At 31.3% G+C, this 72,089-nt stretch overlaps 3 protein-coding genes and 1 pseudogene across 16 annotated transcripts; 2 read left to right on the forward strand and 2 right to left on the reverse strand.

Annotated features, from left to right (window-relative positions):
* Window positions 1-2,684: 2,684 nt before the first annotated feature.
* LOC105787779 (linamarin synthase 2-like) lies at window positions 2,685-7,679 on the reverse strand (annotated as a pseudogene).
* A 3,711-nt stretch (window positions 7,680-11,390) lies between these two features.
* LOC105787781 (uncharacterized protein At2g29880-like) lies at window positions 11,391-52,544 on the forward strand. Of its 14 annotated transcripts, none has more exons than XM_052625047.1 (3): window positions 11,391-11,731; window positions 48,876-51,668; window positions 51,744-52,544. In XM_052625047.1, the coding sequence occupies exons 2-3, from the start codon at window positions 51,570-51,572 to the stop codon at window positions 52,353-52,355; spliced, it is 711 nt and encodes a 236-aa protein (XP_052481007.1). In that variant the 5' UTR covers window positions 11,391-11,731; window positions 48,876-51,569; the 3' UTR covers window positions 52,356-52,544. The 14 variants fall into 14 exon arrangements, 5 of the variants coding, with proteins under 5 accessions (XP_052481007.1, XP_052481017.1, XP_052481019.1 ...); XM_052625057.1 differs by having other exon boundaries at window positions 49,639-51,668; XM_052625059.1 differs by having other exon boundaries at window positions 49,656-51,668.
* LOC105787787 (linamarin synthase 2-like) lies at window positions 40,803-42,480 on the forward strand (the record flags this gene model as incomplete). The annotated part of the gene is made up of 2 exons (XM_012614341.2): window positions 40,803-41,325; window positions 41,460-42,480. Coding segments are annotated over 2 exons (1,449 nt in total), but the record flags the coding sequence as incomplete, so codon positions are not given.
* LOC105789464 (linamarin synthase 2-like) lies at window positions 45,387-47,196 on the reverse strand. Its single transcript, XM_052625038.1, has 2 exons — window positions 46,606-47,196; window positions 45,387-46,518 (listed from the first exon to the last, which is right to left on the reverse strand). Exons 1-2 carry the CDS (start codon window positions 47,111-47,113, stop codon window positions 45,605-45,607), a joined length of 1,422 nt encoding a protein of 473 aa, XP_052480998.1. The 5' UTR covers window positions 47,114-47,196; the 3' UTR covers window positions 45,387-45,604.
* Window positions 52,545-72,089: the final 19,545 nt, after the last annotated feature.

Consider the following 72,089-nt stretch of genomic DNA (forward strand, 5'->3'; position numbering starts at 1 on the left):
AATTTTTAATCTTAGCTCACTAGTTGACCCCAAGGACCCTAAATTAATTTGTACCCAAAATATGTGAGTAGCTATAATATGAATACTTAGTTTGAGCTCGATTTAACATTTATTTTTAAATTTGAATTCAGTTTAAGATATAATTAAATTAATTAAACTTGAACTCGATTAAACTAAACATATTCAAGCTTGACTTGATAATAAGCTTAATGAATTAATAAAATATATTAAGGGTAATAATGTAATTTAATACTATACAAATATTTAAAATTTATCAAAAATAAAAAGCGGTTAGCGGGCCATTAGACCCAAGTATTATTAAGCTCAAATTCGGTTCGACCGATAGTTTAAATTACTCGAACTAGAGCTCGGCTTGATAATTATCAAATCGAGTTTGTATTTCTTTAGAATCAAACTTAAATAACTTGCAAGCTACCTAAATTTATTTTAGGCCACCATAATCTCCAAAACCCCAATTTTAACATTTCAACTAAATCTTCATTTCTTCTTCACAAACTACCATAATCTAGTTTCTATTAATATGGCTCTAATAATCTCTGCAATCAAAGACCAAGCTTATTTGTACAAGCAACTCTCTTTTTAACTGTTCCAACTCACCAAAGCAAGATACAAAAGCAATACTAAATATGAGCTTCACATGCATACCTCACACAACGGCATTCACTTATAAAGGAAAAAAAAGCAGAAATAGAGACATTGAATGATCCCTGTAATACCCAATTTTAGCCCGAGCTTACATATGGAAACATAATCTTCGAGGATATGCAATCTTAGATATGATATGTAATCTTAGAAGATATGATTTTGTAATCTCATAGATTTAATTTGTAGATACCCTTTAATCTTCGCCGTTGATGTAATTGATTTGTACCGTTGGATTTGGGGAGGCTCAGCTATAAATAGAGGCCTCTCCCTTCATTGTAAAAGGAAAAGAATGAATAAAAAAGGGAGAACGATTGGCAGTTTTTTAAAGGTGGCTTACTGTTTTCTTTTTTTTCTTTTTCGATTATTTTTTACTTATTTACGATTTTAAAAAAGGGAGAAGGTGATACCACTGCGAATTTTATTTATTTATTTTATTTAGCCCTAATAAAGTGACGCGTTTCAAAGGATGGAGATATTTTTCCATTCGAGCCCTATGAGTTATTCGCGCCTTTTAATTGGGCCCTTCATTTTTTTTAAAATTATGTTGATTTTCAATTTAATCCTTAATCTTTCATTTTAGGTTTTTAGTCTATTTTATTAATTTTGTTATTATTATTTTTATTATTATATTATATATTATTATTATTATACCTACATATATGTGCACATATGCATGTTAATATATATACATATATATTTTAAATGTTTTAATATATATACATATTATATACATATTTTATTATTATTTTATTTCATAGTTTTTATACATATATATACACATTTATATTTCATAATATTTATCGTTTGCCCATATTCTATGATTTTTATATGTTTATACATTTTTGTAATATATACACATATATTTATACTCCATTCAAAGCTTATTATAAATATTTTCTACGTTTTTATATTATACTTATATATTTCTTTTTTTTTGTAAATGCATGAATATATTTTATATATATATATTTATATTTTCCTTGTTTTCATAAAGGCATTATGTATTATATATATAAATATATATAAAAGTTTTATAACCCAAAATTTTATGAGTAAATTATCTTTATGTCTTTTATTCGCATAATTTCAAATGTATATATATTTTACCTTTTTCTCTTTATATTTTTTGTTTATTTTCTTCATTTGCTTATTGATTTATGTTTTCATTTATATTCATTTGATATTTTACATGTCGTTATTTATGTACATTAATTTCGTTTATTTCTATGCCATTGTTGTATTTATTATTACATTTTATATTTAATGTAGCATCACATATTTTTTTTTCGATTTTAAAATTTTCAAAATTGAGATAACACTCGTATTTAGGATTTTCAAGGAAATTGAGCCCTAACGTATTGGGTTTCGATTTTCTTCGTTAAATCCAACGATCGAGGGTTGCTCATTAATAAAAAATATATAAAATAAAAAGCTTGTTGTTGGGGAGTTAAATATGTTGTATCCTAACGTATTGGATGTGACGTATTGATTTCTCGAGACAAAGATTTTTTGAAAAAATAATAATAAAGGAAATATTTCAAGTTTGGGATTTTGAGGAATTGTGCCGTAACGTATTGGGCCGCGATTTCTTAAATCTTAAACAAATGAATATTCTTTTAAATTTTTATTACATGAGTTTTAAACTAATTCATTTTTGAGGAAATTAGAATGTTATGCCCTAACGCATTGTGTGTGACATTTTCTTTCTCCGAAATGATAAGGGTCTTAATAAGTAACGTTTTTAAGTTTTTGCTAAGGATTATATTTTTCAAATTTTCGATATTAAGACACTAATTAATTAACTAGGTACCAATTTTGGGCGTTACGAGGGTGCTAATCCTTCCTCGTACGTAACTGACTCCCGGATCCGTTTTTCTAAAACTCGTAGACCAAAGCCGTTTTTTTAGGCGATCCAATCACGCCTTAATAAAAGATTAGTGGCGACTCTCAATTTTTATTTTTTAAAAGTCGACAACCTAAAATTTTTGTTTTTCAAAAAAATGGTTTCGACAATCCCCATTCATTATTTAAGTAATTCCCCACTGACAATAGTATTTCCAGTTAACCATGTTTGAGAGCTTCCTTAACAAATCTGTCGAAATCAATATAAGATGATCCCCCAACTTCAACCGCTTCTCCCGCTTTCTTCTTCCATTCCAATGCCTTCTCTTTCTTTTTCTTTCCTTCCTCACCTTCCATCATTTCCTTAACTAAAAACTCTATGTTCTCTCACTTCACATCATGATCCACCTCCATGCCAATGCCCCAATGAGTGCAAGCATATCGACAATTGGTTTGCTGATCAGCAAAAAATGGCAACAAACTCTGGCACACCTCTGATATGGTTTCCACGGTAGAATTCCACCCACAGTCGTCAAAAAACACCGATGAAGGATGTGAAAGGACCTCATATTGGTTGCACCACTTGTTATCGACCCTCTTTCCTTAATCTCCTTCAGAACTCTAGATCCAGTGCGAATCACCCATCACGACATCGGTCTAACGATCCATAAAATGGGCGTTTAGAGTTAGCCAACCCTATGCAAATTCTTTGAGATGCTTGGCGACATGACAATAATGCTTCCATAGTTCACATACACAATTGAATTGGGTTCCTTTTGTTAAGCCATTCAATGCGACTTGTATCTTCCTTCTATAGGCTTGGGTTCATTCACTTGGAGGGATCGGCATGTAGGTGCACGCAAGCAAATGAAGTGGTCCTATTGTATAAATTCGAGGAAATTTGGCGCGATGGCGTCTAACACTTCATGTTCGAACTCTTCAAATGCGTTGAAGATTATTGTTTGAAGCTTTTAGGCAATTTTGAGCTTCGGATCCGAAATAATCAAACAAAATGTCATTCGGATCGTTGGCTTTGACGAAGCTTGAAAAATCTCTGAGGCGAATGTTACTCATTCTAGGGACCCAGTCAATAGGTTCATTGAGAAATGTTTCACCTGACACAACAAAGAGTCAAATTTGAGTTCCTTTTAGACAATTTTCTTAGCTATAAAGTTGAAATAATAAAGTACTTACTTTGGAATAGAATAATGCCTCGTTTAGCCAGTTCACTGAAGTGAAGATATCCCATGAAAGTACATGCTGAGGCAGTCCAAAACTGAACTTCTGGTATGCCAAGTTGTTCAACAGCCTTAATAGCAAAGCTCATAAGTGTAACAACCTGATTTTTGACCCTAATCGGAACAGTGGTTTCGGGACCACAAATTCGAGTCTGAAAAAATATTTTAGTATTATTTTCTGTGTCTGTGATATTTGAATTTGATAGTGTGAAATTTTCGTAAATTAATTTGACTATTTGTGTGTTTAATTTGATAAAAGGACTTAATCGCGTAAAATGCAAAAGTGGCTAGTTAATTGTTAAAAGACTTTATTGCTATGGTTTTTCTAATGTGGGGTCCTTATGTTGATATTATACCAAATATATTGTAAGTGGACTATTATAGACAAATGTTAGTGGATTTTAAATGAATAAATAAAGGTTAAAATAGTAAATTAGGTATTTATATGTATTAAATAAAATAAACCATGAAAGTGGCCATGCATTTGGCTTTGTTTTGCCGAAAATTGAAGAACAAAGAACACCTTTGGTGTTTTAAACATTCAGCAGTTAGGAAGCTAAAATTTGGTATGTATTTTGCTTGGCTTTTGATAATTTTTACATTTCTGAGATCGTTGCTTCGTATCCTTTAAAACCCATGTCTTAATTTTGTGAATTGTGGATAATTTTGAAATGTACCATTGATGAATGCTTGAGTTTTATGATGTTAATAGGTGGAAAATAAATATATGTTGTTAGATTTTCATTTTAGTAATTTTTGATAAAATGTGTATTAAGGACTAAATTAATAAAATATTAAATTGAGGGACTAGAATGTGAAATAAATGACATGCAAGGACCTATATGAGATTAGGAGTATTCGGCCATACTATAGTAAAATTAATTTGGAATATTTTGTGTTTTGTGCAAAAAAGGACTAAATTGTGAAAAATGTAAAATGTTAGGGGCAAAATTGTAATTTTCCCATTTATGTGAATTTAGGCTAAATTTTATGGAATAATGTTTAAATAAGTTTAATTTGAATTTATTTAGATCAAGAATTAAAGAAGTCGAATTTGGATTGGGGAAAAACAAAAGTAATCGAATAGTCGAACGTCTCCGTCTATATCCGAGGTAAGTCTATTAGCTATTTAATGATATTAAATTAGTATATATGTATGTATATCGATTGTAGTTGTTGTTGAGCTTTAATTTAAAGTAATTTGATTGAATAAATTAGAATTATAAATGGTATATATATAGATATATATATATATATATGCTTATATAAATTTTTATTTAAGTTAAAGTAGGAATGCTATAAAAGCATATATATATGAATATATAATGTATTAATATTTATATATGTATCTATATGAATATGTTTATTTAATTGATTGTTTGAAGGTTATATATATATACACATAAGATTGAATATGAGAAAATAAACACAAGTATAAATTCTTGCTTTGATAAAAGGTACGTATTATACTCATGTATACATAGGTTTTCGAATATACATATATACATGTAAAAAAAAACTTTGGGTTTTGATTAGTGATATGTATATTGTAATTGTATAGGTAATTTTTTTAAATAAGGTGATTATATGTGAGATGGAACATTTATATATATAATTAAGTATTGATTATATTATAAGATATGAATATTATGCATGTATGTATAGTTTTGAGTATGTATGGATGTACATAAATATGTTTTCATATTGAGCTTAGATACAAATATATATATATATATATATTATGCTCGAATTGGTGTGTATACATAAGTACATGTAAATTATTTGTATTAAATTTAGTTATGTATATTTATATATACATGAATAAGTTGTGAACTTAGGTAAAGGAAAGAATGTGTATATATAAATTCATATAGGTTGAATATAAATAAACATACTTGTATGGGCTTTTAATTTTTATTTAAAAGGTATAAATGTTAAATATGTATACGGGAGTTGAATATATATCTATATGTACATTTGTGTACAAGTTTTAGATTGAATTAAAGACATAAAAGTTTATGTTTTTATAAATGAGGTTCGAATATATATTTATATGATTATAAGTTATTAGTACTTGAATTGGATTGAAAATATGATTTGCAAACTCATTTATGTTTGAGCATGGACTACGGTGAATATGTGTTTGCTGTTAATAAATATTTGAGGAATTATTCTGTATACGAGAAATTGAGATTTTCAGGTTTTAAAACCTAGCAGACTAAGTGCCGGTGATCTAAATCAGGTTATAAGCCTTGCAGGCTAAGTGTCGGTGAACTGAATCAGGCTATAAGCCTAGCAGGCTAAGTGCCGGTGAGCTGAATCAGGCTATAAGCCTAGCAGGCTAAGTGCCGGTGAGCTGGATTAGGCTATAAGCCTAGCAGGCTAAGTGCCAGTGAATCTGTTTAAATTCAGTGATTATTTGCATTAGGTATATATATGATTTTGGTTATATGTAATGGATAAATATACGAACATTTGTTTCTAAGTATTTGATGAGCATATAAACGTTTGAATCTTTGTGTTTAGTGAGTATATATATGTTGGTTATCATGAAATTGTTGGATATATATATGTGTATGCACTCGACATATGTGGATTATAGTAAAATATATATGTGCATTCGGCACATGTGGTGATAAGTATAAGTATATGCTTTTGGCATATGTATTTGAATAATATATATATGCATTCGATGAAGTGCAAGTGATAAGCACATATATGCATTTAGATATATGCAGTGATAAATACATATATACATTTAGTTATAATAAGTGTATATACATTTGGAGCTAATATTTGTTAAGCATATATGTATATAAGCATTCGGCTATTCATGTTTATGGTGAATTTACATTCGGTTTTAAGAGTTGATAATTAAGTATGCTTTTGACTATATGTCATAGTTAACATATATAGTATTTGCGAATTCATTAAGTGTTTCAAGAAATTACATAATTATTTCATAATTTCTGTTATGCTATAGACTTACTAAGCTATAAAAGCTTACTTTGTTTGTTTATGTCTTTCTGATTTTTAGACATAAGATCAAGCTTCAAGCTCGGAGATCGTCAGCAAGTTCATCACTCTATCTACTGTCTCGGTATTAAACTGTTTTAATTTTAACTTTGGCATGTACAGGCTAGATAAATGTTTTGGAAAGTCGTACTTTGATATATTCTATATGAAATTAATAGCCATACGAAAATGGCTTATTTTCTTATGGTTTAACGGGATCAAAATGTTGTGTTTTGTTTTAAAAAAGTTAAAGTAGAATTTATAATTATACTTACTTAAAATTTGGCTAAGCTTAATAAATTTCCATTTATATATATATATATATACAATGCTTATATTTTGATTTAGAAATAGTTGATTTAAACATGTATTCAAACAAATTGCATATCAATGTTAAATTCTTGAATTCTATTGAACATTTGTATTGAGGTGTGTTTTGTTCAGTAATGCCTCGTAACCCTAGTCCGGCGACGGATAAGGGTTAGGGGGTGTTACAATAAGTCCATCAGAGATTATGCAAGTAACAGTTGGCACTTGGGGCGAGGAGTTTAACTTAGCTAGTAGCTATACGAATGGTGCCAAGCAATGCTTTCGTATCGAATCACACAGAACTCGAAGATCCTGTGTTGCATTTGGACCAGACCAAACGCCTATGGTTGAACTGGAAATCAGGCAGACCTTTAACGAAGTCAGGGCCTTTGGACCAGACCAAATGCCTATGGTTGAACTCAGTGTTAACAAAGGTTATGAAGAAGCCTCTAGAGTGTAAGAGCTTAGCAAGTAGCATCATGGGGTTAACATGACCTTATGCTGGAAATGGGACGATTACAATATGGGGTTTACTGGTTTCAAGTGAACCCATCTTTGCAAAGCAATAACAAAGTTGTAAAATTAAGGTGTTTGCAGAGAAGCTTTCCTTGCTTTGCTTCTCTAAAGCTTGACGAGTAGCAACATGCAATATATAGGAAAAGGATGGTGTGAAAGAGTTACGCTACGTCCTTTGTATTCCTTTTTCAATAGAGAAACTGTGGGAAAATTGATTATTTTTAAATTTTGTTGTTTTATTTTCAATCTAAACCATACATTTATAAAGAATTTTATATTTTATTCTCAAATCAATATATATCTATTGGAGAATTTTATTTATATTTCTTATTAAATGAGATATTTAAAATGATTCGTTTGACTCGAGTTCTTTTAAAGATATTAGCTTTAATGTCACATGCGTTGCATGTAATTTTACTCATTTAATATTTAAATGATTTTTAAAATATTGTACTTAATTACAACAATTAGCATAAAATAATATTTCTTATTTGAATTTTGAATATAACTAAAATATATTAACTTATCAATTCAAATATATAATAGAAAATTTTCAAGTAATAATTAAAGCATTTTAAAGTGGTAATTAACATAGTTAACTCTATTATGATTAAGTGATAATTAATGTGCTTAGAATTCTATTCAAATAATAACTCTATTTTACATCAAGAAAATTAGCACAATTTAAAAAAATAATATTAGCATAATTATAGTTATCTATAACGTCCCAAAATTTTATTTTTGGGTATTGTGAATATGAGACCCAAATATCTGCTTGCTTCAGTAGTTAAGTGTTTTAAGTGTGTGTATGAGGTCCCAAGTTCAAGCCATGCCTTTGGCGAAATTTTGAAAATATTTTCTGATTAAAGCCTTATCCTTGTTCAGTTGGCTTAAGTTTACGAGTTGGAGTGTTGGAGGTTTTGTGTTAGAATCTTTGCGTGAGTAAGAATGTTAATCTTTTTACTCTGTTTCCTGGAAGAGTTGTGTAGAAGATGGATTCTGAGTAGTGGATTGTTAGTGGGTAGTTAATTGAGAGAAGATATGAGAGTTATCAGGATTATTTTTGTTTTTTATCATTATTATTTTATTCTTTTCAAAATTCATTTCTCTTTCTATCTCTCCAAAATTTTGATGTCGACTTTCTTCTTCACTTTTCTTCTTCAATTTTTCGTGTCTTCCTGTTGGATTTTTCGCATCAATCATTGCTCTTGCGTTCATGGCCATTTTTCATCTGCTAAGTGATCTCTTTTGGCCTTCTTCCTTTGATTTGGGGTCTAGCAACGTCAGTTTATTGTAGTTAATCGATGTATCTTGTGTTTATGAGAAGATCAAGGTGCTGGGGTTTCCCAATCGGTGCTTTAAACATGCGGATGAACGTTGCTCGATGAAGGTAAGATTTTAGTCGATTTAAGTGGGTTGTCTATCACTTTTGGTTCGATTTAATGTCATTCTAAGTGTTTAATTCTGGGTTCGTTTGGTCAATTTTAGGTATTGGAGTTCTCGGGAATGTTTTTGCAACGAAACAAAACCAGGTGTGTGCCTGAAACACAAAAATAAGGGATTCGACGAAAAGCTAAAATTGCTTGCTATTTGGACAGCAGCAGTAGGCTAAATTTGAAAAATCACCATAAATTATGGAAATCGAATTAGAGGAAGAAAAAAGTATGGGATTAAATAAATTTGAGTCTAGTTTCTCATAGAAGAAACTAAGTAAGCAAAAGAATTTCATATTATGAGATATTTGAATTTTAGTGAGACAGAATCGAGATATTTGAATTTTAGTGAGACAAGATCCCTATCCGACTTTGGAAAATTATTAAAATTTTATAAAAATAATTATGGGTTATAATTTATATGCTTAAAATCCTGAATAAGTTTATTTTCAAGAGAAATAAACAAGAACATCATCTGGATTCTGTATGAGAAGATAATTAATTTTTAGTGCAAAAAGGTTGAAACTATTAGACAATAGAATAGGAGAAACTTTAAAGAATAAACTATACGTATTGGATTAACCAAAAATTCTAAAAATTTTATGGTAAGAAGATATGTGAGTTTAGTTTTAGGGAAAATTTGCAGATCTTAATTCGGAATTTTGCAGCTTAAGATACAAATCATTTAGTAACAGGGACTCAAGTTGAAGGATCATATGAGTAAATAGTGGAAACACATATGAATAATTAACTAGCACGGGTTACATTAAAATGGATCACGAGGCCAATGCCAGTTTGGGTCATGTGGGCCACATGAGCATGTGGGACAACACAGGCGAACATCATGGGCTTGTAGGCCCATTTTCACTGTTTGACTGATAAGGTTGCAAGGGTCACCAAATTTGACTGTGAACTTATAGTAGGGTCGGTAAGCTTACCTAGACCCCTAATTGACTGAAATGACTGTATGACTAATATGATTAAGCCTGATGATGCCTCACTGATTTGATACTGTATGGCCTGTTTACATGCATGATATTATGTTATAGCATGCCATATTTGTATATTACATTGCATTGGGTTGGGGGATTATAATGTTCAGAGGAAGTGTACTGAAAAGCCTTGAGCTTAATTTATTAGCAGCTCAGCTGCAAACTACTGTCTAGTGTCGCCTTCGGTACTACTTAGAGTGTAGGAATGAGTGGGTTGATTATATCCCCACATGGAGTGCAGGGTTGGTGGATGGGTAGGATTTTTGTGACTGCATATCTATTACTGTTACTGATATTGTGATGGGCTAAAGCCCTACTACATGACTGTTTTTGTACTGAGGTGGGATAAGACCCAAACAGGTCGATCGACATCGACATCGACATCTTTGAAAGGGTTTAAGCCCAAACTGTGATTATCTATTTATGTCTATTCATTTGTATGGGGATTACACATCGAGTTTACGTAAACTCACCCATTCTGTTTAATCTGTACAAGTAATCCCTAGATTTAGGCGGATCGGTGCGGCGGAGGACTCAATGGTGGCCACACGACTTCTATTACACTGTTTATTACCTATTTATGATTTTACTTTTATTTGGGAGTATTTTGCTATAATTATGGCCTTTATGGATTTTAGTTTAAATTTAGTTTTTATACGGTTTTATGATTTAAATCTGCTAGTGTTAGGTAAAACTTGGGTTTTCAAATGAAATTAATGTTTTATAAAAAATACCACGAATGTGCAAATTGTTTAAAAGCTTCCGCAATAAGAAAATGTTTTGACATTGAATAACGATTTGTAAATGAATAATGTTTTGGAAACGAACGACACGATTTGAAATTAACATAAGATAGTGAAAAAAAAGGTTAAATAGAAAAGGAGATTTAGCGACGACATATTTTTCGAAAAGCACTACCTTGTGACATCGTTAGATTCGGCCATAACGTTTAGGCTGGGTTTGGGGTATTACATTATCACAACTTTTTGCGCTATATTTTATGCTTAGAGTTATTTTCAAGTAACCATTTTTATTAAATTATAATTATTTTTAAATGTATAATTATCAAAATTTATATTTTATTTCAACTTTTTGACGAATAATTCTAAATTAAATATTATTTGTTTTTAAATGTGAATTTAATAATATGATGAAAAAAAAGATATTCATCAATTCAACAGTTTTTCCAAACTCATACTTTTATATATATTATATATATGATAGATGTAATCTACCTGCTATAATAAAAAAATAAATATTTTTAAAATTATCGGAGTTGATTTAAATTATTATTTTATTATTGGTTGACTGCAAGTGGAGTAATAGTACATTAGTCTTAGACCATGTTTGGTTCGATGGAATTGCTATTCCATTCCGTCCCTATTCTGTGCACAACAGTAATTCACTAATTTGGTTCATTGTTTAAGTGATTCTGCAGAATTCTATTGCACCTTTATTCCCTCAACTCTTGTAATAGAAATTCAGGGGTTGGGGGTCTGAATTGCTATTCAAAATCACCCGTAATAACATTTTTCCTTTTTTGGACCAAAATAGCCTACCTCTCTTATTCATCGTTTTCACTTTCACTTCAGCAGATTTCTTCCTCGACATTTATCCCCAAAGTGAACCCTAGAAATTAGCTCCTTAATCGACGACAAATCAAGCATTCATTCGCCATCTTCATCTTCATCTTCCTTCTAGTTGAACCTCCTTATTTACAGTAAGTGCCTTTGATTCCTATTTTTTTTCTCTGATTTTTTAGTTAAAGTTCTTTCACTTCTTTCAACTGTTCTTTTCCCCTTTCATATTTGGATATAAACTAGCAAAGCAGATTGTAAAACCAGCAAAGCAAATTATTCTTGGATGATTCGGTGATAAGCAACTATTTTGGTTCCCCGAATCCTCCATCCGACAGAATTTCATTCATCTCCCATTCACAAAATTAGTCGATTGGTTGATCCTATTATTTAGGGAAATTTAGGGTTAGAAAGCTAAACTTGTTTTTTTTTCGAATTGTTGGGCATTTCTGTTTATTTTCAGGTTGCTTGTCTCAATAGTAAGGGATTTCAATTTCAGGTTGGAATTTGTTGTTTGTGGAAAATGGGTTGGTGGAGTTTTGGATTTTGAGCTTTGAATCAGTTACAGAGTTTTGAGCAAGAAAAAGAAAAAGAAAACAGAGGCAGGGGAGATAAGGAAATCGTTTTACCAGTAAATTTGCCATTGCTTTGCTTTGCTTTTTTTTTAAAATTTTGATTCTGAAATGTTGGGCTAGTTACAGTGTAAGATGAACAAAGCATTTCAGTTGAGAAAATAATTGAAGTTAAATTAAAGAGAAATTCGACATATGTGCTAATATGCTTTGTTTATTTTTGAATCTTAATGCTTAGAAAATCATAAGTTGCATAGAGATTTAGCTACTGCATCGGGTTTTAGATAAAGTTTTACCAGCATCATTAGGTTTTCTTTTAATCTTATCAATTAAACATTTGATTGATAATTTTAGTTTTTTGGGATTTTAATTAATTGGATATTGGGTTCGAACGTTTGATTAGTTTAATGTAGCTGTATAATATGTGGAAATATTTGGTAACAGCTATCCTGAAATTTGATGTATCAATCCTTTGTGATGCTGAATGGCCTATGTTGGGAATTAGGGTTTTCAGTCCTCTTTAGAAATTGGATAGATTTCTTACCTTGCTGCTTGTCCCTAGTTCCACCAAAAAAATATGACCCTATGTTAGGCCTTTTATGGAGTTTAGATGGAAGTTTTAGATGTTGCAAAATTAGATTGCTTTTAGTGCAATGGTTCTTTTTACTGGATTTTGTTTAATGATGCTTTATTTGATACAGTTTAATGTGCTTTTTAGATCATATGTTTCAGATGAGATGGATCAGAGTGTTTAGAAGAATACGGTGAGAACAGGGTAATTTTCCAACTGTGTTCTTAACCTTAAATGCTACTTTTTCTTCCTCTTCTTTCTTTCTTTTTCTTAAATTTTGTTAGTATAATGTTATAAGTTGAAAGAAGTAAGAGCATTTATTTCTTTGTATTTTCTGCCCTCTTGGAATGTACCGTATACATTATGTTGTTGTGGTTAACTTTAACATTTTATTGGAGTGTTTTGAAAACTAGGAGGATAGAGGATTGGTGGGAAGAATGATAGAAAATGAGAGTACTTTTTCATTCATATGCTCTCTAAGAATGATTTAGAATTGGAATGCAAGAAAATGATATACCTATTTAGTTTTTGTCTGTAATCTCGCCATCCTTTTTGTTTTGCTGGATTAAATATTTAAGGTTTTAAGCTGTAATTAGAAGATGTCATAGTTATAATTAAGATGTCCTACTGCTGTATCTTGATTAAAATGTAAGTATTCATGCTGTAAGTATTTATGTTGTCTTAAAACATTATCTGAAGTGGATTAATTGTTGTAATTTAAACGGCATTAATAATGAAATTGTGGTATCTTAAAACGATAAATTGAGAGGAGTTATAGTTGTAATTTATAGTGCTTAGGTGTCGTGGTTAAAATGTATAACTCTGGGATTGATATTGATGATGTGCTGGTAATGAATAAATCGAGTTTAATTTGCCAAATGACATGTTATTTTAGAAATACAAATTGAGTGTTGCTAATGGTGAGTTTTCTTTAAACTCCTTTATTATTTCCATGCTCGAAATTCTTATCAATTTTACATGGATGATTCGGCGATAGTTAAATAGGGAAAAAATTGTTCTTTACAAATTTCATTGTTGCTACTGTTTTGTATTGGTTAAACTTGTTTATTTCAGATTTAGTTGTTGTCCAATTAGTGCAAAAATTTCCTGTAGCTCAAGCAAAGTAGATGCTGTTGCTGCTCGTTTTTGTACTTTTAAAGCCCTATTTAAGTACTGCAATTTGAAGTGTTTAGTAGTTGGAAATTGAGATGTTTTATTGCTGTAATTGAGGTGCATAAATGTTGTTAATAGAGATGTTAAAGTGCTGCAAATTGAAGTGTTTAAATGCTGTAAATTGAAGTGTTAAAATGTAGCAAATTGAAGTATTTAAATGCTGTGAATTGAAGTGTTAAAGTGCTGCAAATTGAAGTGTTTAAATGTTGTAAATTGAAGTGTTTTAAGTACTGAGGTGTATAAATGTTGTTAATTGGGATGTTAAAGTGTTGTAAGGTGAGGTGTTTAAATGCTGTAAATTGAAGTGTTTAATTGTTGTAAATTGAGGTGCTGAAATGATGTAAATCGAAGTGTTTGAGTGCTGCAAATGATATATGATTTAATAACATTCTTAATATAATTATCTCAACAAACGAAACAAAAAAAAAAAAAGAAAGTAAAATGCTACAAACAAATCATGTTATGGTAAGAATGTAATGTATATGGAGTTTTAGATTTTATTTAAATAAAAATAATAACCGAATATTTTAAAAGACATAATTTTTAAGATATTTAACACACTATATACCTATAATCGAATTGAGTTAATACAAAATAAAAGAAATTAAGACCTTATTTTCTTTTCTCATAAAATTATTAAATTCATACTATTTTTCTTTCCTTTTACTAATTTTAACCATTCAAACAAAATAATATATATTTTCTATTCACAATTATGAATTCAAATAAAACATCAGCTAATTACAATGTGAGATGAATACAAACTTTTAAAAGGTAAATTGATAAAACACTTTCTTTTCTTTTTTTTTCTTTTTTTGAATTGAATACAAACTTTTAAAAGGTAAATTGATAAAGGTAAATAAAACGTCAGTCATCAATTAATCAAATTCACAAAAACACATTCTTTTCTTTTCTTTTTTTTCTTTTTGGGTGATTGATAAAGAAATAAATTTCAAGCTTTTTACTTGCAAAGATAGTTTTAATTTCTATTTTGTGCTTCGTAAAGATTCTTAATATGTATTATTCATTTTTCTTTGATAGTGTGTTATTGCTTCCTCTTCTTCTATGGCTTGTTTGATTGCTTCCTCCACACACAATTGAGCGTCTTGTATTCACTGAATCACTATAAGTTCTTTCGCTATTAAATTCTTTGATTTTATTTTACTGTTATTGAAATTAGTATTGGAGAAATGTGACCCTTTTACTACGATTTGAAGATATGTAACACTTTAATATCTCGTAGTAATGACTCGTCTGCCTTTAATAGTACAAAGTGTGAGGCGTAAAAGAATTGGTCTTGCATTGTGTAACACCCCAAACCCGGCCTAGACGTTATGGCCGTATCTGGTGTGTCACATTGAAGTGTCTCTCAAAATTTAGACTTGTTGATAAAACTCGTTTCTTAAGTTTGGAAACCTCTTTAGTAATGTTTAACGGAACACTTAACCAAATGTTTTCCTTATTAACTACTATTATTATATTAAGTTGATTTAAAATGTGGAAGCATTTGAAAACTCTAACGTTTAAAGTTTGTGTCTTTCAAAACAATAATTATTTTGAAAATTCGTTTTCACTTAACTAGTAGTATAAAATATGTAAGCAAAAGCCCAATTAAAATTTAAAACCCAAATTAAAGGCTTTATTACAAAACAAAACCCAACTTATAATTTAAAGTAAAATAAAAGCAAGTGTGAATAGCAGCAGTTGTGTGGCCACCTCCGAGCACCTCGCGGCACCAAATCGCCTAAGACTGAGGATTACCTACACAGTTAAAAGGAGAGGGTGAGTTTACGAAACTTAGTGTGAAATCCCCTATCAGTCAATCAATATACAACATGCAGTAGCAGTTTGGGCCTAAGCTCTTTACAGCAACAGTGTGGCCCTTAGCCCAATACAATAACAGTATAATGCAGTAATGCAACCCATCCCAATCCAGCCAACACACCACTCCGTACCACCAACACACCATGTGGGGATAAAATCAACCCACCCAGCCAACACACCAATATCGCAAAAAGTCGCCAAGAATAGTGATGCAATAAAGTCGCCAAGAATAGTGATGCAAAAAAGCTACGATGTGATAACGCAACAAAGTTGCGATAAGATATATGTGGCAAAGCCACCAGTACAATATACTTCCCCTATATCAGAAACCCAACCCGTGTAGTATGTCATGTCATAAATCGCACGTGTATACAGTATGTCAGACTCAGTAACAGTCATATATATATTATAGAGCAAATCGGTCCTACACATATTTCAACTCCTAAGGGTATAACAATCATTTTACCCTTTGGGGGTATTTTAGTCATTTTACCTTGCTAGGGTATTTCAGTAATTCTACCCTGCGAGGGTATTTTAGTTATTTTACCCTTTGGGGGTATTTTGGTCATTTTACCCTTAAGGATATTTCGGTCATTTTACCCTTCGAGGGTATTTCGGTTATTTTACCCTTCGAGGGTATTTCGGTTATTTTACCTTTTGAGGGTATTTCGGTTATTTTACCCTTCAAAGGTATTTCGATTATTTTAGGCCCATTACGGCCTAAGCCCATGAAAACGATCATAGAGGCCTCTACAATCTAACACCGTGTTTCGTGGGCTCGATTTACCACACGAGAGTTCGCATGCCCATATGGTCTCAGCGCCGTCTTTTTTGGATTTTTGGCTTTTACCGATTTACAGTTGAGAGAGGGTGTAATTACACACTTGTTTGTGAAAATGTACTAAGATCCACGAATACCTAAAATCTACATTCATACAAGTTTTCCATTAGTTACAATCAATAGGGTTAGTCTCATTCTTTTGCATCTTTAACCAAAAAAACAAACTAATACTTGCCTCAACTGACAAAAGTGGCTTAGCCCACCTAAACCATTGACGAAAGTTGACTACAATCTTCTTGACGGATATCTGCATTGCAAACGGATTCATTAAATAAGATTGTAAAATCATGTGGTTGAAATCCGCACATGATAATTTACAGAACCACAAGAACATTCGGCCTACACCTAGAAGGAAGGCTAGCCTACCTATTTACCTTGACCGAGTGATGAGAGAGAGGTTTCAACAACTATAAAACACTTGAAACTCCTTCACTCTTCGAGGAAAATGAACCGTCAGAGAACAGTTGTCAAGTCAAAATAGAATTGAATAGATGAAGAGGGAGAGAAAGGCAATATTCGGCCAAGAGAGAAGAAGAAAGAAAGGCAATATTCGGCCACAAAGAAAATAGGAAAGAACCAAAGGCTATTCGGCCAAAACAAAAAGGGCATAAAGGGAAAAGCAAAAAAAACAAAACGAACAAACCCGAGAGGTACTTTGAAGCCTTTGCAAGATTCGACACCAAAAGAAAAAGGAGAAAACAAAAAATGCTCACCCACCGAGGCAGACAGAGAGAAAAATAAAATAAAATAAAATAAAACCAAAAGCTCCTCAAAAGACAAAAATTACCCCCAAAACTCCCTCTAGCCGAATTCTCAAGGTTGAATAATCCCCAAATGGCACAACACTCCCCTTATCAAATTCTTTGATTTTCTCCTAAAAACTCTCCACTTATCCTTCCTTGATTCACTCCACCTATTTCTCCTATACTCCCTCTATGACCAGTTCAAACTCCATTTAGCAGTGTTCTAGTCCAACTCCACCACCTACCCAGCTCAAGCAGTAAAATAAATACTCCCATGCGTAACCCATGACTTGAACCTCTGACCTCATAGTTACACCACAAGCCACCTTGCCACTAGACCACAAGCTATTTTTGTGTCATAAAACCAACACTAATATTTATAAGGCCTATATGCCTATGTTCAGATTCATTTAAGAGCAAAACTAAAAATTATGCAAAAGCCAAGACTTGAACCCAGGCTCCTCAAACACCCCATACACACCCAAATCACTTAACCATTAAAGCAAGCAAGCAATTTGTGTCAAAACATGCAAAAACTAAAGACTTAAATTTTGGGGTGTTACACATTGACAATATGGTTGCAAATGTGTACAATTGCGAGTTGGTTCTTAGTTACATTCGGTGCCATCCATAGCCTACATACTTATAGACCAATGATTAGATCCTATATTTTAGATTTTTATACAAAACGAGATTATGTGAAAAAACTTGTATATTCTAGTGACGAGACCTGTATTGAACAAGTTAGGATGAATAGAATTACCTTTTTTAAACTATGTGAGATGTTACAAACTTTAGGGAAATTGAAGTCGTCAAGGAATATGTTTGTTGATGAGCAAGTGGCAATGTTTTTACATATCATTTCTCATCACCTTAAAAATCGAGTTATCAAGCATCACTTTAATAGGTTTGGGGAAATCGTTAGCAGATCATTTCACAATGTTTTAAATGCTGTCATACGCTTACAAGATGTGTTATTTAAAAAGGCAGAGCCAATTACAGCTAATTTTACAGACCCAAGGTGGAAACGGGTCAAGGTATTGGAGTGAGTTCTATATATAGCTTGTACATAATTTAGTTGATTTAGATTTAAATATAGTATCCTAACTCAAGGTTTTATACATGTGATGTAGAATAGTTTAGGTGCTTTAGATGGAACCCACATCAAGATTAGGGTTCCAACAGTTGATAAACCTAGATATCGAATGCGAAAAGGTGACATGGCAACAAATATGTTAGGTGTTTGTACACCTGATATGCATTTTGTTTATGTTCTTCCTGGTTGGGAAGGTTCTGTTGCTGATGAACGGGTTTCCAGATGCCATTAGTAGGAGAAATGGACTAAAAGTTCCTTATGGTAAAGTGCAAAATTAGAGGACTTTGAATTAATCTTTAAGATCATACTTTTTTGGGAAATTAGCCATGACAAATAGTTTTTTTATAGGTTGTTATTATCTAGTTGATGCTGGATACACAAATTGTGAGAGATTTCTTGCACCTTTTAGAGGACAAAGATATCATTTGAATGAGTGGCGTCACGGTTACCAGCCAAGTACTCCGGAAGAATTTTTCAATATGAAACATGCTTCAGCACGTAATGTTTTTGAAAGATGCTTTGGGTTATTAAAACTTAGATAGGGAATACTTAGGAGTCCATCATTCTATCCTGTGAGGGTGCACAATAGAATCATTATTGCATGTTATTTGCTCCATAATTTTATTCAAACCTATATGAGTCTTGATCCTATTGAAGTGGAGTTGGGAGAAGGATTACCTAGAAATGTGATAGATGACAATGAATCGAATATCGTAAGTATTCATCCATCGGATGCATGAGCTACTTGGAAGATGGAACTAGCCAACTAAATGTTTGGTGAATGGCAAGCATCTAGAAATTAGTTAGGTTTAGGGTAAAAATAGTAAACATTAATTTGTTTATGTTATTTCATGTATCTAGTTTATGAAACTTTGGTGGTGTTTGAATTGTTTTTTGTATTGTACTAGACTTGTTGAATTATAATTTATTTTCTTTTGATTCATCATGTGCTATAATTTTGTAAAGTGTTGACATTTTGATTCATAATATTGAACTTAATTTTAATTTGTTTTTTTCTTAAGATAGTTATGTCAGGTTTTTCACAATCAAGTGTTTCTTCCCAAAATTCTCAAGGAACCAAAAGGAAATGGGTTCCAGAAGAAGATGCTGCGTTGGTTGCTTGTATGGTCGACTTGCACAATGTTAGAACCTTTAATACTGATACGAGATTCAAATTTAGTTATTTAAATGAGTTGGAAAAAATGTCAGAAAAAGTTTTACCCAATGCCATGTTAAAGGCTAAACCTAATCTTGAATCGAGGATTAGGACATTGAAAAGGGATTGGTCAATCGTTTATGACATGCTTAGTGGAAAAAACAATAGCGGTTTTGGTTGGGATGAACATAGGCTACTTGTTGTTGATGACGATGCGGTGTGGAACTCATATATAAATGTAAGAATTATTTCAAGTCTTTATTATCTTATTTTGACCAAATTTATATCTAATATGAATTCCTCATTTTTATAGAGTCATAAAGAAGCCAGTCAATTCAAACATCGTAGTTTCCCTTAATATGACCAACTTACTGCCATCTACGCAAAAGATCGAGCCACTGGAAAGATGCCCAAATAGCCGCTGATATTATTGAAGAAATAGATGTTGAGGATGTAGCTACTACAAATACTCATGAAGAAAGAAACAATTTCTATGGATGCAAAGCTGATGTTTCTTTGGAAGACATGGATCTTTCAGCTACACAACCGCAACCAGCTAGAAACCAAGGTGATTCATCATTTTCAAAGAAGAAAAAAAAGATTTATGATGCAAGTGATCATATTTCTTCTACTTCATTTAATGATGCTGCCATTTTATTGGCGGAAAACAGATGGGCCGTTGGCATTGAAATCAGTGGGAGTATTGCCTCCAAAGTGCTAATTCAACAAAAGTCAGAAATGACCATTCAAGAAAGAGCTCTAAAATTATATCCAACATTATGTGAAGTAGAAGGTTTAATTGAGGATGAGCGCTATCGCTCATTGAGCAAAATTCCAGATCATCTAACGCAAATGCTCATTTTCTTTAGTTTACCTTCTTCTGTGCGACTGGAATGGGTAAGAAGATTTCTTGCTGACCATTAAAAATCATGGTTGTGTTGATGATATTTTGGTAACTTTTTGTGTTTGTAATATTTGGATGGTATAATGACATGATAGAATGTCATTACAATGTTGTAACTTTTTGATGTTGTAAAATTTTATAACATATGGATTATGACATATAAACTAATGAAATCATGTAACTTTTTGTTAATATATGAATATTATGTTTGGATGTGAAATATAATTCTCAAGTTATTTATTACTTCTAATATTTTGTTTTTTATTGTAGAATAATTAAATTATTTGTTTCACTAATGATATTTTAGCACATTAAATATGTATTGCAGTTTAAAAATAATAAAGTAGATTATATATTATTTTTATAGTATTATATATTATGATTTTAGTAAATTCATATAATAATAATTATATTAAGAATTTTATTAAATTATATTTAATAATAATTATGTTAAAATATGGTTAAATTATTTATTATTTTTATTAAATTATTTTTAATAATAATCTTATTAAAATTTAATAACAATAACAATAATCATCTACCTAAAAAAAATTCTACTAAGGGTATTCTAGTCATTTTAGTTTTTTTCCTTATGCTATTACAACATCATTCCATTCAACCAAACACAAGAATACTCTTACAGTTCTATTCCATTCCATTCAACCAAACAATTGAATTACTAATTACAGCTCTATTCAATTACAACTCTATTCCATTACAGTGAACCAAACGTACCCTTAGAGTTTGAATCTGTTGGACAACCTCTATCCCTTTTAAAAAGAAAAGAAGGATAATCTTTTAATTGTTTTGATAAAGTGCAGAATTTTACACATAATCTTTATTCAACCTTTCAATCGGAATAAAAATGTTTTGAATTTCACGTCATTATTAATTGCTTCAATAATGATAGTACCAATTGAATTAAGACTAAATCGGTAAAATTTTTAAATTTTTAAATGATATATTTAATGGGTGATTCCCTAAGTTAACATATAGTAGCTTTTGAAAAAATATACAACTTGCTTAATGATTTAGTATTCATACCCATCCCTCCCGGAAGAAAGTTTTATTAATGTAAAAAGAGAAAATATTTGGTACACTGTAATTGGAGCTTCTAGACTCTACAACAAGATCAAGAGTCGATAAATGTTTTATAAGAGTATCGTAAAATATTAAAAAAAGACATGACAAATTTTAAGGTTGCTTGTGGAATAAAAAACACCACTATTATACCAAATACTAGTACATGTAAATAAATAATTATCACAATTTTTTATCTTATACAATAATATATAATTCCAAATTAGTTAGTATTAATTAAATAATTATGGGGAGGGATTAATGAAAACAAGGTTTTACCCTTTAAATAGGTACTAAGATTATTTCTTCTTTTTATGGCAAAATGTTAAAAAAAGATCATTTCTTTTTGGTACTAAGATTATTTGTTTAGTTATTTCTTTATTTGAGAATGACAACATTGACTTGCCTTCAATGTAATATAAGTCATGGATTCATTTGATAAATGGTAGAAATATTCATTCTAATAAAAAAATTAATATTGAAAATGATAAATACACAATAGTTACTTATATTTAATAGAAAATTTATTGAATTACTTTTTTTTTTTTAAGATTATACCATCTTTTAAGGCAGTAGCGGAGCTAAGGGGTTGGTAGACCCCTACCCCTTACAATGGGAAAATTTTCATTTAGGCTCTTTATAATTTATAAAATTTTAAATTAGTAATGATAAAATTACACTTTGGCCCCCTTAAAAATGATAAAAATTTGATTAATTCTTTAAAAATTATAAAGATATAGACTATTAAAATGGTGAAATTACATTTTTACTATCATAAAGTATACAATTTAATTCCGCCCTAAAAAGCTTTTCTAATTCCGCCACTGTTTTATATTTAAATTAATTACGCTTGAACTAGAATGTCACATTATTCTCTATATAATTATTTTAAAAATTTTAGATTTATAATATTTTATATTTAATAGTATATTTTATTTCAAATGTTTCATATTTATACTCAAAGTCATTTAAATTTTGGGTTTGTTTCATAAAATGGTTTTAAAAATATAAATATAAATATAAAACATAAAACTTTTATAATTTAAAATTTACATTTATCAAACAATCTATTTATATTTAATAATTAATTTTAAGTAATATATCAAATAAATTTTGTAATTTAAATTCAATATATGTAATTTTTTAACACTTAATTTTTAATTTATTTTTTATCCATATTTTTCTTCCCTTATTGTGGGAGATTCGGCCCCACCTTTGAATATTCAAATATTATTGTTATCATATAATAGTTTATAATTAAACTGTTGTTGATATAATAAATTTATGTATTTATATTCCAACTCCATTATATATTTGAAGTAGAAAGGGGCATCCATATGCATGTGAGGCAGAGCAAATAAAACCTTTCTGCCAATTTGTTTGGCTTCCAACATGACACGTGCCAATTAGGAAATACGTACGTAAACGAAAGATAGAAAACAACAGGTTGCGACTCTTTACCATTAGATCAGACCATTGCCACTATGTTATGTCTTTTTAATTAATCAATTTGAATATATATCATAATTATTCTCAAGTTAAGATGGATAAATGATGGACAAAATCGGCTGTCAGCGTGTTGTAATGTTCTATTAATGCTGAGGCTAAAGTCTTTGTCGTATTGATGGAGTTTGTCCTTCATTGTCGACAATGGATGTTTTTTTTTCTTTTCCCCAAATTGTATGATCCCATTTATGGAATAAATTAATGAAATTTTCCTTTCAAATAATAATAATTAAATGTAGAGGTAGTTGCATCGGGTGTAACACCCCAAACCCGGCCTGGACGTTATGATCGAATCTGGCGATGTCACATGATAGTGTGTTTGAAAACCGATGCTCGTGTTGAAAAACCGTAACTTTGCTTAAAACATTTTCCGTTTAGATCTCGTCATTATCTTTTATTAATCCTAAAATAGTGATTTTTATTCAGTCGTTAGTTTGCAAAATATTATATGTTGCAGAAGCTTTTTAAAGTAGTTTGTGTCCTTGCGGTATTTTGCTAAAACACATGCATTTCTTTTAAAAATCCGTGTTTTATCTACCTCTAGCAGATATAAAACATAAAGCAATATAAAATCCAAAATTTAAGCAAAAACTCATAGCGGCCATTATTACAGAAAAATACCCCAAATAAAGCTTTAAAATAATAAACCTAATTAAATACGAAACAGTAAAAAGGAGTCGTGTGGCCACAGCTGAGTCCTCCGCCGCTCTGATCCGCCTAAGTCTGGGGATTACCTGAACAGATGAATCAGAAGGGTGAGTTTACGAAAACTCAGTGTGTAATCCCCACATAAACAATCAGACATTATGCAATCATACTTTGGGCTTAAGCCCATTTCAGTAACAGTTTCAGTTTCAGTTAGGGCTTTAGCCCATTACAATACAGAAGCAGTCGTGCATTTGGGCCTTGGCCTATTACAGTATCAATACTCAGTACAGTGACAGATATGCAGTGTCAAATCCTACCCAACCAGCCTCTACACTCCAGCTCTGTCCAACCCTACACTCCATGTGTTGATATTATCAACCCACCCATCCCTACACTCTAAAAAGTACCAAATGATGCACTGGACAGTAGTTTACAGTTGAGCTACCGGTAATTTAGGCTCAAGGCTTTTCAGTACACTTCTTCCGAACAATATAACCCAACCCCTATGCAATGCAATATATATATGACATGCTAAAACATAATATCGTGCATAAAATCAGGGCATACAATATCAAGCCAATGGGACATCATCATGCTTAATAACATGCATAATCGTATCAGTCATACAGTTATTTCAGTCAATTAGGGGTCTAGGTAAGCTTACCGACCCTACAGTAGGTCCACAGTCGACTTGGGCGACCCGTGTAAACTTAGTAGTCAAACAGTGAAAATGGGTCGACGGCCCATGTTGCATGCCCATGTGGCCCACACGGCCTAAAATGGCCTTGGCCGTGTGGATCTCACGGCCTGGCCCAATATTCCTACACGCCCGTGTAGTTCACCTGTGTGGTCCACACGACCTAATTCAGCTCGGCCCATGAATCGTACATGGCCAACCTCGTCGATCACACGCCCATATTCAATCACACGGCCTACCACACAGGCGGCCGCACGCCGTGTGGCGTCGACAATCACATTTTTTGGCTTTTCACTAATTTCTGTTTTCAGAGTTGCGTTTACACACCTGGTTTCTATTCACTGAGAAGGAAAACACCGAGCCTTTGAAACCTACATTTGACCAAACAATCACCAATTAATCACTTATACCCTTACTCAATCAAAAACACACGAGTTGACCAAGTGTTAACTAGCAACAATGTTACATTCAATCGAGTAAAGAGGGAGGTTTCGCCCACTTAATCACCAATTAACGATCCTCCACCCCTCGAATAACTCCTAGGCACCAACCAAAATCAGATAAGCATTGATTCATTAGGCAATAAGATAACAATATACTATCTACCCTTACCAACAACGTAAGAAGAGTACCAATTACGAAGTGCAAGAACTTATTAGCAAGTAGAGATTGATAACCAGAAAGACAACACAGAAAAACAGTCAGCTGCAAGGGAAAGAAAAGAATCGAAAAAAGAAATGAAAGGAAAGTATGAAAAGAGGGGGAAGACTCGGCCAAAGGAAGAGGGGAACGTTTGCTTACCTTTTTTCGAATAGTAAATATTTTGGAAAGCCAAAAGAGAGAGACCACAAGAACACTAATTCGGCAGAAAGTAATAAGAACAGAATCAACACAATGAGGGTAGAAAAGGAAATCGGCAAGGAAGAGAAACTAGCAAAAGTTTCAGCAGAGAACTTTCAGAAACAAAAAGAAAATTTCAGTAATGGGGAAACAAAACAACAGAGGGAAAATTTTAAAAAATGAAAGAGTGAGGGGAAAGTCAAACTTGCAACTACTTTGAATGCTCTCAAACTCCTCACTCCTTAATTTTCTCACCATATCTCTTAATCCTCTCCCTCAACCACCTAATTCAAATTCCACTCAAACTCTTCAGTATTTCGGCTAAACTAGAACACCCACATGGGACAAGCAGCAAAATAAAACACTCCCTTGCACACACCAAGACTCAAACTCAAGACCACCAACACTTTGCCACTCCATTTATCCACTACACCAACAAGCCCATTCTAACATTTTTCACCAACATTTATTTATAAGCCTACTGATTAGAGATAGGAGTTTATTCATTTAAGAACAAAAATTTACTCAAGCTAAGGGTTGAACTTAGGACCTCCCAAACACTCCCAGAACACTTAATCACTGAAGCAGACAAATATTTATGTCACAAACATACAAAAATAAATATATAAATGATTTTTGGGGCGTTACATCGGTATCCCCGAACTATGATTCTCATTTTAATTTGGTTTCCAAACTTCAAAAACGCTTTTAATTACATATTCAAACTATCAATGTTATATCAATCATGCCCTTCTATTATTAAAATCATTAATTTAATCAATAAAGGACAAATCTTATGTGACATAATTTAAAATGGAAGTTTTAAAGAAAAGTAAAACATCACCACATAAATTTTAAAGTTAAAACTAAAAATAAAGTAAAACCGGAAAAAAGAGATAGTGACCAATAAAGCTTTTGTAAAAGTTTCAAAAACCTCAAAATCAAGATTTTTACAACATCCATTTTATTTTTTACGCACAAAAGTCAATCAAAACTCGAAACCAAATTCCAAAGGTTGATTTTAGACTATTCTCTCGTTTTCTTTTGATATTTTTCTATTTACTTGTTAATTTCTCTTTTTCTTTTTTCTTTCAAAACCATTTTAAAATAATTAACAAAGAGGATAAAAAAAGAAAAGGAATCAACTCACCTGAATCGGCCTCTGAATCCGTCATCGTCATCGGCCCTTCACCGTCGCCAGACGCGAATTAAGGAGGGGGCAGAGGCTTTCCATTTTCTCCTCGTTTCCCCGTTTTGGGGCCTTGGTCTCTAAACGCGCTCCAAAGCGTTGGTGGGAGACGCCCTCGCATGGCTCCGGCCACCGGGCGGTGGGGAGGCATGACAGCGGTGGGGAGGCTTGGAACCCTAGCAGAGAAAGGGGACCTCCCTTTTAAATTATTTTTTTTTGTGTTCTTTGACAACAAATGAAACAATGAGAAAAAAGGAAAAATTTTTAGTTTTATAGTAATTAAAACGGCGCCGTTTGAAGGAGGTGACCTGCGCCTCTTTGCCCTAATGGGTAATTTGCGCATTCGGTCCCTCCATCTGGCCGAGGTGCAACGACCTTTTATTATTTTCAATTTTGGCCACGAATTTTCGCTCTGTTTCAATTTGGTCCTTGACCACTGCACCCTCGATTAAAACGATGTGCTTTAGGGCCGGAACATTTCCCATTCAGGTCCCTATCTTCAAGTGCGTCCCAATTCGGTCTGAACCACCCTCTTTTATTTATTTGCGATTGAAACCACGGATTTTGGGCTGATTTCAATTTTGTCCTATTTCATTTAATTAATTTATTATTCTTTATTATTTTTTAAAAAATTGTTATTAATTAATTTATTTGTTATTTAAAAAAAGCTCTTCTTTTATTATTATGCATTTTAAGTTATATATATATATTATTTATTTTAAATGTTTCACTTAATGTTTATTTAAATATTTTATTTGCATTATTTGTTTCTTTAAACTACCATATGTATATATATTGTCCTTTAACCCTTTTTATTTTATTTTTTAATTTTTTATCTTTTATTTTTAATAAAGAAAAAGATACTGTTTTTTTATTTACTTTATTTATTCATTTTAAACTATGTTAGTATTATTCTTTCTTGGTTTCATATATTGTTTGTTTGGAGTATTTTGTCATTCATCTCGATTTGATTTCCTAAATTATTTGTCTTAGACTATTAGCTATGTAAAAAATTTCTATCATTTTGTTTCATTTACTCGGATTATTAATATTGGTATGTTAAAGTGATGCATGTGGTATAATTTTTATCATTATGTATGTGTAATTTGTTTATTTGTTTTCACATTATTGCCATTAAGTGTATTAATTCATTTATTAGTATTTTAGTGCTATGGTAATTCATTTGTGTACACTGCTTTCGAAAATTTGTTTCTCCATGTTGTAAATCGTCATTCCATCAACGTAATCCCTTTTTCACACACTATTTCAAACGTTACATTTATTCTTACCCAAGCATACAAAATAAAAATTTCTAAAATAAGGCAATACTTTGCATTTAGGAAATTCGAGAAATTGTACCCTAATTTACTGGGTCTCGATTTTCTCGTTAAACCTAAATAGCAAAATATCCTTTTAAATTTCTAAAAACATAAAATTTCAAAAATAAAGGTAATATTCTATATTTAGAAAATTCGAGAAATCGTGCCCTAACTTACTGGGCTTCGATTTTTCTCGTTGATTCTAAGTAACTGAATATCCTTTTAAAATTAAAATAAATGAGGTTTAAATGAAAATAAAAGTCAAACTTACTCTCAAAATACAAGATGTCAGGTCCTAACTTACTGGATGTGACATCTTGTTACTTCGAGATAAGGAGGCATTTTTCACTTTTGATTTATTAAAGCATTTTAAAATAACACAATATAAAGAGGGATCGTATTTTTTAATTCTTTTCGAGTTTTTAATTTTCGACACCAAGACGTTAAGCAATCAACTAGGTACCAATTTTGGGCGTATCGAGGGTGCTAATCCTTCCTCGTGCGTAACCGACTCCCGAACCTGTTTCTTTGAATTTCGCAGACCAAAAGCATTGTTTTAATAAATTAAATCGTTTATTAAAAACAACCATTTTTCAAGGTGACCCAATCACACCTCGGCAAAAAAAGATTGGTGGCGACTCCCATTTTCGTTTCCATTTTTAAAATCCAAGTCGACCCCGTTTTTATCCGAAAAATGGTGTCAACATTTACTATATTCATTTTTCTTTAAAAATTTCAATTTAATCTATGCCATATAATATTTGGTAATTGATTTAATGGTTAAATTAAAAATTTTAGTAAAAGGACCTTATTGATATAACCACAATAGTTTGAAGATGTATTGAATGTTTTAAAGTTTGGGGACCAATTTAGCATAAAGGTTCTAGGTTGAGAATATATGGTAAAATTAACTCTTAAATGTATTAACCTTCTAAAACAATTGAAGTATATTTAATATTATTGATTTGATGTGTTTATTTATTTAATTTATTTTTATTCAAGACCTAAACTATTTTTTATTTTAGTTTCAGTAGATATTACATATGGGGTATTAGTATTAGTTTCAAAACTTACGTTTAATATTCTTAATATGATATAATTACCTATTTAAATTTCATTTTACTTTCAATTTAAACTAATTTTTATTTTAACTTTGTACATGTTGCTATTAGTTTCAAACTTACGTTTCATTATTTATTATACATTATTTTTTAACACATACGCGTGTTCTAAATGCACGAGTTCTATGCACATACATGTTCTAGGATACTATAATCGTATTTAAATATATCGTGTCTTATTTATAATGTTTTAAAGTTTATTAAATGCATTTTATTTATAATTTTAGATTATGTTTAAATTTGGGTGAAAGTACCTTTGAAGTCCCTATATTGTAGAGTTGGGATCAAATTAAGCCCTTTATGATTAAATGGATCAATTCAATTATTCTACGATTAAAAAGAATCAAATAAGGCCAAATTGGAACAAATTTATAATTTATTGTTTAAAAATGACATAAAAATAAAAAATTTTCATTTATAGTTCATCTTCAAATAAAAAAAATCATCTATAAAATCATAAGAAGCTTTCAAAATATAACTTTGTTAAATAGTAAATGACATCTTTTAAACAATAAATGTTAATTATGTTCCAATTTGCCCTTATTTATTTTTTTAATAGTACAAAGACTAAATTGATCCATTTAATAGTAGAGGGACTAATTCGATATGACCCCTATGATAGAGGGACCTGCTAGATACATTTAGCTTTAAAGTTGTGACTTAGCGAGACTATTTCGAAAACTAGTATCCTTTAAAATAATGTTTCTATTCCACGATCTAACTTGATTAATTAGTTAACATTACCCATCAATTGACAAGATACTAGTGTCATAGATAAATGGTAGAAATATTCATTCCAATAAAAAATTAATATTGAAAATGATAAATACACAATAGTTACTTATATTTAATAGAAAATTTATTGAATTACTGCGTCGACACCTCGGCCGCCTCTACCATTGCTACACGCAAGGAAAGGTGAACACGTAACAACCAAGAAGCCAAGCACAAGCAGACAATAGAAACAAACAAAAACAGTAGAATAGAGAGTTGTTCAAATCGGCTATAAAAGCCTAGATCAGATCCTTGTATTTTTTTACGCACAAAAGTCAATCAAAACTCAGAAACCAAATTCCAAAGGTTGATTTTAGACTATTCTCTCCGTTTTTCTTTTGATATTTTTTCTATTTACTTGTTAATTTCTCTTTTTTTCTTTTTTTCTTTCAAAACCATTTTAAAATAATTAACAAAGAGGATAAAAAAAAAGGAAAAGGAATCAACTCACCTGAATCGGCCTCTGAATCCGTCATCGTCATCGGCCCTTCACCGTCGCCAGACGCGAATTAAGGAGGGGGCAGAGGCTTTCCATTTTCTCCTCGTTTCCCCGTTTTGGGGCCTTGGTCTCTAAACGCGCTCCAAAGCGTTGGTGGGAGACGCCCTCGCATGGCTCCGGCCACCGGGCGGTGGGGAGGCATGACAGCGGTGGGGAGGCTTGGAACCCTAGCAGAGAAAGGGGACCTCCCTTTTAAATTATTTTTTTTTGTGTTCTTTGACAACAAATGAAACAGCAGAAAAAAGGAAAAATTTTTAGTTTTATAGTAATTAAAACGGCGCCGTTTGAAGGAGGTGACCTGCGCCTCTTTGCCCTAATGGGTAATTTGCGCATTCGGTCCCTCCATCTGGCGCTGAGGTGCAACCTGACCTTTTTATTATTTTCAATTTTGGCCACGAATTTTCGCGTCTGTTTCAATTTGGTCCTTGGACCACCTGCAGCCCCTCGATTAAAACGATGTGCTTTAGGGCCGGGAACATTTCCCATTCAGTCCCTATCTTCTGAAGTGCGTCCCAATTCGGTCCTGAACCACCCTCTTTTATTTATTTGCGATTGAAACCCTGGATTTTGGGCCCGATTTCAATTTTGTCCTATTTCATTTAATTAATTTATTATTCTTTATTATTTTTTTAAAAAAATTGTTATTAATTAATTTATTTGTTATTTAAAAAAAAGCTCTTCTTTTATTATTATGCATTTTAAGTTATATATATATATTATTTATTTTAAATGTTTCACTTAATGTTTATTTAAATATTTTATTTGCATTATTTGTTTCTTTAAACTACCATATGTATATATATTGTCCTTTAACCCTTTTTATTTTATTTTTAATTTTTTATCTTTTATTTTAATAAAGAAAAAGATACTGTTTTTTTATTTACTTTATTTATTCATTTTAAACTATGTTAGTATTATTCTTTCTTGGTTTCATATATTGTTTGTTTGGAGTATTTTGTCATTCATCTCGATTTGATTTCCTAAATTATTTGTCTTAGACTATTAGCTATGTAAAAAATTTCTATCATTTTGTTTCATTTACTCGGATTATTAATATTGGTATGTTAAAGTGATGCATGTGGTATAATTTTTATCATTATGTATGTGTAATTTGTTTATTTGTTTTCACATTATTGCCATTAAGTGTATTAATTCATTTATTCGTATTTTCGTGCTATGGTAATTCATTTGTGTACACTGCTGTTCGAAAATTTGTTTCTCCATGTTGTAAATCGTCATTCCATCAACGTAATCCCTTTTTCACACACTATTTCAAACGTTACATTTATTCTTACCCAAACGTACAAAAATAAAAATTTCTAAAATAAGGCAATACTTTGCATTTAGGAAATTCGAGAAATTGTACCCTAATTTACTGGGTCTCGATTTTCTCGTTAAACCTAAATAGCAAAATATCCTTTAAATTTCTAAAACATAAAATTTCAAAAATAAAGGTAATATTCTATATTTAGAAAATTAGAAATCGTGCCCTAACTTATCGGGCTTCGATTTTTCTCGTTGATTCTAAATAACTGAATATCCTTTTAAAATTAAAATAAATGAGGTTTAAATGAAAATAAAAGTCAAACTTACTCTCAAAATACAAGATGTCGGTCCTAACTTCTTGGATGTGACATCTTGTTACTCGAGATAAGGAGGCATTTTTCACTTTTGATTTATTAAAGCATTTTAAAATTACAATATTCATTTTCTTTAAAATTTCAATTTAATCTATGCCATATAATATTTGGTAATTAATTTAATGGTTAAATTAACAATTTTAGTAAAAGGACCTTATTGATATAACCACAATAGTTTGAAGATGTATTGAGTGTTTTAAAGTTTGGGGACCAATTTAGAATAAAGGTTCTAGGTTGAGAATATATGGTAAAATTAACTCTTAAATGTATTAACCTTCTAAAACAATTGAAGTATATTTAATATTATTGATTTGATGTGTTTATTTATTTAATTTATTTTTATTCAAGATCTAAACTATTTTTTATTTTAGTTTCAGTAGATATTACATATGGGGTATTATTATTAGTTTCAAAACTTACGTTTAATATTCTTAATATGATGTAATTACTTATTTAAATTTTATTTTACTTTCAATTTAAACTAATTTTTATTTTAACTTTGTACATGTTGCTATTAGTTTCAAACCTTACGTTTCATTATTTATTATACATTATTTTTTAACACATACGCGTGTTCTAAATGCACAGCTTTCTATGCACATACATGTTCTAGGATATTATAATCGTATTTAAATATATCGTGTCTTATTTATTATGTTTTAAAGTTTATTAAATGTATTTTATTTATAATTTTATATTATGTTTAAAGTTGGGTGAAAGTACCTTTAAAGTCCCTATATTATAGAGTTTGGATCAAATTAAGCCCTCTATGATTAAATAGATCAATTCAATTATTCTACGATTAAAAAGAATCAAATAAGGCCAAATTGGAACAAATTTATAATTTATTTTTAAAAATGACATAAAAATAATTTTTTTTCATTTATAGTTCATCTTGAAACAAAAAAATTTTCATCTATAAAATCATAAGAAGCTTTCAAAATATAACTTTGTTAAATAGTAAATGACATCTTTTAAACAATAAATGTTAATTATGTTCCAATTTGGCCTTATTCAATTTTTTAATAGTACAAAGACTAAATTGATCCATTTAATAGTAGAGGGACTAATTCGATACGACCCCTATGATAGAGGGACCTGCTAGATACATTTAGCTTTAAAGTTGTGACTTAGCGAGACTATTTCGAAAACTAGTATCCTTTAAAATAATGTTTCTATTCCACGATCTAACTTGATTAATTAGTTAACATGACCCGTCAACTGACAATATACTAGTGTCATAGATAAATGATAGAAATATTCATTCCAATAAAAAAATTAATTTTGAAAATGATAAATACACAATAGTTACTTATATTTAATAGAAAATTTATTGAATTACTTTTTTTCTTTTAAGATTATACCATCCTTTTAAGGTAGTAGCTGAGCTAAAGGGTTGGCAAGGCCCTGCCCCTTACAGTGGGAAAATTTTCATTTAGGCTCTTTATAATTTATAAAATTTTAAATTAGTAATGATAAAATTACACTTTGTCCCCTTAAAATGATAAAAAATTGATTAATTCTTTAAAAATTATAAAGATATAGATTATTAAAATAGTGAAATTACATTTTTACTATCATAAAATAAACAATTTAATTCCACCCCGAAAAACTTTTCTATTTCCACCACTGCTTTATATTTAAATTAATTACTTCCTTTTAAGAGCTTGAACTAGAATGTCACATTATTCTCGATATAATTTTTTTTTTTACTTTTAGATTTATAATATTTTATATTTAATAGTATATTTTATTTCAAATGTTTCATATTTACACTTCAAATGTTTCATATTCATACACTTCTCGATATAATCTATGCCAGCCCATGAACAACAATCAACGCTTAATTGAGGATTCCAATTATCAACCTTAGGGTAAGCACACAAACCAGCAACAAATGCTTGCTTCTCGATGATGCAGCAAAGCAAGACGCTCATCGCTGTGACAAAGTACTGCAGGCTGCTTGGACAAGAAAGAAAAGGCAGTAAATTGGAAAGAGTAATATTGAAAAGAAAGCATGCAAATGCAAAAGAGTAATATATAGATGTTAAAGTGTAATAAACGACAATAGTAGACAAAATTAGAGTAAAATTCTTTTTTACTTTGGGGTGCCGGCACCAGAAATTAAAAAATATATTTTTTTTATTGTAAAAGGGTTGTTGACTACTTAAGTGCCGACATTAAAAATAAAAAAAATAAAAATGGGTGTCGATCATCTGCTACACGGTAACACGACACCAAAGAATAAATTTTTTTTTAAAACCTAGTATTACATGTATTATATAAAATACTTATGAAAAAAATACACATGAGTGTCGGCCATTGTCGACACCCAAAAAATATTTTTTTAATCACAGTTTCAATCATCATGTTGTTATTTGGGGATTGGGGACATGGGTGTCGGCCATGAGGGTGCCATAACCCTAGGACATTGTTCCTTTCAAGTTATTCCCGTAAATGTTTTGGAACCAAAGTCATTTTTATAAATGTTTAATTGTTTTGGGTTATTTTATCAAAATAACCCATTTTTGTGGAACCATGTAAGAAACATAGAAGGCAAAAAAGGAACAACAAAATCCCATTGCACATAGAATATTTTACCAAACTAACCCAAAACAATTAAATATTTATAAAAATAGCTCAAGTTATAAAATATTTACAAGACTGACTTGAAAGCAACATTGTCTGGGGGTTATGGCACCCTCATGGTCGACACCAATGTCATCAATCCTTAAAAAATTTTAAGGTGTCGACCGACACCTATATGTATTTTTTCACCCTTATTTTGTACAATACATATAATATCCCCATTTTAATTTTTTTGGTGCCGGCACTATGTTGGTTAGTACTCGTTTTTAGTAAAAAACTGTGATAAGCTTGCAAGAGAGATATTATTAGATAAAGCAAAGATTGATCGAATGAAAAGGACTAAAATACCAAAAGACGCAATTTTTAGAAAAAAAATTACATAAATAGGCAGAAATTTTGAAAATTTATAGGAATAGGCCGATTTTTGTAAAATGATTGCGTTTTCAGGGGAAACCCAAAAAAAATGCTTCCAAAAGTGTCTTTAGCATATTGACAGAAAAACGCTTCCAGCTGAAAGCATTTTTGCCACATCAACACTAAAAGTGGAAGCACCAATTTTTTATTTATTTTGGTGCCACCTATTAATGTGAAAATAAAACTTACAAAACATGCCTTTATATAGACCCAAAGTCTCATTTCCCCTTCTTTTTAAAGTAATGTGAGATATGAGACATGTAGACTCATAAATAGATTTGCAGCTTGTTCCTAAATTGTGATATATATATATATATATATATAGATAATGTGTATATATAGAATCATGAATAGGGGTCTTCCACCACTTTGCCTAAATAATTATTTTATGTAGATAAAAACTCAAATTATTTAATTTAAATCTTTTTTTTTCGCCAATTTCACAGTTCCAAATTGTTTAAAATAATAATATGTATGGACAAAAGCAAAGATAGTAGGAGGGCCATACTCTTCCAAATTCTTTAGGATTTGGAGTAGCATGGCCCTCCTACTATCTTTGTTTTCGTCCATACATATTATTATTTTTTGTTAAAATAGATTGAAGTCCCTGTATTCTTGATAAGTTTGGAATTTAGGCCTTTTATTTTTATTTCAAATAATTTAGTTTCTCTATTTTTTTAATTTAAAAATACAAGTCTAATTGTTAACATTGTTAAAATCATTTTGTTAAATTTATTGGTGTGACTACGTGACACCTTATACCCAACCCAATTGTTGGATCCGAATATAAAATGCCACATTCCATTGTCGAAGCAACTTACTTTTCTATTTTACTCTTTTTTTTAAAAGGAAACGTAGTGGTAAAATTATTTTACAAAAATTTCGGCAACATTTCTACCTATTTTGCATAAAACCCATTGCAAAATTTAGATTTCACAAAATATCCACATTCAAATAATCTCCCAAATCAATTCACAAAACTTTGATTTCTCAAAACATATCCATAAACTAGATTTCTACACTTTAATGTTTCATCAAAACATTAGTTATAAAGTACTAGCAAAGAAAATATAATAAAAATATTTAAATTTTGTTTACGACATAATATTATATATATACAAGCCTAGATACATGCCATTTACATCAATTATAAAGTAAACTTTTCACCAACATTATTTGAGCCGAGCTTCGGTTCTTCGGATGCTGCTGGAACAACCTAACGAATCTAACTACCTGCGCACGGAAAAATAGACAAATTGTAGGCTGAGCAATTTTTATGCTCAGTGATGCTAATATCATATAAATTATTACATAAGTATTGAACATAAATTAATTGATAGAAATAAATTAAAACATAATTATAAATATCATTAAAACATAATTATAAATATCATTAATAACATCACAATAAAAGAAAGTTTTAATAGTAATAAACTTTAATATTACGATATTGACAAATCGAATAAAGAAAATAAGTTTGTTTAATCTAATTCAAAATCGTGTAATTAATTTAATTCTCACAATATGGAAATTTAAATAAATTCAACTTGTGTTTTTACTTTTCTTTCAATTTAGACCCTGTCCTAAAGTTTAGTGACAAGTGATAATAGTAACATGCTTTAATCTCGTTCTTAATGCATTTTTGGATGATTATTTGATGTAAAATAGTGAATATTATGTTCCTAATCCTTTAAATTCATGTTTCTATATTTAGGAGAGCATTTGGGAGCAAAAGGAGTGAAAAACGAACGAAAATTGAAAAATTGGAGCAAGGTAAAGGAGCCACACCGGCTGGGCACACGGTTGTGTGAGCCATATGGGGATGTGCTAGATTGTGTGGAAATTGTGAGCTGCACTCCGGAAACGTAAAAAAACATAATTTTAAGGTTTTTGGGCATTCTAAGACCTATATATGACAAAGATAAGAAGAGATGAGGGAACTATCATAGAATACTGAAGAAAACAACTCGAAAAATGCCATTGAAGCTGACTCTGAAGCAGATTTTCATCAAGATTGAAGATCTCCTTTTGATTCCTTGAACAACAGTGGAATAGATTGAAGATTTCAGATCTTATCTCCCTAAGCAGTAGTGGAGCAGATCGAAGATTGCGGATTTTACCTCCCTGTGGTTATAGTGGAGTACATTAAAGCCAGTAATTCTACTTCCCTGGACAACAATGAAATAAATTGAAAATTTCAGATCTTATCTCCCTAAGCAATAGTGGAGCAGATCGAAGATGGCGGATTTTACCTCCCTGTGGTTATAGTGGAGTACATTGAAGCCAGTAATTCTACTTCCCTGGACAACAGTGGAATAGATTGAAGATTTCAGATCTTATCTCCTAAGCGATGAGTGGAGCGGATCGAAGATGGCGGATTTTACCTCCCGTGGTTATAGTGGAGTACATTGAAGCCGATAATTCTACTTCCACGGACAACGATGGAATAGATTGAAGATTTCAGATCTTATCTCCTAAGCGGTAGTGGAGCAGATCGAAGATGGCGGATTTTACCTCCCCGTGGTTATAGTGGAGTACATTGAAGCCGATAATTCTACTTCCACGGACAACGATGGAATAGATTGAAGATTTCAGATCTTATCTCCTAAGCAGTAGTGGAGCAGATCGAAGATGGCGGATTTTACCTCCCTGTGGTTATAGTGGAGTACATTGAAGCCAGTAATTCTATTTCTCTAGGCAACAGTGGAATAGATTGAAGATTTCAGATTTTATCTCCCTAAGCAATAGTGGAGTAGATCGAAGATGGCAGATTTTACCTCCCTGTGGTTACAGTGCAGTACATTGAAGCCAGTAATTCTACTTCCCTGGGCAACGGTGGAATAGATTGAAGATTGCAAGTCTTATCTCCCTGCAGTTGCAGTGGAATAGATTGAAGCACTAGCTCCTATACTTCTGAAGATGCAGTGGAGCGGATTAAAACCTTGAAAAAGAAGAAGAAGAAGAGTACCAAGATCCAGCACGACCGGACAAAATCGGGCATTCTTAAAGTCTTTGCTCTGTTCCTGTTACACGACAACGAGCAAAGAGGGGCAGCTGTAATACCCGATTTTGGCCCGAGTAAAAGGCCCAAACCGATTTAAAATAGTGGCACAATTTCGAATATGGCCCAAATACAGTGGTCCAAAACGGATGAGGAAACCCTAGGGTTTCTGAGGATCAACAATACCATAAAGCCACCTCCACGCGATCTCCACCTTGCAGAAGAAAGGAAATAAACAACAATGGCAAGAAAAATCAAGAAAATTACAATGATTTGTTTCTTTGTTTTGTATTTTTATTATGGCTATAAAAAGCCATTGAGATACTGTATGAAAAAGGGTGAAGGGGATACAAAGAAAAAGAGAGAAAACAGATACAATAATTTTTTGAATACAAAGGTTTCTTTTTTTTTATTTTCGTTCTACATTATTGGCGTTCATCATTCTTTTACTATCTATATTTTTTCTTTTTTCTTTTATTTTTATAGTTTGCTTAAACTAATAAAGAGGAAGAGAACGGGAAACTTACCTTTTCTGCCGGAACCACCGAGTTGTTGCCATCTCCATCGTAATCGGAGCTTTGGCACAAGGTGGCGTGGCACTCAAGGGTTGATGAAACCCTAAAAGCCATTTCATATCTTGCTTGAGAAAGGGGAAACAAAATTGTTTCCTTAAATTTGGCTTTTTTAAACTTAAAAGAAGCGAAGCAGTGCCATCCATGGGGTCCACGATTTCCACCCTAAGTGGGAAATTTGCACATTTAGACCTCCTCTTTTGCGACATGTTTGGATTAAACCTATTGTTCCTTTTAATTTGGCCCAAATGTTTCGCCTTTGTTCATTTCATTATATCGCTGCACAACCGTTTTGGGGAGGCGAATTATTTCGATTTGGCCCTCCATGTAATTCGCATGTCGCGATTTGGCCCATTATTTTGATTAAATTTCATTTATTTCTTGTTATTGTAGTTTTTAACTATTTGGTTTTTTGCAATTTCGCTTTTTTTAATTTATTTTCTCCTTATTATTATTATTATTATTATTATTATTATTATTATTATTATTATTATTATTATTATTATTATTATTACTTAGTATTATTATTGGTATTGTAATTATTATTTTGGTTTTTTTGCAATTTCGCTTTTTTTAATTTATTTTCTCCTTATTATTATTATTATTATTATTATTATTATTATTATTATTATTATTATTATTATTATTATTATTATTATCATTATTATTATTATTACTTAGTATTATTATTGGTATTGTAATTATTATTTTTATGTACATACAAACATTTTCATAATATATATATACACTTTTAAAACTTGTTTTTTTTTAACTTTGTAAATATGTAAATACGTATGCTTCTATACATTTTTATATATATATTATTCTTCATAATTTTTTAAATTAATAGTTTTCTCATATTTATATAATTATGCATGTTTATTTATTTTGATAATGTAGATATTATTTAATTATTTTTAATATATTTTATATTTTCATATATATATATATATATATATCGTCGTTTTTTTACTTTCGAAAATGCTTAAATACATGCTTATATTTTTAACACGTATTTTATAATTTACATATACATATTTATTTATTTATTTATTTATTTTTAATATGTTATGACTTTTGTATATATAAGTTTTATAACCCAAAATTTTATTTGTAAATCATATGTATTTTCTTTAAAATTTCTATGTGTAGATTATATACATTCTTTTCTTTATTTATTTTGCTTGTTTTCTTCATTCGCTACTTAATTGTGTTTACATTTATATTTTTTATTTAATATTTTGCATGTCATGAAATATTGCTTTTATATATATTCATTTCGTTTATTTATTTGTTTATATTATTTTTATGCTATTGATGTATTTATTATTGTTTTATTTATTACTATAGCATTTGTACGTATAATATAACATTACATCATCTTTTACTCAAATTTAAAAATAGAAAATTTTCAAAATAGAGATAATACTCGTATTTAGGATTTTCAAGAAAATTGAGCCCTAACGTATTGGGTTCCGATTTTCTTCGTTAAATCTAACGATCGAGCATTTCTCTTTAATCAAAAAAATAAGAACTCATTATTGGGAATTCAACACGTTGTGTCCTAACGTATTGGATGTGACGCATTGATTTCTCGAAATGAAGATTTTTCTCTAAAAAATAATAAAGGAAATATTCCGAGAGTTTGAGATTTTAAAGGAATTGTGCCCTAACGTATTGGGCCGCAATTTCTTAAATCTTGGATAAATGGATATTCTTTTAAATTTTTTTCATTATACGAGTATTCTGACCTAATTCATTTTGGAGGAAATTAGAATGTTGTGCCCTAACGCATTGGGTGTGTCATTTTTTCTTCTCTGAAATGATAAGGGTCTTAATACGTAACGTTTTAAGTTTTTTTGTTAAGGATTATATTTTGCAAATTCTCGACATTAAGACATTAATTAATTAACTAGGTACCAATTTTGGGCGTAATGAGGGTGCTAATCCTTCCTCATACGTAACCGACTCCCGAACCTGTTTTTCTAAAATTCGTAGACCAAAGTCGTTTTTAGGTGACCCAATCACACCTTAATAAAAGGTTGGTGGCGACTCCCAATTTTTATTTTTTAAAGTCGACAACCTAAAACTTTTATTTTTCAAAAATATGGTTTCGACATTAATCATTGTGAATTTCAAAAGTAAACAACTAAGGATAATTTAAAATTTTTTATTGCCAATACGAGAAGGGGTTGTATGAACTGCGATTTCCTTATATTTATCTAATTGCATAATGATAAATCAGATTTTTTCTCTTGATTTTTAATTATTTTCTTCCTAACAAAAATCAAATCCAATTAAAAATGCTAAAATTAAGAAAAAAATCTAATTTATAATTGTCCTATTGAAAAGAGATAAAGATGACATGAAATCATTATTTTATACTATCCTTCCTCTTGCGAATGCAGTAACCTATCAAAATTCTTGAGAAGCAGCTGATATTTTCTCAGCCTCGTCCATGACAATTATTTTGCACCACAATTGCCAACAGCGTTATCCTGTTTTTCTTTATACCCGCCACAAGTTAGGAAGGAATACTCATATATAGTATCTTCAATTTTCACCGAGTTCAATATAACCTTTGTCAACACCGAGTTCAATCATAGACGGTTGATACGGTCTAGAGGGGAAGAAGCTGTTAAGGGTCTGCCTGATTTCCGGTTCGAAGCCATACCCGATGGGCTACCACCTTCCAATTCCGATTCGACTCAGTACGTTCCAGCAATATGCGATTCCACACGAAAAAATTGTTTGGCTCCATTCTTGGAGCTACTATCTAAGCTTAATTCCTCACCCCAACTGCCCCCTGTTACTTGCATAGTTTGTGATGGAATCATGAACTGTGGTACCAAGGCAGCTCAACTCATTGGGGTGCCTTATGTTCAACTCTGGACTTCTTCAACCGTTAGCTTTCTGGGATTTCTGCACTACAAAGAACTAGCTCAAAGAGGCATTATTCCATTCAAAGGTTACAAATTTTATGTTTTCTTTGTGCTTTATGTTCATTCATAATAATCTCTTTGAGGTTCTATGTGTTACACGTACGTCCATGCATATTTTTTGCATATTGAAACAAAAATATGCGTTTTATTTTCCTTGTAGATGAAGGCTTTGTTAGCGATGGGACACTTGAGATGCCCATTGATTGGATCCCTGGTATGCCTAACATGCGCCTCAAGGACCTTCCAAGCTTTATAAGAACCACCGATCCCGACGACATCATGTGGAATTATGCCATGGAAGTATCACAAGAATGCTTAAAATCTTCTTCAATAATCTTTAACACATTCGATGAGTTCGAGAAAGAAGTGCTACAAGTAATTGCTTCCAAGTCCCCTAATATTTATGCAATTGGTCCACTCACCTCCCTAACTAGGAACCTACTTGAAATCCAACATAACTCACTAAATTCAAGCCTATGGAAGGATAATACGAGTTGCATCGAATGGCTTAACACAATGAAACCCAAGTCAGTGGTGTATGTGAATTATGGGAGTGTAGCAGTGATGTCGAACCATCATTTGGAAGAATTTGCTTGGGGACTTGCAAATAGTAAATACCCATTTTTATGGGTAGTTAGGCCTGACGTTGTGATGGGAGAATCGGCTGTTTTTCCAAGAGAATTCATGGAGGCAATAAAAGGAAGGGGCCTCATAACAAGCTGGTGTCCCCAACAAGTTTTGTCCCACCCAACGGTTGGCATTTTCTTGACACATTGCGGATGGAATTCTCTGTTGGAAGCTGTATCCGAAGGTGTGCCTTTAATTTATTGGCCTTTCTTTGGTGATCAACAAATGAATTGTCGATATTCGTGCACCACATGGGGCAATGGAATGGAAATCAACCCTGACGTAAAGCGTAAGGATGTGGAGGCTCTTGTTAAAGAGATAATGGAAGGAGATAATGGGCAAAGGATAAGGCAAAAGGCATTGGAATGGAAGAGAAAAGCTAAATCTGCCATTAGTGTTGGAGGATCTTCTGTTACCAACTTTGATAGAATGATCAAGGAGGCCTTACGTCAAGGTTGAACATTAAAATCAGAAAAATTGTTGTGTTGAATGTTGTGTATGTACTTTTTTTAATTTTTATAATACACTATTAATAAATTGGTTAATATTGTGTACATTGGTAATATACTTTTTTTAATTCCATAAGTAAACTTAAAAAATTGTTATGTATCTAATTTATTTTATAAATTTATTTTTAATATTTTATTATATTTTATAGAACACTTATAATCACTCTAACCCTACTTTGTAAATTGTAGATCATAGAATCGAATTTGCCTTATTATCTCACCTGTAACTTTTATTGCCTCACCTTTATTTTTAATTTTTCTTTTTTCTTAGTTTTTCTTTTGGTTCAAAGAAGAAACCAAACATCATATAGTTCCCCATGTAGAGAGGGAAACAGATACAATATAAATTAACACATGAACTTACTTAAATATGATTCTAAGATTAATCTATAATTTTTTCTGCTTTTAGATTCTGATTGATTTAATTCTTGATCCATATAATTTACAATGGGAAAATTTTCATTTAGGCTATTTATAATTTATAAAAATTTAAATTAGTAATGATAAAATTACACTTTGGCCCCTTAAAAATGATAAAAATTTGATTAATTCTTTGAAAATTATAAAGATATAGACTATTAAAATGGTGAAATTACATTTTTACTATCATAAAATATACAATTTAATTCCATACTGAAAAACTTTTCTATTTCCACCACTCCTTTATATTTAAATTAATTACTTCCTTTTAAAAGCTTGAACTAGAATGTCACATTATTCTCTCTCTCTATTTTTTTTTTACTTTTAGATTTATAATATTTTATATTTAATAGTATATTTTATTTCAAATGTTTCATATTTATACTCAAAGTCATTTAAATTTTGGGTTTGTTTCATAAAATTTTAAGAAAAAATAAAAATAAAAATAAAAACATAAAACTTTTATAATTTAAAATTTACATTTACCAAACAATCTATTTATATTTAATAATTAATTTTAAGTAATATATCAAATAAAATTTATAATTTAAATTCAATATATGTAATTTTTAACACTTAATTTTTAATTTATTTTTATAGAAACATTTTAATTTTTTATCCATATTCAAATAAATGTGTAATTGGATTTATGAACTTTGAAACTTGAATTGCACTTCATATGTATACATAAAGCTTTGATTGTATACATTTAAAGAAATGAATACATACATTTATTTTCATATTGGATTAATATTATTTTTTTGTGCATGCAATATATCAACATAAAATTATGTTAATTCGATAATATTAGTCTATGGTTTGTGAATTTTGAATTAAATTAAAATTTCATGTATAAAATTGTGCAAAATAAAAGCTCATGTATGACATTGCACATTGGATCAAAATTCATGTAAAGCTTTGATAGTTTTCCGTAAAAATTATTTAGAGAGTGCGTTTGGATGGGTTGTAAGTAGTAATATTAATTATTGTAACAGTAATATTAGTTACTATAACGGTGATGATATATATGTTTGGATTTAATCATAGTAGTGAAAGTGGGGTAAAATTTAATAAGAAGAAAAACTGATTATTAAACACATAATATTAAAATTTATATGTAATAGAATTTTTGAAACTATTTGATATTTGTAAAGTTAATAATTATAAATTATTAAGTTTTTATATAAATATTTTAATGAATATAAAATATTAAGATGGATGGTATTGTTTCAAATAATTTTTTCATCATTTTATATAGTTATTTAATTTAATAAACTTATATTAATTATATAAATAAATATAGTTTTGTTAGTCTTATCATATAAAAGTATATTTGTATAGACTTTTTTAAATATTTACTTATTATATAATTATTAACTGAAATAAAGTAATGAAAAAATTAATATCACAAGATATATTATAAATACTTTTGTCTTAAAATATTTTCTTAAAAAGTAAAAATGATAAAAGACAAAAACTGAAAGGACGTGATTGGAAAAACGGAGGCATGCAATGGAGATGAAAATTTTAATCTTAGCTCACTAGTGATCCCAAGGAGCCTAAATTAATTTTAAGTAAATTATTCATATAGTCACTCTAAAACTATTTCTTTTTGTCAATTAATTTTTATCAATGAAAGCTAATTAAGATGTCATGCATTGTTGACTGTCATACAAATTGTGTATATAATTAAATATTTCAAAATTAATTATAAATCCTATTATCATTCCTAAATTGGAAATCAACCCTTAACTCCTAAATCATTTAACTTTAAATCTCATTACCATCACTGACTTCGAAATCTAATTCTAAATCTCAAAATCATTAAACCCTAAACCTCCTTTATCATCACTTACTAACGACAATGTTATATTTGACAAAAAAAATTAGAATAATCAAAATGGGAATAAAGTAATTTTAAAGTGACTATTTGAGTAATTTACCGTTAATTTTACGGTGTCATGGAATCACTGAATCTTAGGTACCAACAAAGAAATAGCCATAACGGTCATTGTTTGTACCCACAATATGTAGGTATCCATCATATGAATACTTAGTTTGAGCTCGATTTAACTGTTATTATTAAATTTGAATTCAGTTCAAGATATAATCAAACTAATTGAACTTGAACTCGATTAAACTAAACATATTCAAGCTTGACTTGATAATAAGCTTATGGAATTAATAATATATATTAATGATAATAATGTAATTTAATACTATACAAATATTTAAAATTTATCAAAAATAAAAAGCTCAACAAGGTTAGCGGGCCATTAGACCCAAGTATTATTAAGCTCAAATTCGGTTCGTCCGATAGTTCAAGTTTCTCGAACTAAAGCTCGACTCGATAATTATCAAATCGAGTTTGTATTTCTTTAGAATCAAACTTAAATAACTTGCCAGCTGCCCTAAACTTATTTTAGGTCACTATAATCTCCAAAACCCCAATTTTAACATTTCAACTAAATCTTCATTTCTTCTTCACAAACTACCATAATCTAGTTTCTATTAATATGGCTCTAATAATCTCTGAAATCAAAGACCAAGCTTATTTATACAAGCAACTCTCTTTTTAACTGTTCCAACTCACCAAAGCAAAATACAAAAGCAATACTAAATATGAGCTTCACATGCATACCTCACACGACTGCATTCACTTATAAAGGAAAAAAAAAGCAGAAATAGAGACATTGAATGATCCCCATTCATTATTTAAGTAATTCCCCACTGACAATAGTATTTCCAGTTAACCATGTTTGAGAGCTTCCTTAACAAATCTGTCGAAATCAATATAAGATGATCCCCCAACTTCAACCGCTTCTTCGGCTTTCTTCTTCCATTCCAATGCCTTCTCTTTCTTTTTCTTTCCTTCCTCACCTTCCATCATTTCCTTAACTAAAAACTCTATGTTCTCTCGCTTCACATCATGATCCACCTCCATGCCAATGCCCCAATGAGTGCAAGCATATCGACAATTGGTTTGTTGATCAGCAAAAAATGGCCAACAAACTACTGGCACACCTCCTGATATGGTTTCCACGGTAGAATTCCACCCACAGTGTGTCAAAAAAACACCGACTGAAGGATGTGAAAGGACCTCATATTGGTTGCACCAGCTTGTTATCAGCCCTCTTTCCTTAGTCTCCTTCAGGAACTCTAGATCCAGATTTGCAGAATCACCCATCACGACATCTGGTCTAACGATCCATAAAAATGGGTGTTTAGAGTTAGCCAACCCCCATGCAAATTCTTTGAGATGCTTCGCCGACATGACAGTAATGCTTCCATAGTTCACATACACAACTGAATTGGGTTCCCTTTTGTTAAGCCATTCAATGCAGCTTGTATCTTCCTTCCATAGGCTTGAGTTCATTGACTTGGAGGGATCGGCATGTAGGTGCCTGGCAAGCAAATGAAGTGGTCCTATTGTATAAATTCGAGGAAATTTGGCAGCGATGGCGTCGAACACTTCATGTTCGAACTCTTCAAATGCGTTGAAGATTATTGCTGAAGCTTTGAGGCAATTTTGAGCTTCGGATCCGAAATAATCAAACAAAATGTCATTCGGATCGTTGGCTTTGACGAAGCTTGGAAAATCTCTGAGGCGAATGTTACTCATTCCAGGGACCCAGTCAATAGGTTCATTGAGAAATGTTTCACCTGACACAACAAAGAGTCAAATTTGAGTTCCTTTTAGACAATTTTCTTAGCTATAAAGTTATAAAGTTGAAATAAGAAAGTACTTACTTTGGAATGGAATAATGCCTCGTTTAACCAGTTCACTGAAGTGAAGATATCCCATGAAACTACATGCTGAGGCAGTCCAAAACTGAACTTCTGGTATGCCAAGTTGTTCAGCAGCCTTAATAGCAAAGCTCATAAGTCCATCAGAGATTATGCAAGTAACAGTGGGCACTTGGGGCGAGGAGTTTAACTTAGCTAGTAGCTCTACGAATGGTGCCAAGCAATGCTTTCGTATCGAATCACACAGAACTCGAAGATCCTGTGTTGCATTTCGATCGGACGATGGCAGCCCTTCCGGAATTGTTTCGAACTGGAAATCAGGCAGACCTTTAACGAAGTCAGGGCCTTTGGACCTGACCAAACGCCTATGGTTGAACTGAGTGTTAACAAAGGTTATGAAGAAGCCTCTGGAGTGTAAGAGCTTAGCAAGTAGCATCATGGGGTTAACATGACCTTGTGCTGGAAATGGGACGATTACAATGTGGGGTTTACTGGTTTCAAGTGAACCCATCTTTGCAAAGCAATAACAAAGTTGTAAAATTAAGGTGTTTGCAGAGAAGCTTTCCTTGCTTTCTAGCTTCTCTAAAGCTTGACGAGTAGCAACATGCAATATATAGGAAAAGGATGGCGTGAAAGAGTTAAGCTACGTCATTTGTATTCCTTTTTCAATAGAGAAACTATGGAAAAATTCATTATTTTTAAAATTTTTGTTTTATTTTCAAATCTAAACCATACATTTATAAAGAATTTTATATTTTATTCTCAAATCAATATATATCTATTGGAGAATTTTATTTATATTATGAGATATTTAAAATGATTTGTTTGACTCGAGTTCTTTTTAAAGATATTAGATTTTAATGTCACATGCGTTGCATGTAATTTTACGCATTTAATATTTAATTGATTTTTAAAAATATTGTACTTAATTACAACAATTAGTATAAAATAATATTTCTTATTTGAATTTTTGAATATAACTAAAATATATTAACTTATCAATTCAAATATTATAATAGAAAATTTTCAAGTAATAATTAAAGCATTTTAAAGTGGTAATTAACATTTTTAACTCTGTTATTGATTAAGTGATAATTAATGTGCTTAGAATTCTATTCAAATAATAACTCTATTTTACATCAAGAAAATTAGCACAATTTTTAAAAATAATATTAGCATAATTATAATTATCACAACTTTTTGCGCTATATTTTATGCTTAGAGTTATTTTCAAGTAACCATTTTATTAAATTATAATTATTTTTAAATGTATAATTATCAAAATTTATATTTTATTTCAACTTTTTAACGAATAATTTTAAATTAAATATTATTTGTTTTAAATGTGAATTTAATAATATGATGAAAAAATAAAAGATATTCATCAATTCAATAGTTTTTCAAACTCATACTTTTATATATATATATATATATATATATATATGATAGGTGTAATCTACTTGCTATAATAAAAATAAATATTTTTAAAATTATCGGAGTTGATTTAAATTATTATTTTATTATTGATTGACTACAAGTGGAGTAATAGTGGATTGTGTTCAAGTACATTAGTCTTAGACCATGTTTGGCGATGGAATTGCTATTCCATTCCGTCTATTCCGTGCGCTACAGAAATTCACTTATTTGGTTCACTGTTTAAGTGATTCCGCAGAATTCTATTGCACTTTTATTCCCTCAACTCTTGTAATAGGAATTCAGGGGTTGGGGGTCTGAATTGCTATTCAAAACCACCCGTAATAACATTTTTCTTTTTTGGACCAAAATAGTCTGCCTCTCTTCTTCATCATTTTCACTTTCACTTCAGTAGATTTCTTCCTCGACATTTATCCCCAAAGTGAACCCTAGAAATTAGCTCCTTAATCAACGAAAAATCTAGCATCCATTCGTCATCTTCATCTTCCTTCTAGTTGAACCTCCTTATTTACAGTAAGTGCCTTTGATTCTTTTTTTTTCTCTGATTTTTTTAGTTAAAGTTCTTTCACTTCTTTCAACTTTTCTTTTCCCCTTTCGTATTTGGATATAAACTAGCAAAGCAAATTGTAAAACCAGCAAAGCAAATTATTCTTGGATGATTCGGTGATAAGCAGCTATTTTGGTTCACCGAATCCTCCATTCGACAGAATTTCATTCATCTCCCATTCACAAAATTGGTCGATTGGTTGATCCAATTATTTTAGGGCAATTTAGGGTTAGAAAGCTAAGCTTTTTTTTTCGAATTGTTGGGCATTTATGTTTATTGTTAGGGATTTTAGGTTGGAATTTGTTGTTTGTGGTAAATGGGTTGATGGGGTTTTGGATTTTGAGCTTTGAATCAGTTACAGAGTTTTTGAGCAAGAAAAAGAAAACAAAGGCAGGGTAGATGAGGAATCTTTTTACTAGTAAATTTGCCATTGCTTTGGTTTTTTTTTTCAATTTTGATTCTGAAATGTTGGGCTAGTTACAGTGTAAGCTGAACAAAGAATTTCAGTTGAGAAAATAATTGAAGTTAAATTAAAGAGAAATTCGACATATGTGCTAATACGCTTTGTTTATTTTTGAATCTTAATGCTTAGAGAATCATAATTTGCATAGAGATTTAGCTACTGCATCAGGTTTTAGATAATGTTTTACTAGCATCATTAGGTTTTTGTTTAATCTTATCAATTAAACATTTGATTGATAATTTTATTTTTTGGGGATTTTAATTAATTGGATATTGGGTTTGAACGTTTGATTAGTTTAATGTAGATGTAGAATATGTGGAAATATTTGGTAACAGCTATCCTGAAATTTGATGTATCAATCCTTTGTGATGCTGAATGGCCAATGTTGGGAATTAGGGTTTTGGGTCCTCTTTAGAAATTAGATAGATTTCTTACCTTGCTGCTTGTCCCTAGTTCCGCCAAAAAAATATGACCCTATGTTAGGCCTTTTATGGAGTTTAGATGGAAGTTTTAGATGTTGCAAAATTAGATTGCTTTTGGTGCAATGGTTCTTTTTACTGGATTTTGTTTAATGATGCTTTATTTGATACAGTTTGATGTACTTTTTAGATCACATGTTTCAAATGAGATGGATCAGAGTATTCAAAAGAATACAGTGAGATCAGGGTAATTTTCAAACTGTGTTCTTAACCTTAAATGCTACTTTTTCTTCCTCTTCTTTCTTTCTTTTTCTTAAATTTTGTTAGTATAATGTTTTAAGTTGAAAGAAGTAAGAGCATTTATTTCTTTGTATTTTCTGCCCTCTTGGAATGTACCGTATACATTATGTTGTTGTGGTGAACTTTAAAATTTTATTGGTGGAGTGTTTTGAAAACTAGGAGGATAGAGGATTGGTGGGAAGAATGATAGAAAATGAGCGTAGTTTTTCATTCATATGCTCTCTAGGAATGATTTAGAAGTGGAATGCAAGAAAATGATATACCTACTTAGTTTTTGTTTGTAATCTTGCCATCCTTTTTGTTTTGCTGGTTTAAATATTTAAGGTCTTAAGCTGCAATTAGAAGATGTCATAGTTATAATTAAGATGTCCTACTGCTGTATCTTGATTAAAATGTAAGTATTCATGCTGTAAGTATTTATGTTGTCTTAAAACATTATCTGAAGTGGATTAATTGTTGTAATTTAAACGATCTTAATAATGAAATTTTGGTATCTTAAAATGATAAATTGAGAGGAGTTATAGCTGTAATTTATAGTGCTTGGGTGTCGTGGTTGAAATGTATAACTCTGGGATTGATATTGATGATGTGCTGGTAATGAATAAATCGAGCTTTATTTGCCGAATGACATGTTATTTTAGAAATACAAATTGAGTGTTGCTAATGGTGAGTTTTCTTTAAACTCCTTTATTATTTCCATGCTTGAAATTCTTATCAATTTTACATGGATAATTTGGCGATAGTTAAATAGGGAAAAAAATTGTTCTTTACAAATTTCATGGTTGCTACTGTTTTGTATTGGTTAAACTCGTTTATTTCGAATTTAGTTGTTGTCCAATTAGTGCAAAAATTTCCTGTTGCTCAAGCAAAGTAGATGTTGTTGCTGCTCGTTTTTGTACTTTTAAGGCCCTATTTAAGTACTGCAATTTGAAATGTTTAGTTGTTGGAAATTGAGATGTTTTATTCCTGTAATGGAGGTGTATAAATGTTGTTAATAGAGATGTTAAAGTGCTACAAATTGAAGTGTTTAAATGCTGTAAATTGAAGTGTTAAAGTGTTGCAAATTGAAGTATTTAAATGCTGTGAATTGAAGTGTTAAAGTGCTGCAAATTGAATGTTTAAATGTTGTAAATTGAAGTGTTTTAAGTACTGAGGTGTATAAATGTTTTTAATTAGGATGTTAAAGTATTGTAATAGTTATATTTAATAGAAAATTTATTGAATTACTTTTTCTTTTTTTAAGATTATACCATCCTTTTAAGGCAGTAGCAGAGTTAAGGGGTTGGCAGGCCCCTGCCCCTTACAATGGGAAAATTTTCATTTAGGTTCTTTATAATTTATAAAATTTTAAATTATTAATAACAAAATTAAACTTTGGCTTTCTTAAAAATGATAAAAATTTGATTAATTCTTTAAAAATTATAAATGTAATAGGCCAATTTTGGCCTGGGCCCAAATAAAAAATAAAACAAATTCACTTAAACAAATGAAAGTCCAAAAAATTACAGTCCATTTTTCTTACAAATATCAGAGCCTAATTCAAACTCAAATTAACCCGTTACATATCAAGCCTAAAATTCTTGAGGAACCAAAAGGAAATGGGTTCTAGAAGATGTTGCATTGGTTGTATGTATGGTTGATTTGCACAATGTTGGAACCTTTAATGCTGATACGGGATTCAAAGCCGGTTATTTAAATGAGTTGGAAAAAATGTTAGAAAAAATTTTACCCAATGCCATGTTGAAGGTTAAACCTAATCTTGAATCGAGGATTAGGACATTGAAAAGGGATTGGTCAATCGTTTATGACATACTTAGTGGAAAAAAACAATAGCGGTTTTGGTTGGGATGAGCATAGGCAGCTTGTTGTTGCTGACGATGCGGTGTGGAACTCATATATAAATGTAATAATTATTTCAAGTCTTTATTATCTTATTTTGACCAAACTTATATCTAATATGAATTCCTCATTTTTATAGAGTCATAAAGAAGCCGATCAATTCAAACATCATAGTTTCCCTTATTATGACCAACTTACTGCCATCTACGCAAAAGATCGAGCCACTGGGAAAGATGCTGAAACAACCGCTAATATTATTGAAGAAATAGATGTTGAGGATGTAGCTACTACAAATACTCATGAAGAAAGAAACGATTTCTATGGATGCGAAGTTGATGTTTCTTTAGATGACATGGATCTTTCAGCTACACAACTGCAACCAGCTAGAAACCAAGATGATTCCACATTTTCAAAGAAGAAAAAAAAGATTTATGATGCAAGTGATTATATTTCTTCTATTTCATTTAATGATACTACCATTTTATTGGCGGAAAACATACAGACCGTTGGCGTTGAAATCAGTAGGAGTATTGCCTCCGAAGTGCTAATTCAACAAAATTCAGAAATGACCATTCAAGAAAGAGCTCTAAAATTATATCCAACATTATGTGAAGTAGAGGGTTTAACTGAGGATGAGCGCTATCGCGCATTGAGCAAAATTCCAGATCATCCAACGCAAATGCTCATTTTCTTTAATTTACCTTCTTCTGTGCGATTGGAATGGGTCAGAAGATTTCTTGCTGACCATTAAAAATCATGGTTGTGTTGAAGATATTTTGGTAACTTTTTGTGTTTGTAATATTTGGATGGTATAATGACATGATAGAATGTCATTACAATGTTGTAACTTTTTGATGTTGTAAAATTTTATAACATATGGATTATGACATATAAACTAATGAAATCATGTAACTTCTTGTTAATATATGAATATTATGTTTGGATGTGAAATATAATTCTCAAGTTATTTATTACTTCTAATATTTTATTTTTTTATTGTAGAATAATTAAATTATTTGTTTCACTAATGATATTTTAGCACATTAAATATGTATTGCGTTTAAAAATAATAAAGTAGATTATATATTATTTTATAGTATTATATATTATGATTTTAGTAAATTCATATAATAATAATTATATTTATAATTTTATTAAATTATATTTAATAATAATTATGTTAAAATATGGTTAAATTATTTATTATTTTATTAAATTATTTTTAATAATAATCTTATTAAAATTTAATAACAATAACAATAATCATCTACCTAAAAAAATCTACTACGGGTATTCTAGTCATTTTAGTTTTTTTCCTTATGCTATTACAACATTATTCCATTCAACCACACACAAGAATACTATTACAGTTCTATTCCATTCCATTCAACCAAACAATTGAATTACTAATTACAGCTTTATTCCATTACAGCTCTATTCAATAACAGCTCTATTCAATAACAGCTCTATTCCATTACAGTGAACTAAACGTACCCTTAGAGTTTGAATCTGTTGGACAACCTCTATCCCTTTTAAAAAGAAAAGAAGGATAATCTTTTAATTGTTTTGATAAAGTGCAGAATTTTACACATAATCTCTATTCAACCTTTCAATCGGAATAAAAATGTGTTGAATTTCACGTCATTATTAATTGCTTCAATAATGATAGTACTAATTGAATTAAGACTAAATCGGTTAAATTTTTAAATTTTTAAATGATATATTTAATGGGTGATTCCTAAGTTAACATATAGTAGCTTTTGAAAAATATACAACTTGCTTAATGATTTAGTATTCATACCCATCCCTCCGGAAGAAAGTTTTATTAATGTAAAAGAGAAAATATTTGATACATCGTAATTGGAGCTTCTAGACTCTACAACAAGATCAAGAGTCGATAAATATTTTATAGGAGTATCGTAAAATATTAAAAAAGACATGACAAATTTTAAAGTTGCTTGTGGAATAAAAAAACACTACTATTATGCCAAATACTAGTACATGTAAATAAATAATTATCACAATTTTTTATCTTATACAATAATATATAATTCCAAATTAGTTAGTATTAATTAAATAATTATGGGGAGGGATTAATGAAAACAAGGTTTTACCCTTTAAATAGGTACTAAGATTATTTCTTTTTTTATGGTAAAATGTTAAAAAAGATAATTTCTTTTTGGTACTAAGATTATTTGTTTAGTTATTTCTTTATTTGAGAATGACAACATTGACTTGCCTTCAATGTAATATAAGTCATGGATTCATTTGATAAATGGTAGAAATATTCATTCCAATAAAAATAATAATATTGAAAATGATAAATACACAATAGTTACTTATATTTAATAGAAAATTTATTGAATTACTTTTTTAAGATTATACCATCTTTTAAGGCAGTAAGCGGAGCTAAGGGTTGGTAGACCCTACCCCTTACAATGGGAAAATTTTCATTTAGGCTCTTTATAATTTATAAAATTTTAAATTAGTAATGATAAAATTACACTTTGGCCCCTTAAAAATGATAAAATTTGATTAATTCTTTAAAATTATAAAGATATAGACTATTAAAATGGTGAAATTACATTTTACTATCATAAAGTATACAATTTAATTCCATACTGAAAAGCTTTTCTAATTCATACTTGTTTTATATTTAAATTAATTACGCTTGAACTAGAATGTCACATTATTCTCTATATAATTATTTTTAAAATTTTTAGATTTATAATATTTTATATTTAATAGTATATTTTATTTCAAATGTTTCATATTTATACTCAAAGTCATTTAAATTTTGGGTTTGTTTCATAAAATGGTTTTAAAAATATAAATATAAATATAAAACATAAAACTTTTATAATTTAAAATTTACATTTATCAAACAATCTATTTATATTTAATAATTAATTTTAAGTAATATATCAAATAAATTTTGTAATTTAAATTCAATATATGTAATTTTTTAACACTTAATTTTTAATTTATTTTTTATCCATATTTTTCTTCCCTTATTGTGGGAGATTCGGCCCCACCTTTGAATATTCAAATATTATTGTTATCATATAATAGTTTATAATTAAACTGTTGTTGATATAATAAATTTATGTATTTATATTCCAACTCCATTATATATTTGAAGTAGAAAGGGGCATCCATATGCATGTGAGGCAGAGCAAATAAAACCTTTCTGCCAATTTGTTTGGCTTCCAACATGACACGTGCCAATTAGGAAATACGTACGTAAACGAAAGATAGAAAACAACAGGTTGCGACTCTTTACCATTAGATCAGACCATTGCCACTATGTTATGTCTTTTTAATTAATCAATTTGAAGATAACCGGCTGTCAGCTGTTGTAATGTACATAAAGATTTTTATTTCCATTTATGGAATTATTGAAGTTCAATGAATTTGGTGTGAAGAAAGTAGAAAGGGCCGGGCTGCCTCAAATAAAACTTTTCTGCCAATTTGTTTGGCTTCCAACATGACACGTGCCAATTAGGAAATACGTACGAAAACGGAAGGTAAGAAAACAACAGGTTGCGATTCTTTACCATTAGATCAGACCATTACCACTATGTTACGTCTTTTTTCCTCAGATTGGCCTGGACAAAATTTTAGGCCTATATTTCAGGCCAGGCCCGGGCAAAATTTTTTTCTGGGTCCGACTCAGTTCGACCCTTGAGCACCTTTACTCTTGAGACATTATTTTGAACAAAAATAATTTGTTAATGCATATATTTATAGTGCTAAATATTAAATTTAATTGATATATAATTATAACATTAATTAGGTGATAATTAAACTAAAATAACATATGTACAATTAACACTATACTTAGTACTGATAATGTGTTAAATATAAAAACTATTCATTTCTTTCTTTTTTGAGAATATTTTAATGTTTTTTTGTTCAGTTTCAAAGTTGACAAATGTCTTGAACAATCCAACACAACTCTAAGGGTCCGTTTGTTTGACTGAAAATGATTTATGGAAAATGACTTGCTTTTATGAAAAAGCTAATATTTTCTGCGTTTAGATGAATCTATGTACAATATTTTTTATTGTTTGACAGATTTCCTGAAAATATTTCATAAATCTGTTTTAAATGAAACAAACATGCATTTGAGAATTTATTGTCTTTTCATTTTTTAATTGAGTTTATTTTATATCTATTAAATTTATATTTTACATTTTTTGCATATTTTGCAATAATTTATTTATAAACAAATACATCAAATTAAATATATAACAGTAATCAATTTTTTTAAAAAAAATAATAGTAATAAATTATTAAGCAATATATGGGCCATTATCGCTCTTTAGTCTATCAGCTAAAGTCCTTCCGAGATCCTCTATCTCTTTCGCATATCAGAGAGCCTCATAATTGTCTTGGCACCTTAGCCTTTGAATGGAGTTTGGAAGGTCATTATTAGCAAGCCTTGAATATGTATGTGTGAACTTCATCACCTTGTGCCGCTTTAGTAACAGGAGCACTTCCCTCGTGTAATAATTAGCCTGCAAATGAAGCCATCTAAGACACCTTACCAAAAAAAAAAACAAATGGAATATCACCGTTTATTTAACAGCAAAATTTGATCCTTTCAATGGGTCTTTTCAAGGGGTTTTATTATTGAGTACTTAATGGAAAATACCCAACAATATCAACATAATCTTTGAGTACATTAATTAAGTGCCTCCAGTAAAAAATATCCTTGAATTCATTGTGCACAACGTATTCAAAAAGTATTCAAAACATTAATGAAGAGTCGGCAAAATAGGTCGGGTTGCACAGGTATGCTTGAGTGTTGCATAACTGAACCCCTTTGGCCCTATGGAAAATCTCGTTTGGAACCGATGCTGCTCCACTTGTCACACTCACTTTTCGAGTTGAAAGTGTATTCCTATTAAATAATTCAAGGTCTATTTATAGAAAACAAATCAATTCATCTTATAGAAACATAGCATATACATACATCCTAATTTCACAGACAATAACATTAAAATATCCCTCTAGATTGAGTTTCACTTATCATCTAAATCAGAAATTAATTGACAAAAAAAATTCAAACAATAGTATATTAGAGCTAGTGCAGGTGTATAACTATATTGCCAACATAGATAAGCATGCTAACCATTTAATAATGGCAATTTAGTGAGTCTATAGAAAACTGCTTCCATTGCATGTCTCGTATTTAAGTAAGCCACGAGATCCACAAGTTGCACAAGGTATCTTTCCTTTCCATCACATTTTGTGCATATGCAGAGATAGAATCAATCATTGACGAAAAAAATGGATCATGTAAAGAAATCATACCTCAACTATATATGTTTGGAAGAAAAGAAATTAACAAGAAACCAAATATCAAACTAATGTTTACAAAGTTTAAGATAAGGATCATTAGGCAAAATTTCAAACTTAGAACACCCAGATAGCAAATTAGGAAGAATAATTACACACAAATATGGTTCCTTGAAAGAATGCAAAGTTGTGAACTACTTGCTCAACCATATTAGTCATATTTTGGAACCAATAACCAACCATCTTGGATAATAAATATTAGTTTCGTTTCTCTTATCACTTCCCTTTCTTCTAAGAAAGTTTCAAGAGTTCCCATATAAACATTGCAATCCTCGACAACATGAATCTTTCATATTTACCTAGTTTTGAATGGCTAATCAACAATAATATCACTTCACAATGTACTCAGGTGTTTTATGTTTGAAAATCTATTTGCAATTTAGGTTTTTCCTTTTTTTCTTCTATCCAACTAAAAACTACACTTGGAACAAAATGCAAGAAATCTATTTGCATTAAACAAAATGTAAGAAATCTATGTGTATTAAACAAAATGTAAGAACACATGTGAGCATGAGATTTTTTAGTGTCATAAACAAAATAAAATTTGGAAAAAATAGACAAAATCACCTTTTTCCCTCGAATAACAACTCTGAGTTCACCTTGGATCACCATGTATTTTGTGTCACCAAGTCGGAGCAAGCGATCTAGGTTCAGCAAAGTCATTCATGATGCTAGTGATTTCTTCTAGCTTGAACTGAAATCAACATAAAACCAAAGAGCCAAAGGTATCTTTCTCCACCGATTCTAATTCAACAAAACTTTGGCACATGCGACTGGGTCATATGAGTGAGAAATGTATGATAGTCTTTTGCAATAGAGGTCTTTTCAAAGACACTTGTAACATCCCAGAAATTGGGGTTAGAAGTTTTGAGGTTTGTAATGAGGGTTAGAGAGTAGGTTGAACAATTGGGTTCAGTCTCACGTTTTAGTGTCAAAATGAGCTTGCTGGTTCGGTGGTTGGATGTGTGTTAGTTTACCTTTGGGTCCAGGGTTCGAGTCCTCGTGTGTGTTTTGAGGAATTAATCTGATTCTAGTTTTTTAAGTTTTAAATAGTTATTTATTAATTTATTTATTTATTTTTAGTTTGGAAATAGGAAGTTACTCAAAAACTATTTTCACGTTAGTTTTGTTTATTTTTCCCTAATTTTGGATTTGACCTCTTTTGGCATCCATTGTTCTTTGTTTCAACAGTTTCTTTGTTTTTGTTTTATTGCTAATCTTTCCTTACTCTTTTGTTCTTCAATTTTTGTTCTTTTTTTATCTCAAATTGTCGTCAATAATTATTGTTTTCCAAAGTTTTTCCTTGTTCAATTGCTAAGTGTGGAGTCGAAAATGGTGGAATTGAGATGTTTCAATCTTCGTTGGTGTTTGGAATCATAATTTCAGGTGTGTTTCGAACTGTTTGAATTTAGTAGCGAATTACTGTTGGATTTTGGGGAAATCTGCAAAATTTGATATGTCTTGAATCGTTATCGGTTGGGGTTCGTTCTGCTGCTGTAAAACTGCGATTTGGGCCTGTTTCAGTATGGTTTCGTGACCACACGGGTGGCCACACTAGCGATCCACACGATCGTGTGACTTTTTGAATTAGGGATTTTGGACTTTTTAGTGCCACACGCTCATGTGGTGTGTGGTGACTATTTGAGGATTTTGTCGTTTTTCACATGGGCGGGTACCTTGGACACATAGCCCTGTCCCTTAGCCACACGGGCGTGTGAGTTTTCCATACGGCCATGTCTACTCTGCACTTTATTTTGGCACTTTTAGACAGTAAGTTACATGGGCTACTCACACGGCCATGTAACTCGGTCATACGGACATGTGTCCCCTCCACACGGGCGTGTGTAGCTTGCACAAGAGCCTGTATACCACCAAACGGACGTGTAGACCCCCACAAGACCTAGGCACTTCCACACGACCATGTGGAAATTTGACTCGTTTTGTGTTTCTATATGTTTCGACCCTCAGTTAAGCTTTGGCAACTGTGTTTGGGATTCCATTACAACTTGGACTTGTGTGTGTATTTGAATTCATGGGATTAAGTTTAAATGTTATTTTGAAGTTACTTTGTAATTGAATGCAAGCATATCCAATTCTAGATTTGATCAATCGAATATGTGTAATTTTGTTTTTGTGAGATTATCGCATTTAGTGTGCATTTTGCATTTGCATGAAAATTCTGGGATTTGGTTAAAAAAGAGAAGAAAGACTGAATTGGAAATTTAACTGCATCGTTTCTGTACAGTGGTTCACCGCATTATTTTATATATGTCAGCTTAGCTGCATATTATTATTTAGGTGGCTTAGTCCTACTATCGTGGTGTGTAGGGTCGATGGGCTATTCAAAGCTCTTGTGGTGTGCAGGGTGGATGGGTCTATTATGACGCTATTATAGTGTGCAGGGGGGTCGGAGTGGTGTTCTGTTGGATGGGTGGGATTTTACTTGTTTCATATTTTACGCATATGAATTTATGTTTGTTTGTATGATCGTTAAGACGTTTATAAAATACTTTGAATAGTCTGTTGCGATTGGGTTACATGAGTGTTTGGAATAATAATATAATTGTGTTCTATTGTTAATGGAAACTTTCCGTATGTTGGATTACTGTTTGAGATATTTGTATGTGATTTGTAATGTATGCTATTTTGGAATATACGTTGTGTTACTCCGTCTTTTGCCTGTTGCCAGTTTCAGACTCACATTGAGCTCGCGTAGCTCACCCCCTCTTAGTTTTCTCTCTTTTAGGTAATTCTCGTGTTTGGCGTGGGACTCAGTGCGTCGGTGATCTTAGAACTTTTACTTGGGTTTTTCTCAATTTGGATTGGACTTATTTAAGTTCAATAATTTTGTTAAACCATTTCCTATAGGACTGTTAGTAATTTTGTTTTATGAACTGTGGTATAACTTACTTTGGAATATATGTTTTGTAAGCTATTTTGATTGTTCTAAAATCTTTGGTTTAAACTTTAATACGTTGTAAGTTTTAAACATAAAACACTAGCTTAGGCTTTGCATCTAAACAGTATGTATTATGTTATCCGCTGTGAACTATTTTCTTGTAATGCCAGTCTTTTAAATTTCCAAATTCTCCTGATTTCAAAATCGAAGTAAAAATTGTTAAACTATATAGTTCAATTAGAGCAATCTGTATTTGGATTAAGTTTTTAGAAATTCTTATGTAAAATGTTTCAAGATCACTTCGGTGGTCAATGTAACCTCTGAGGTCCGGTCGAAACTTCGAGGCCGAGTTTTGGGGTGTTATAACACTGGAGTTGGTAAGTTAGGTATTTGCAAACATTACATTTTCGAGAAACAAACCCGAGTCAGTTTTTATTTAGTAGTGCATTGAACAAAAGAGACTCTAGATTACATTCATTCTAGTTAATGGCTTTCCATCTTATGACATCACAAAAAGAGGTAATAAATATTCCCTAACTTTTATTGATGATCACTCTAGAAAAGTTTGGGTTTATTTCTTGAAACAAAAAAAAACGAAGTCTTTGGAATCTTCAAATAGTGGAAGACAATGTTAGAAAAACAAAGCAAAAAATCCATGAAGCGGTTAAGAACGGATAATGGTCTTGAGTTCTGTTCATCAAGGTTTAATGATTTCTGCAAACGGGAAAGAATTGAAACACATTGAACCGTTGTTGGAACTCCACAGTAGAATGGAGTTGCAGAAAGAATAAGGAGAACTTTGCTAAAAAAGGCTCGATGCATACTTTCTAATGTAGGCTTAGGGAAGAAATTTTGGGTTGAAGCCATAAACTTAACAAGTTATTTACTAAATCGATCTCCTCATCAAGCATTGAACGATAAAGTTCTAGAGGAGATATGGTCAGGTAATTCTCCTAATTATTCTAATATTAGAATTTTTGGTAGTCCTCCTTATGCTAAAGTTAGCGATGGAAAGCTCGAACCAAAGGCCGTTCAATGCATCTTTCTGGGATACTCTGCCGTACAAAAGGTTTTAAGTTGTGGTGTTTGGAATTCGACAAAATAATTATTAGCAAGGATATTCCGTTTAATGAATCTGTCATGTTTCGATCAGAAAATGGAACTTTTGCTTTATTTTTAAAGACACAACAAATCAGAGTGTCTCGAGCAAGGTCGATTCAAAAGACAAAATATGGGGCGACATCCTGGCGAGCAAATGTCCTACGCTATAATGACGTGACGAACAAAGGTCTTGTCTCGACGAAGAGTCACACGACGTCATGATGTCACAACAAAATTTTGATTCTTACTAGTTTCAAGTTGTTTCGAATATGTTTGGGGCTCCATCCAACCCTCAGGTACCCTCACCACCTCAAGAAAAGACGAGAGATTCGACCACCACAGAAATATTGTGAAGAAAACCTAGTGGATTATGCTTTAAATGTTGTTGAGAGCATTGATTCAATCAATCCTTTGTGTTATTATGAGGCAGTTCAAGCTGCCGATTCTAGCAAGTGGCTCATTACAATGGAATAAGAGATGGAATCACTTCAAAAGAACGAGACTTGGAGGCTAGTTAAACCACCCATTGGTAAAAGAATCATTGGTTGCAAATATATATTTAAAAAGAAGGAAGGTTTGGGTCTTAACGGCACTAGGTACAAGGCAAGACTGGTTACAAAGGGCTATAGTTAAGTGGAAGGAGTTGATTTTCATGATGTTTTCTCTCCCATTGTGAAACATACATCCATTCGGCGATTTTGGCCCTTGTTGCATCAAATAATCTTAAGTTAGAGCAGTTAGAAGTAAACATTGCTTTTCTTCACAGTAACTTTGAGGAGGACATCATGCAACAACCGGAAGACTTCAAAGTTAAAGGTAAAGAAGATCATGTTTTTCTTTTACAAAAGTCTTTGTACGGTTTGAAGCAGTCTCCTCGACAGTGATATAAAAAGTTTGACTCCAGCATGTTGAGTATTGATTTTTCTCGAAGTATAACAGTTGTGTTTATCTACAATGTCTTGATGATGGTTCTTTTATATATTTGCTACTTTATGTTGATGATATGTTAATTGCGGCTAAGAATCCATTTGAAATTGATAATCTTAAAACCATGCTTAACTCTAAGTTTGAGATGAAGGATTTAGGTGTAGCAAAGAAAATTTTGGGGATGAAAATTTTGAGAGAAAGACATTCTGAGAAATTATTTTTATTCCTACAAAGGTACATCAAGAAGATCCTTGAGAGATTTGAGATGCAAGATGCAAAACAAGTATATACTCTAGCATGTTGAGTATTGATTTTTCTCGAAGTATAACAGTTGTGTTTATCTACAATGTCTTGATGATGGTTCTTTTATATATTTGCTACTTTATGTTGATGATATGTTAATTGCGGCTAAGAATCCATTTGAAATTGATAATCTTAAAACCATGCTTAACTCTAAGTTTGAGATGAAGGATTTAGGTGTAGCAAAGAAAATTTTGGGGATGAAAATTTTGAGAGATAGACATTCCGAGAAATTATTTTTATTCCTACAAAGGTACATCAAGAAGATCCTTGAGAGATTTGAGATGCAAGATGCAAAACAAGTATATACTCCTTTAATTGTACATTTTAAACTCTCAATTTTAGATTCCCCATAGAATGAAAAAGATAAACGGTACATGTCAAAAGTACCTTATTCAAGCGCAGTTGGAACTTTGATGTATTCGATGGTATGCATTTGTCTTGATATTTCACATGCTATTAGTATTGTTAGCCGATACATGACTAATCCTGGTAAGTTACATTGGCATGCAGTTAAGTGAATTTTCAGATATTTACGAAGTACTTCTAGCATATGCTTAAAGTTTGGAAGAACTCAAAAGGGCTTAGTTGGATATGTTGATTCTGATTATACAAGATACTTAAATCGAAGCAGGTCTCTCACAAGTTACCTATTTGTTTTTGGGAGTTGTGTCATTAGTTGGAAAGCGATTCTTTAAGCTACAATGGCCTTGTCACTACTGAAGAAGAATACATGGCAATTACAGATGGAGTAAAAGAAGCAATTTGGTAAAGAAAAAAAAGGGCAACTGTTGTATATTGTGATAGTAAAAGTATCATACATCTCACCAAATATCAAATACATCACGAGAGAACGAAGCACATAGACATTCGTTATCATTTCGTTTGAGAGATGATCATTCAAGAGGATGTTTAGATTCTTAAAATTGGCACAAAACACAATCCGGTCGACATGTTGACAAAGAGCCTTCCAGTTTTAAAGTTTGAGCATTGCTTGGACTTGGTAAGTATCCAACGAAGAATCAATTAAGCTCGTAATAGGGCTTGGCAAGAGAGTTGGTCCAAATGCGAGTCAAGGTAGAGATTTGTGAGAGAATGCCTCTTATTTTCACCAAAGTTTATTTTGGTTTTTCTTCTCCTAATTAAACTATGTTTTTAGTTTCTCACTTACACTCTAATTAACCTAGAGTTGTTGTAGTCATTTATGCTACGAATTTCAGCTTATCACGCAAATTTTATGTTGAAAATTCCTTAAAAGAGGACAAAAAACTACGGGCAAAAGAAGAGTTCGCTATAATAAAGGAGGGTACAAAAGATGGAGAAAATTAAAAGAGAAACTCAAAGCCCCACAAGAAAAACCCTTCAAAACAAAAAAACAAAATTCTTTCAAACTAAATATTTTGTTGTGTAAAACTTAGAGTAACTAAAACCTATTTTTTCGATTCTTATTTTTTTTTCCTTTGTTCGTTGTTTAATTGGGTTTATCCCTTACAAGAAAAATAATTGTCTACTTTTATTGTGAAATGATGAATTGACAAAATAATTAAATTTAGATAAATATAAAATATATTTATATCATATGTAAAATTCACTTGTAATATGAGGTTTTGGTTTGTTAATTTTGTGCTTTTTTGTCTCTATGCTTTTATGTTGTCCTTTATGTTAGGAATCTGTTTTTATTTGTTCGGTTTCATTGAAAACTCAAATTGTGGAAAAACAAGAATTTTCTCCATCTCGTTTTGAATTATTTAACATACTCACGGTTGCGTGTAATACCAACTTTTCGATTGTCCTTCCGGTGGGTCACAAGACAAAGAAATATTACTCATTTCTTCATAGGTGGAGCTATTCCTATTATTACGTCCGGATGCATTATCCTCCTGCGCTTCTATTTTGTCTTTACATGGGCTCTGTTCCATTTGGCTACAATGAAAACTCAGCTTTGGAAACAAAATTTTGTCAATCTCGTGGTGGACCGATTTGATACAGTGGAGGTTGCATTGTGCACATCAATTTTCTCGGAATGTCACCCATCACTTCCCTTTCCATCATTCTGGGAGATTCTTACTCCTTTCAATATTCACATTTTTATTTTGTTATATTATTAGTTTCCGACATCGTACGTATCTGTTTTTAAAATTCATTAAATAATAAATTTTTATAATAAAAGTCTATTAATTTTTAAAAAATAATCTAGAGAATAAAATAAAATTTTTAAAGTAAAGAAAATAAAAATATAAAAAAATAATTGATAGTAAAATATTAAGTAATTAGATAAAATAATCGGGCAAAATACCAAAAAAAGCCAATTTTTTTAAAAATTTATCGAAATGAGCCCGGTATTTTATTATTTACTGGAATGTGCCATTTTCCCCGAAATCGCATCCACGTCAGCTCGCTTTGCTTACATGGACACAAATCGCGCTTACGTGGACTCGATTTTGGGGAAAATGACCCATTTCGGTAAATAATAAAATACCGGGCCCATTTCAGAAAATATAAAAAAAGGGGCTTTTAGTGATAAATTGCCCAATTTTTAGTCTTCCTTTTTTTTAATGTAAGAAAATATAAATCACATATTAAAGTAAGTTATTTAAAATCATTTTGTAATGTTGACAACGTGAAACTTTATTTTGTAAAATATTGGTTCTGTAAATTAATAATTATTTGAAAAGTTGTCACTGGAAAATAATTTTATTTAAATTATTTCTGCAATATGAATTAATCATTTAGTAAGGTGTAACTTAAAAATAGAAAAATAAATAGTGGAATTGTAAATAGAGAAAAAAAGCTTTAGAAAAATTAATAGTTATTTGATATTTTTCCTATGTAAAATAATTTCTATTTAAATTATTTTTGCTATAGTAAATAGTTATTTAATTCGATATAATAAATTCAAAACTATAAATAAAATGAATGATATAATTAAAAAATGGAGGAAAAAAGGAATTTGGAGTACAACAGTGAAAAAATAAAGATTAGGTGGAATTTTAAATAGAAGAAAAAAGGAAAGATGAGAAAAACAAAAACAAAAACAAAAACTGGGGAAAAAATGAATGAGAAAGAAAAGAAAAAGAAAGCGGGTGAGGTGGAAGAAAGAAAAAAGAAGGGTCATTTACGTAAAAATAATAATAATTGTTGAGCTATTCTTTGAAAAAATCGAAAAAATAAAGGTCATTAAATAAATTTTTAGCGTACTTCAGGAGCACGCTACGTGGTAACAAATCGAGTCCACGTAAGCGCGCTTTGCTGACGTTAAGACTTTTATAAAATGCTTTGAATAGTCTGTTGCGATTGGGTTACACGAGTGTTTGGAATAATAATATAATTGTGTTCTATTGTTAATGGAAACTTTCCGTATGTTGGATTACTGTTTGAGATATTTGTATGTGATTTGTAATGTATGCTATTTTGGAATATACGTTGTGTTACTCCGTCTTTTGCCTGTTGCCAGTTTCAGACTCACATTGAGCTCAAGTAGCTCACCCCCTCTTAGTTTTCTCTCTTTTAAGTAATTCACGTGTTTGGCGTGGGACTCAGTGCGTCGGTGATCTTAGATCTTTTACTCGGGTTTTTCGCAATTTGGATTGGACTTAGTTAAGTTCAATAATTTTGTCAAACCATTTCCCATAGAACTGTTAGTAATTTTGTTTTATGAACTGTGGTATAACTTACTTTGGAATATATGTTTTGTAAGCAATTTTGATTGTTCTAAAATCTTTGGTTTAAACTTTAATACGTTGTAAGTTTTAAACATAAAACACTAGCTTGGGCTTTGCATCTAAACAGTATGTATTATGTTGTCCGCTGTGAACTATTTTCTTGTAATGCCAGTCTTTTAAATTTCCAAATTCGTCTGATTTCAAAATCGAAGTAAAAATTGTTAAACGATATAGTTCAATTAGAGCAATCTGTATTTGGATTAAGTTTTTAGAAATTCTTATGTAAAATGTTTCAAGATCACTTCGGTGGTCAATGTAACCTCTGAGGTCCGGTCGAAACTTCTAGGCCGGGTTTTGGGGTGTTATAACACTGGAGTTGGTAAGTTAGGTATTTGCAAACATTGCATTTTCGAGAAACAAACCCGAGTCGGTTTTTATTTAGTAGTGCATTGAACAAAAGAGACTCTAGATTACATTCATTCTAGTTAATGGCTTTCCATCTTATGACATCATAAAAAGAGGTAATAAATATTCCCTAACTTTTATTGATGATCACTCTAGAAAAGTTTGGGTTTATTTCTTGAAACAAAAAAACGAAGTCTTTGAAATCTTCAAATAGTGGAAGACAATGTTAGAAAAACAAAGCAAAAAATCCATGAAGCAGTTAAGAACGGATAATGGTCTTGAGTTCTGTTCATTAAGGTTAAATGATTTCTGCAAACGGGAAGGAATTGAAACACATTGAACCGTTGTTGGAACTCCGCAGTAGAATGGAGTTGCAGAAAGAATGAAGAGAACCTTGCTAGAAAATGTTAGACTTTTTCAATAGTCCTGGTCTATAGGCAATAGTTGTTTTTAATAAGTTGTTATGATTCCCATTATTTTTAGGAGTTTGTTTTTGCTTTTTATGGTAATTGTATAGCCTATTTAAAGAGGCTATTTGCTTCCTGAATAACATAGAATTTTTCTTCTCAAGATTATTTTCTTGATCTACTGCTCACACAACAGTGGTCATAGAGCCAGGTTTATTAGCGATAAACAATAGTTTTTCCCCTCCTTTGTTCTACAGAAATGGCCTCCGATAGTTTTGTGCAACCATCAATTCCTCGCTTCGGTGGTCACTACGATTATTGGGGTATGTTGATGGAAAATTTTCTCCGATCCAAGGAGTATTGGCAAGTTGTCTCTATTGGAATTCCGGAGTTGGCAGCAACAATGGATGCACAACGACTAGAAATTGACGCTTTGAAATTGAAAGATATTAAGGCAAAGAATTATCTCTTTCAAGCAATTGATCGTTCAACCTTGGAGACCATCATTTGCAAAGATACGTCAAAGGATATTTGGGATTCGATGAAAAAGAAATTCCAGGGATCAACTAGAGCAAGAAGGCAGCAGCTTCAGGCACTTCACTCAGAGTTTGAACTTCATCAGATGCAATCTGGGGAGACCATTTCTGATTTTTTCTCAAGAACGATGGTTATCATCAGCAAGATGAGAACATTTGGAGAGAAATTAGAGGATGTGGTTGTAGTCGAAAAAATTATTCGCTCATTGACACCAAAGTTCAATTACGTGGTATGTTCCATTGAGGAATCAAAATATATTAATTTTTTATCCATTGATGAATTGCAAGGTTCTTTGCTGGTTCGTGAAAGAAAATTGCAGCAGCAAGATAATGCAAAGTTAGCATTAAAAGTTTCACCAAATCATTTGGTTAAAGGCAATGGAGGACGTAGATCGAATAGCCACAATGACAAAAGTTGAGGCATAGGTCGTGGTAAAGGAAACTATGGCTATCGACAGAATTCAGGAAATTAATATCAGGAGAGAGGGAGAAGACATGGCGGTTACCGAACACAGTCAACAGACAAATCAAATGTTGAGTGCTATCGTTGTCACAAGTATGGTCACTACAAATCAAAATGCCGGACCACTTTCTTAGATACACATGGGGAAGAATCCAATTTTATTGGAAAAGAAGGTGAGTAAGATGAAGAGATATCATTGTTGATGGTATGTCATGCAAAAGAACCTACCAACAAGCATTTGTGGTATTTAGACACCGGATGCAGTAATCACATGAGTGGAGATAAGTCAATTTTTTCAACTCTTGATGAATCATTCAGAGATGATGTGAAATTTAGCAATGATATGAAGATCTCTGTGATGGGTAAAGGGTAGGTAACTATTCTAAATAAAAGGAATGTTACTCAAATCATTTCTAATGTTCTTTATGTCCCAGATTTAAAGACCAATTTGTTAAGTATTGGTCAGTTGCAAGAGAGTGGTTACGAGATCAAAATTAAAAATGGGATGTGTCGAGTTCAAGATGGAAAATCAGGATTAATTGCTCAAGTTGCAATGACAACAAATCGGATGTTTCCGATCTACCTCAATCATTTTAGTTAGTCATGTTTTGCAGCAAACTTATTAGATCCAATGCAGCTATGGCATTTTGGTTAAGGTCATCTCGGTTTTGGAGGCTTACAAACGCTTCAGCGGAAAAACATGGTAGCTGGTCTCCTACAATTTTCTTGTCCTGCATATGTATGCGAGGAATATGTGCTCAGTAAGCAACATCGAGAACCATTTCCAAAAGGAAAGATTGAAAGAGCGAAAAGCCTTTTAGAGATAGTGCACTCTGATATCTGTGGGCCAATTAATCCCATTTCTAATGGAGGTAAACGCTATCTTATCACCTTTATAGATGATATGAGTAGAAAAACATGGGTATATTTTTTACAGGAAAAATCTAAAGCTTTAATTGCTTTTAAAAGATATAAAGCATTTGTGGAAAAAAAATAGGTCATTCCATACAAGTGTTGCGGACTGATTGTGGAGGAGAATATAATTCGCATGAATTCAACCAATTTTGTGAAGAGCATGGAATTAAAAGACAATTGACAGCAGCCTATACACCTCAACAGAACGATGTATCCGAAGAAAGAATCGAACCATTTTTAACATGGTGCGAAGTTTATTGCAGCAAAGCAGAGTTCCTAAGACGTTTTGGCCAAAAGCCGTCAACTGGAGCATTCACATTTTGAATCGGGGTCCAACTTTTACTGTTCGGAATATGACACCAGAAGAAGCATGGAGCGGAAGAAGACCCGATATCAGTCATTTCAGAATCTTTGGGTGTATTGCTTATGCACATGTCCCTGATAAAAAAAGAACGAAGTTAGAAGACAAAGGAGAAAAATGCATCTTTCTTGGTGTTAGTAAGTGTTTTAAAGCATTCAAGTTATATAATCCTAGCACTAAGAAAATTGTCATCGGTCAGGATGTGATTTTTTATGAAGAAAAGTTCTGGTGTTGGGATACACCAACAGTTCAAAGGAATGTTCCAGCAGACTTTGATAAAGAGCTACATGTTGAGGATAATTTGGAGCCGTCACATGAGCAAGAAACAATTCAAAAACCTAAAACTGTAACAGATCCAACGTCATCACGTATAAGAAGAAGGTCTACTTGGATGAGGGATTATGAAGTCCCAGGAATTGATCAATTTGAGGATCCACTCACCTATTATGTTTTGTTTTCAGATTGTGATCCCGTGTTTTTTGAAGAGGCGGTTAAACAATCAAAATGGAATAGAGCAATGGATGATGAAATTGCAGCTATTGAAAAAAACAAAACTTGGGAGTTAATTGAGCTTCCAAAGGGACATAAAACCATTGATGTGAAGTGGGTTTATAAGACGAAACTAAAGGAAACCGGTGAAGTTGACAAATGCAAAGCACGCTTGGTAGCAAAAGGTTATAGTCAGGAGTTCGGCATCAATTACAAGGAGGTATTTACTGTAGTTGCTAAGCATGACACAATCAGATTGGTGATTGCATTGGCAGCTCAAAATTCTTGGCCGATTTTCCAACTAGATGTCAAGTCGGCATTCTTGCATGGAGACTTGAATGAACAGATCTTGGAAGAATGCATTATTTTCTAGGTATAGAGGTTGCACAATCAGATACAGATTCATGGAATGTCCAAAGGAAATGCATCTTCAAGCGGCAAAAAGAATCCTTAGATATTTGTAAGGTACAATCGACTACAGGATCTTGTACAAGAAAGGAGAAAAATCAGCCTTGATTGAGTTTACGGATAGTGACTATGCAGGAGACCAAGATGATAGGAAAAGTACATCTGGTTACGTTTTTATGTTGGGAACAGGAGCTGTTTCATGGTCATCACGAAAGCAACCAATTGTCACTCTATCAACAACTGAAGCAAAACTTGTAGCTGCATCAACATGTGTCTGCCAAGCCATTTGGATGAGAAAGCTTCTTGAGGAAGTTCATTTCAAGCAAAAAGGGCCTACTCTTATCTACTGTGACAATAGCTCAACCATAAAGCTATCCAAGAATCCTATTTTACATGAGAGAAGCAAGCATATTGATGTCCGATATCATTTCTTGAGAGATCGTGTGAATAATGAAGAGATCAATATGATATATTGCAAAAGTGAAGATCAAATCGCAGATATATTTACAAAGGCCCTCAAACTTGCAACATTTCAAAAGCTAAGACAAATGCTTGGAGTCTGCAAGGCGACAAATGCAAGAAGTTAGCAAGATTTTTTAGTTTAAACTAATATTAGAGATTAATATTAGTTTAAGGGAGGGTTTGTTAGACTTTTTCAATAGTCCTGATCTATAGGCAATAGTTGTTTTTAATAAGTTGTTATGATTCCCATTATTTTTAAGAGTTTGTTTTTGCTTTTTACAGTAATTGTATAGCCTATTTAAAGAGGCTATTTGCTTCCTGAATAACATAGAATTTTTCTTCTCAAGATTATTTTCTTGATCTACTGCTCACACAACAGAAAAGGCTCGATGCATACTTTCTAATGTAGGCTTAGGGAAGAAATTTTGGGTTGAAGCCATAAACTTAACAAGTTATTTAGTAAATCGATCTCCTCATCAAGCATTGAACGGTAAAGTTCTAGAGGAGATATGGTCAGGTAATTCTCCTAATTATTCTAATATTAGAATTTTAGTTGTCCTGCTTATGCTAAAGTTAGCGATGGAAAGCTCGAACCAAAGGCCGTTCAATGTATCTTTCTGGGATACTCTGCCGTACAAAAGGTTTTAAGTTGTGGTGTTTGGAATCCGACAAAACAATTATTAGAAAGGATGTTCTGTTTGATGAATCTGTCATGTTTCGATCAGAAAATGGAACTTTTACTTTTATTTTTAAAGACACAACAAATCAGAGTGTCTCGAGCAAGGTGGATTCTAAAGCCAAAATAGGGGCGACATCCTGGCGAGCAAATGTCCTATGCCGCAATGACGTGACGAACAAAGGTTTTGTCTCGACAAAGAGTCACACGACGTCATGATGTCACAACAAAATTTTGATTCTTACTAGTTTTAGTTGTTTCGAATATGTTCGGGGCTCCATCCAACCCTCAGGTACCCTCACCATCTCAATTAACTAATTATAAGTTAGCTCGTGACAAGAAAAGACGAGATATTCGACCACCACAGAAATATTGTGAAGAAAACCTAGTGAATTATGCTTTAAGTGTTGTTGAGAGCATTGATTCAATCAATCCTTCGTGTTATTATGGGGCAGTTCAAGCCGCGGATTCTAGCAAGTGGCTCGTTATAATGGAATAAGAGATGGAATCACTTCAAAAGAACGGGACTTGGAGGCTAGTTAAACCACCCATTGGTAAAAGAATCATTGGTTGCAAATAGATATTTAAAAAGAAGGAAGGTTCGGGTCCTAACGGCACTAGGTACAAGGCAAGACTGGTTACAAAGGGCTATAGTTAAGTGGAAGGAGTTGATTTTCATGATGTTTTCTCTCCCATTGTGAAACATACATCCATTCGACGATTTTGTCCCTTGTTGCATCAAATCATCTTAAGTTAGAGCAGTTAGATGTAAACATTGCTTTTCTTCACGGTAACCTTGAGGAGGACATCTACATGCAACAACCGGAAGACTTCAAAGTTAAAGGTAAAGAAGATCATGTTTTTCTTTTACAAAAGTCTTTGTACGGTTTGAAGCAGTCTCCTCGACAATGATATAAAAAGTTTGACTCCTTCATGTTGAGTATTGATTTTTTTCGAAGTAAGTATAACAGTTGTGTTTATCTACAATGTCTTGATGATGGTTCTTTTATATATTTGCTACTTTATGTTGATGATATGTTAATTGAGGCTAAGAATCCATTTGAAATTGATGGTCTTAAAACCATGCTTAACTCTAAGTTTGAGATGAAA

This window comes from Gossypium raimondii, chromosome 2, assembly GCF_025698545.1.
Source record: "Gossypium raimondii isolate GPD5lz chromosome 2, ASM2569854v1, whole genome shotgun sequence".
Taxonomy (NCBI): Eukaryota; Viridiplantae; Streptophyta; class Magnoliopsida; order Malvales; family Malvaceae; genus Gossypium; species Gossypium raimondii.

Coding starts and splice junctions, on each gene's coding strand:
- LOC105787781 (XM_052625047.1), top strand. CDS start 51,570: ATGACATACTTAGTGGAAAAAAACAATAGCGGTTTTGGTTGGGATGAG. Junction 51,669..51,743: donor TGTGGAACTCATATATAAAT/GTAATAATTATT, acceptor TCATTTTTATAG/AGTCATAAAGAAGCCGATCA.
- LOC105789464 (XM_052625038.1), bottom strand. CDS start 47,113: ATGGGTTCACTTGAAACCAGTAAACCCCACATTGTAATCGTCCCATTT. Junction 46,519..46,605: donor AGGCATTATTCCATTCCAAA/GTAAGTACTTTC, acceptor TTGTTGTGTCAG/GTGAAACATTTCTCAATGAA.